The sequence below is a fragment of the Boleophthalmus pectinirostris genome, unplaced genomic scaffold (assembly GCF_026225935.1).
Source record: "Boleophthalmus pectinirostris isolate CB_2022bp ecotype Guang Dong unplaced genomic scaffold, ASM2622593v1 HiC_scaffold_5, whole genome shotgun sequence".
Classification (NCBI taxonomy): domain Eukaryota; kingdom Metazoa; phylum Chordata; class Actinopteri; order Gobiiformes; family Gobiidae; genus Boleophthalmus; species Boleophthalmus pectinirostris.
In genome coordinates this window covers 17266457-17337746 of record NW_026571404.1, presented here as the reverse complement: position 1 = coordinate 17337746, position 71290 = coordinate 17266457, and the positions used below count along the sequence as shown (strand labels likewise).

General features: G+C 38.9%; 2 protein-coding genes across 2 annotated transcripts; both read right to left on the bottom strand.

Annotated features, from left to right (window-relative positions):
• Window positions 1-34653: 34653 nt before the first annotated feature.
• Window positions 34654-43227, bottom strand: LOC129411579 (uncharacterized). The gene is made up of 4 exons (XM_055162871.1): window positions 43039-43227; window positions 42167-42296; window positions 36975-37162; window positions 34654-35256 (listed from the first exon to the last, which is right to left on the bottom strand). The coding sequence occupies exons 1-4, from the start codon at window positions 43182-43184 to the stop codon at window positions 35016-35018; spliced, it is 705 nt and encodes a 234-aa protein (XP_055018846.1). The 5' UTR covers window positions 43185-43227; the 3' UTR covers window positions 34654-35015.
• Window positions 43228-43666: 439 nt separating this feature from the next.
• Window positions 43667-56412, bottom strand: LOC110156877 (uncharacterized). The gene is made up of 12 exons (XM_055162961.1): window positions 55758-56412; window positions 54595-54654; window positions 50940-51040; window positions 50582-50717; window positions 48533-48579; window positions 46769-46874; window positions 46435-46593; window positions 45006-45123; window positions 44859-44920; window positions 44574-44699; window positions 44407-44495; window positions 43667-43855 (listed from the first exon to the last, which is right to left on the bottom strand). The coding sequence occupies exons 1-12, from the start codon at window positions 56410-56412 to the stop codon at window positions 43667-43669; spliced, it is 1848 nt and encodes a 615-aa protein (XP_055018936.1).
• Between the last annotated feature and the right edge of the window lie 14878 nt (window positions 56413-71290).

The window sequence follows — 71290 nt, the reverse complement described above, 5'->3', positions numbered from 1 at the left end:
GACAGAAAAACATGATCTCAAAAGTGGAGCTAATTAAGGTATTTCAATGCAACAGCTAAATGCTTCTTTTCCCAAGCCATCATTTAGAGAAAACGGTGGATCAGTGCCACCTGTGACACACTCACGGAATACCAATCAGGGCAAACTGACATGTACACATACAACAACACATCAAACTAAAGCCAATTAAAGTGCTAACCCTTACACCCCATGTTTCTGCTCTTTGTTGTGATCCGAGCCTTAGGGCATCTCGCAATTTCTCAGCCCAATTAATTTAAATAAACTTTGTTCAAAAGGTCAGCAGTGAATGATGGATTATGGGTAGTTTTAATTAAACAGATTTCATTTGCGATGTGATTGGAAATTAGATAGCCCATGCAAATTTGTCCTTCACTGTTATAATACCTGCTTGGAAAATAGCTTATTTCTCCCATGCTGTTTTATTACTGCAACAGTTTTGTAAGTGTTGCAAGGAGCTTGATATCCAGGCATTAAAGACCCTGAAGCAATTTTTCAGACTTCAAACTTGTCGAAAAAGTGCTCATTTTAAAATTCAAAACAAACCGTTGAGAGATTCTCTTCATAATTTTGTGCAGATGATGAGCGGGAGATGAGTGATTAAAAGGGGAGCGTTTTGGGAGCAGCGTGCTTCAGTTTGTGCTTGCTAATTTCTGACATGTCTGACAGGGGATCAGCCCATGTGGGTGGTGTAGATGGCTGGCAGTTTCTATTCAATTCAATGTGCGACAAGAGGAGACAGCAGCCTTGTTATAGCAGAGGTGGGACCCTACACTGTAATGTAGAAGGATGGATTTCAACAGTTTGGCATTCAACCGACAATGATGCTGTGCAGAAGTTTTGGACGAGTGTTAAACCAGAGGAAATATAGTTAGAATTTAAACTTTTATCACGCACAATTGACTCTTGTGATCTTTAAACCATTTTAAAAACTTCTTTCCTCATTACAAACATACCTGGAGTTGTATTTTCTTTCATCCACACATGTTTAAATAATTCTTATCATTAATGTCTCTACATCTCCAAAGCTCAAAATGCTCTGTTCCACCTTGTGATGTCATGTAGTGGTAGTTTAAAAGTTAAGAGCTACCTTTTACCTTTAGTTCAGTAGAGATGGGCAACTCCAGAGCCAAAATTATCGATGATTATAGATGATTCTAGTGAGTCCTGCACGGGTCTATATTTGGAGACCCGCCCTCACCCGCACCCATGTAGTACAGCACCACATTGGTCCGTTAACCCTTGACTATATCAAAGTTAAACCTGCACCCACCCGAACCAGTTAATATTCCACCCGTTACCTGCCAGTGATAAATTAAATCACAAATTAAAAACATTCAAACTGAAGCATCCATCAGAATACAAATTGAAAAGTTACAACTTCAAGAATTACAATCACGGTTACGCTTTCTTCAGTATGAATACGAATTCACAGACACAACTCGACTGTCAAAAATACGTCATCACTTCACAGACATTATTTATTTGAGCAGAAAAAATGCTGGACTTTTGCGCCACACATGCCATGGATTGAACCAGGACTAAACCAGGACTAACCCAGGACTGAACCAGGAGGACTAAACCAGGACTGAAGTAAGACTCACTTCCGGGACGGGCTCAGAGATGCGCCCATGTAGACTGTTGAATGACCGCAGGCGAATGGACCGGCGCAGACCTTCGCGCCCCACGCAGGTAGGTGCAGCCGTCGCCTAATCGTACTTGGTGGACACCCTTCTCCACAGTTCACCCTTTCTTAAGTCCAAGATTAGTCCTGGTTTAGACCTGGTTTACATCTGATTTAGTCCTGGTTTAGACCTGATTTAGTCCTGATCCGCCCGTGAGTAATCACTACCCGCCCACATACCCGCCCGTAAATTCCAGAACTTTAAAGCCCACCCGTTTCAGCAACTATTTGCCTGTCCCCTGGTGCAGGACTCTGACCTAAATATGCTGGGTTTGTGTGCTAAACATGTGTAGAAACAAGATTATAACACTGATTAGAAAACAGCGTAATATGGGCCTTTTAAAAGCTCCAATACAAAATGACAATAGCTTTGCAGTTTAGAGCTACATCTGATCCTATTACTAGAAAGTTTGTGCTATGAATATCACTCAGCTCAATCCAGGGGAGGGTGTTTGTTGTAATGTCAATTTATCCACTTTATCTGAATGTGTTAACGGTTTGAAGAGACCATAAGCACAAAAGAGCAGTCTGGCTTCTATCTATATGGCAGCAGTGGCAATACCATTGGCTGTGACTGAAAAGTGAGTGAATAATGCACCAGACTGTAAAGTGGCTGCATCCAGAAAAGCTTTTTAATCATCACAGCTACAAGCACTGGTCCTATTCTGCAATGGTAAGCTATATAAGTTTAATGCACATGTAATTATCTGCTGTATTTCACAATGGCAAATTATATGCTCAAGTAAATTCTCTTAATGAAGTTAGTATCTTCGATCTGTATTAAATAAGAACTATTGTGTTTGTGTTTGCTATATAGCTATAATCTGTGAAAGCAGTGGATCATTGTGTTCTAATTTGCACATTTTAAATTACAATATTCATCTAAAATGGCTCAATAAAAGGCAGTGTACCAAAATGACTACTCAACACTACCAAATCCTGCACATATCACTGAAATCTAAATTTGTTGAATGAAGTAAGTAGAGTGGGGATTGATCGGCAATTTGGCATCTTGAAAAGTGAGGAAATGGTGAGAGGAAACAGGTATAACATTGCTTTAAAGCTCTAAAAACTGGTTCGGAAACTGTTTTCATATCATTTGATACTACAACAACTATTACTGCTACAACAGTCCTCTATTTATTGAAAATTTTCACACCTGCCTTCTTACTCTGTGTGACTAAAATGACAAAATGGTGACCCATGTCTGGTCCGTATAGTGCAATATGTTTCTTATTGAGTACAGCGGGTTGCAGCATGTCCCTGCTCCATCCCACCCGGGTGCTGTGAAGCTGATTTATGGAAGGAGGGGCCCAGAGCCGCAATCAGGCCGTTTCCATCAGCATTATGGCTGCCTGACAACGCACAGCTGTCCCCGATGTGCAGAGGAGGCCCTGGGTATACGCCTGTCAGCTCAGCTCTCTCACTGCGGCACCACTGAGTCGAGACTTCTACTCCACATGTGTGTAGGGAGCAGGTCACACATGAGGGGGCACACCAATATGTATACCTGCAAATGTGTGCACGGCATTACAAGCACTGCGGGCTCATTTGCATATATGTAAATAGGCTGTTTTGCAATTAGGTATTATGCAATTACTGTCATATACTCAGTGGGCTTGCACAACTGTCGCTGCGTGTCTAAAATGGTGAGGCTTAACTTCACCTTGCAAATTAAATGATTATCACTAGTCATTTTATTGGAATTATACAGCCTGAAGTTGTTTATTTTATATTCGTTTTACTGAAAATAGTCAATTTCATGTAATTAGAAACAACTGGACCTCAACCAATAATAGTTAGTTTAATGTCCATGACTTAACTGATTAATACTGATGTTTTAATTGTTGATTTAAAGATGTATTATGTAACTTTCTGGAGGAGGGTCTGCCACGTGTTAGTCCTGAAATGTTCTTCAGTATAGGATTTAACTTGTGCGCCTCAATGAAGACAAACAGGTTACACCATCAGACCAAGTTACAAGTTAGATCTGTGGAGAGGCAAGAACGCTCGCCACAGAAATGCTGTTCTGACTAATGAAATAAAGACATGAAAGACATGATAACATCTCCATGGATACACAGAAAGACAGAAAACTTACATTACACACCTTTAATTGAGCTTATTACTCAGTGACATTACTTGATCATGTTTGGCTTACATGCTATATACAGAAGTTTCATGATGTTTACACAAAACTAAGATTGAGAAATTGAGAAAAATAAGTTGTTTTTCTCTTTACCGAATCAGAGTGAGCCTTGATTTGGGTGACTGAGCTCTGAAGCACAATGTCACTGTGACTGTACAGTTTGTCAAGATTTTTAAACTGAAATAAAGTGTATTTTACGAAAAACAGAAAAAGCAGAACAGAGCAGTTTGTTCCAAAATGTTTTATTTTTTAATGTAGTTTTGCTTTCATGCAACATTCTGAAAAGCTTGGTGACATGACCCAACTTCAGTGATGGTTGAGCGTGTTCCAAGGTACACAGTGAAATTTGGATTGTAAACCTTTCATGACACACAAATGATTCGAGGGACCTTTTTGACTTTTGTTTTGTTTCTTTTCCCACAATAATTAATGAAGTGAATTGGAACAGGTTTTACACCAGATGCCCTTCCTGTCATAACATTCTGATTTTCTATCACCACACCACATAATCTGCCTCATTATAGTGACTGGAATAATAATTTGGCAAAGACTTTAATGTTGGCTACCTTTCATGAGGCAACATTTTTGTCATGTTTGCACAGATTTCACCAGCTTTGACCATTATGGCAAAATTGTGAGTTAAGATATTTTTGGGTGGCAGCAGCTCTGTTGGTATCGTGCCCTATAAGGCTGGAGATTTGAATCCCACTCCTGGCATAAACATCTTTGGAAGAGCAGTTGGGTCTCCTGGCCAACAAGCTGGTGGTGCCATTCCAACTCCCACAGATGAATACGTTTGTTGTGTCCTTGGGCAAGACACTCTACTCACTCCAGTACGAAATGAGTGCCTTGAATGTAGAAAAGGGCTAGATAAATGAGATCATATGTTTTATTAAAGGACCTTTGAACGCCTTGTTATTATAATGGTGTTTCTTTATCAAAAACAGACCTGCAGTTGTGTTTTGTTTCATTCACACATGTTTAGCACACAAATCCTGCATATTTAGGCTGAGTTCTTCTCTCAAACAGAAAACACTCTGTTCCACCTTTTGATATTGTGACAAAGAGTGCCTTTGTCCCCATTTACTCACATTTAATTTCATTGTACATCTGTTTATCAATAATCAACAAAGCTGCTAAATACTACTTTGTTTATGTTTAATTTACATAATACGTAGAACATTTATTTAGCCTTTGTTTAGTTAAGTTAATCAGAATACACACCAGTTACTTTAAATACATTTTATTTGGTTATATATTCATTTGTTTATATATTTCATTTACCTTAACTTACCAGCTTACCTGTTACTCCACATGATCTGGAGATAAAAGAGAGGGCGTGCTCTTCGGCGGACATATTTAAAGCCTCTGGGGGGAGGTTTTGGGCCAGACCATGTGCAGTGGAGAATCAATTTCAGTTCTCTTTTGTTTTATGGATTTTGTTTGTTTGATTTACATATTTCAGTGCTTATAGTTTATTTTAGGCACTAGTATTTAAAGACGACTTAGGCCCTTGTAAGAAATTGCACAGTTCACTTTAGAAACAAGTAAAGTGGCCAGAAGGGCTAACCTGTGTTTGTGTGCGCTGCCCTGGAGGGAGGTACTTCCTGTGAGGTGGAACTATAAATTCAGTGCAGTTCAGCCTGTCTGGATATCACCTCAGTGTAGCTGTGTACATGTTGGGTTTTCCTTTGTTTCATTAACTTGTGATTTTATTTGAGCACAGTTATTTATTTATTTATTTATTTATTTTGTAAATATGTATGATTTCATTTTTTTGCCAAAGAGTCACGGTGAACTCAAGAATAAAAACCTTTGGTGAAATGGACATTTTTGAGTCTGCCTCCTGCTTTTAACCACTTTGGCCGGCTTCCCCACAGATCTCATGTAATACAGGATGTGCCCCACTGTGTTTTTAAACTCCAAACACTTTCTCTACAATCATTTGGATAATTTCAGCCCAATCTCTAAGGTAAAAGAAGCTGAAAAGTACCATTGCATAACATCGCAAGGTGGAACAGAGCATTCTGACCTTTCGAGATATAGACAGACTAATAAAAAAGGTTTACTCAGACATGTGTAAATGAAACAAAACACAACTCCGTGCATATATTTGAGGAGGTAACATAACATGGTTTAAAGCTCACGAGAGCCAATTTTGTGTAATACAGGACCTTTCAAATAGTTTCATCTACTCTGATCTGTTCTTTCAATACTCTCAATAGTTTGTACATCACCACCAGACACCTACATGGTCAGCTGCATCCTCTCCAGTCAAGAGCTTGTCTGAGTGACTTTTGACAATATTTCTTTTCTTGTATGAGACCAGAAGCTCAGAGCAGTGTCCTAATCAGACTGTGACTCACCAGTGATGCTACTGTCTCTCTCCTCTGCAGCTGCTCCCTCCAACTTCTCATATAATAACATCACACACTAACCTGATCAATTGCGCGCCCAGATGGCTAACAGGATGGTGCTCACAACAGCTGGGAGGCTATAGAGGACTGGGTGCCATTTATCTGAAGCTTCAAAACCAAACACGCCCACGTCACTCACACAGACACATAAATATAATAATCCAAATGTGTTATTGTCTCTGTTGTCCAAGAACAGTCTGCACTTGTCCGGCTCGAGTTTCTTCAGGATACACGGTGTCCTCTGCCTGAGCTGTGAGGATCTCAGTGTCCGTCATCTAAGTAGGAGTGGTGCCTTTTATCAAAGACGGGGTATTTTACTTCTGTGGGGTATTAACCGCTAACACATAACGTATTTAGGTCACCATGTTACCTTTTCATTGTTTTGATAATGCTATATTAGTTAGAAACAATGTCCCTCAATTTGCTGCTTTGTCACTCCCCCTTCAGAGCGCTATGACAGCACAATCAGCATGAATTCTGCTCATGAAACTACTGCACATCACATCAGGTTTGTCAAGCTGTTGTGTTCAACTTGATGAAGTAGGCTTGTGGGCTGAGCATTAGGGAAATCTTACAGCTAAAGAGGGTTTGAATAGGGCCTGGGAGAGATCACTAGATTACAGAAGCATGCATGGATGACATCTAAAAACCTTTCAGTCATGTTTTTGATGAGGGAACAATGTTAGACCATAGTAGAAAGCTAAAATATATTTTGCATAATACCCCTTCTTTAAAAGTGATTTGTGCCCTCCTTATACCAGGTTACATCTATAAATGATGTACTTTCTCCATCACTAGTCAATATAACCTTGTATTAGTATTTCAGTACTTTTCACAGGTTGCGTGTAGAGCAGCTTTTCTTTGTAGCACCTGTTGTCCTTGTACAAAAGGTGTACTTGTAGATCTTGTGGCTGGATTCAATAGATATTTTTTTCCACAACATTTGTTTGCTGGTTAGAAAAGGTTTCAAAAGTATTCTGCATAATGTTTTTGAAGTGACAAATAAGGGATTACATCTATCTATTATACTCATGATGATCATGTGACAGACCAAAGAATAATATAGTTTTGTATTACTCCAAAAACAACCATTTGATTCATTTTAAAATTGTATTTATGTTTAAGATCATTTATGAAGTACATTGTGGCATTAATTTCTGAGCACACTGTCACTGATACTTAGAAAAAGTGAAGTAATGCAGTGAGAATACTTTCTAGTTAGGCAGATTACTCTGTATTTAAAATGATGAAACTGTGTGCATATGTTAATGACCAGTGTGGCTAAATACTGCATCATATAATCATTCATCATTTTCATTTGCAAGTCCTTTTGATGTTATACTATGTTAAATGTAGCACTACTTGCCTTGGCGTAATCTCATTCCTTAAAGGTCCTATATTAATCAAAGTGGACTCTTGTGAGCTTTTGGTCATGCTGAAACGTTGTTACCCCTTCAGAAACATACCTGGAGTTGTGTTTTGTTTCATTCACACATGTTTGAGTAACTCTTTATTATTAATTAATCTGTGATCATGATGAGGAAACAACATGATAATAAAGATCAGAAAATATTGTAACGTGCTGTAGTAACGATCCAACATAGATACCAGATACCAGTCCTATTTGGCGTTATATAATTGTGTTGTACAGTATATGTGGCATTGCATGTGAGCTCATTTGATTCACAAATAGGTTAAACATGTCGCCTTTGTTTGGTCACGCATACGGTGACTTCAATGCAAAACAGTGTGTTGTCATGCTAGCACAATCTGGCATGCAACACTGAATAGGTAAATGCATTTACAAGTGAAAACAATAACAAGCGAGCAATAGAAGTCATCTGTAGTCATAGAAATAGTTTAGCAGTATTAGAGATGCATTAAAACCAGTACAGTAGTAGTAGGGACCTAATTAGTAGTATTAGTAGTAGTAAATGCAGTACTAATCGTAGTTGAAAGTTATATTTTCTGTGTACTTGTTTTATTCGTCTTTATATTTGCAGGATTTATAGGCAGATCGTGACCACTTCTTACTATGTCTCAACTTAACAGCAGCTTAAATCCTATTCTCTTAGCAATTTCATATTTAGACAGAGCGTGAAATAAAATGTGTTTTCCGCTCTGAGTGGCTGACACAGTATTGATTTGGCCCACTTAATGCATTCCAGATATAATACTATGGCTCCACTCGGCTAAGGAAGCTGTCCGTCTCTCTCAGATCAAGCATAACTAACGGGGACATTTCAATTACTATGATTTTATTCCAACACTTTAGGGGCTAGAGGATCGTGCAGAAATAAACTAAAATTAGGGTTTATAATATTTGTAAGTTTAATCAGCCACTTTAGACTTTCAGAAATTACTTTTGCCATTATAGCAAGCAACAGATAGTGTGTATGTTGTACAGTCTAGTGCTATAATAATCATATAATAATTTCCCTTAAAGGTGCACTATGTACTTAACTTTTCTCGTGGATGTTTCGCCTGGCTTAATTTCATGGAGATATTATTGCTTCACCTGAAATGTTCCACACTAATACATTAACTTGACCTAGCTTGCATTTATTACATTTTACGGCAAGGCAAGTTTATTTGTATAGCACAATTCGTACACAAAGTAATTCAAAGTGCTTGACAGAATAAGAAGTACATTAAAATCACAATAAAAACAAATCAAAATATAAATAATCATAAAATTCAAAAGAGAGAGCTTGCTTATATTGCTTATATTGAGCCCACTGTGAGCTGGATCGCCAGATATCTGACTTGTAATCTGGCCTGGCTGCACGACGTCATGTCTCCATGGCGATACATACGTTTAATGGTACTGATACTGTGAAACTTTCTTCATTGGGAGACATTGTGAAAGTGGTAGCATTAATAGTAGCAATAGTAGCAGTGATAACAACATTGCTGCCATTGTGGTGCCATGAGAGTTATTCATATATTCAATATTACTAGACTATTTGCTGTACCAGTGTACTGTGTATTTGTATTACTTCTACAGTAGTGTGTAAAATTGCTTTGCTCCTAAAATCAACCCATTGTTCTACTTGACATTTATTTTTACTGCCTCCCAGTTGCAATGTTATTCAAACCTAAAACAATTGATATTTCACATCTCAGACTGCAAATCCCAATTTACCTTCTAATCAAATTTACATAGATTTAGAAATAAACAAACGGAACTACTTTTTCTCAATGCCACGCTTTGCTGCTCTGCTGAGACTGTAGCCTTGTTTCCAATCAGTTTCATCTAATGCATTTTGCTACATTATTTGTCCTTTGCCATAACCTGGTACTATTTTTAGTCAAGTCACCTTTCCAAAATGATATTCCAGGTGCATATTTGGAGAGAGATCCCTATCACTGTCTGACAATCTCCATGGTTTGCGACACAGAGGGCAAGCAGACTGGCCTGTGTCATTGTGCGTTAGTTATGGGGAATGATAGAGCAGGCGGTGAGAGCCAAAAGGCCAGTTGAGATCCCTATGGCTTAGAGAAATAGAAAAATACATAAGCTGGGGTCAGAGACAGAGCCACGTCCTAAAATGGAGCCTGTCAGATTTGATCCAAATAGTCCCCAGCTGAAATAGAGGGTGGCTAGAGTGTGGATGGAATAAATGAACAAATTGAATGTTGAAAGTAAGAGTTCAGGGGATGTCTGATGATACATGGCTATAATATAACTACCGTTTGTTCCATATTTTTCATATCTAAAATTAAATGGGACAGTGGTAGGCAGGGTAAGGTCTGGGGCCTCCTTGGGCAACTTAGATAAGACACGATATAAGAAAGATATTGCCAGGGAATGTCAGAGGTGAAAGAGCTGAATTTTAATTTAAAAATTTTAAATATCGTTTCTAATAAATTCATCTGAACTTTTCTTAAGACCTCTTAGTTTTTTTATAGGCACTGTTGAAGAAAACGCTATGAATTCAGAAAATCCTTAATTCACATTGAATATACGTTGTTGCTCTGTGTGACATTTATGTATGTGTACGTGTAATCAAGATTTTGGGAATAACTGAAAAGGTACATCATAGTCCAATGAGGTTCATTTGGTCTTCCGATAATTTATGTTATTAGGTTCTTTTTCCAGACCAAGAGTTTGTTTTTGTACCTGACAGTTTCAATTGTCACTAGAGGCCTTCCTCAGCGTCACGTGATGTTGCTGTGACGTGTCCGGTCAGCTGATTTATACAGGTTTTGGCGCTGTCTTCCTACCGGTTGAAGGAGGATGACAGCGCCATCTGCAGTCTGACTTCCTCAGGTCAGTATCCCAGGTGTGTGAGAGTAATACTGAGGATCCTGTCCTGAGGAAGTTGGACTGCGGATGAAGCTGTCATCTGGCCTCCACCAGTAGGAAGACAGAGCCAAAACCTGTATAAATTAGCTGACTGGACACGTCACAGCAACATCACGTGACCACTCTGAGGAAGACGGCTAGTGAGCAGTCGAAACTGTCAGGTATGAAAACAAACTCTTGGTCTGGAAAAAGAACCTAATAACATAAAGGTCCATCATATTGCTTGTCAGATTTTGCTGCTTTCTTGCTTCATAAACTTGAAAAGTGACCTTGTATCCATGATAGATAGATAGTTAGATATAGTATACCATTTTGTGTCTTTTGTGTGCTTGATATAGTTTTAACTTTGTGCCACACACTGCATAAGTTATTTCATGAATTAATTCAACGTCAGCTCCAACTATATTTTGACAAAGTAATTATTTTTCACACAAAGCAGGAATAAACGTCCCCAAAATTTGCAATTCAAGCCGCTTTGTGATATCGCATATAGTTCATTCACACTGTTGCCCGGTGCTGTGAGTCGTGACATGGCTAAATACTCGCTGTGTTCAATAATCCAATAATAAAAAGCCTGTTTTGTCGCCAGCGCCTCTATTCTATCTCTCTGTGCTCTTTGAAGGGAGGATGCTGCTAATCACTGCACCACATGTATTGGCTGGGGTATTTCTAAGCACCTCCGGCTTTTGAAGAGACACCCCTGCACCGCTGTGTTGTTTGTTCGCAATTCATTGTGCTGCAGATTGGCTCATAGGGGAGGGAGACACAGACATTTGAATTAAAACTGCAAAACTATTAAAAATGTATGCTCTGTATGAATGCATGACCCATATTCCGGTGCAAATAAATAAATAAACAGGGAGTTTGGGGCGGGTGATGCAAATCTTCAGAAGTGGGACACAGGAATGGTTAATGACATTATAACAATAAGGAGTGGGGGATTTCACACTGCGAGCGTAATAGAGAGCGAGCCTGTCCCAAGCGTTTGCTTATAATCAGTACACATAATACTGCTCTCTGAATGGGATGCAGGAGTTTGAATGGACTCCCTACACTGTCTGTGGTGACTCACATATTCCTCTTCCTTTTACGACGGTAAGCTTTCATGTGGTTTTAATTCACGATATGTTTGATATTTCTGAGGATCATTTCAGATGCTCTTCCTGAACAGTCCCCATCCATTCACCGACAGCTGACAAATCCTCATGAGGCCTCCTGTCTATAACTTTTCATTAGTTTTTCATTGTTTTCCATCGTATACATATCTTAATTACACTCACTAGGGGCTGTAATGAGCAAACGTTGGAGTGATTGATTCCAGTACAGATTGGGATCCAGCGAGGTAACTCTTTGAACATTAAATCAATAACATGATATGGGTTAATTTAGGTTAAGGTTGGGCAAGTCATAATTATGGTCATGGTTAGGATCATTCTCCAGAGAATGGAAGTATGTCAGTGTCAGTTTCCCCACAAAGCACGGAAACTCAACATGTGTTTGCTTGACCATGCAGGTGTTTCTGTCTCTGTAGGGACAAAAATCTGCACTCCACACTCACATCATGGAGCAGGTCGCTTACGGAGACAAATCAAATCCATAAATATAAAAAAATAAAGTCTCCATGAAATGAAAGTTTATGTAATGTCTCCAAAAAGAATGACAACTCAACATGTATGTGTATATGTTTGTGAGTTTTGTGTGAGTCAGTAAAATTATTGAAAAAAAGATGTTGAAAAAAATGTTTTCCATTAATTATTATTATTATTATTTATTTTATTTTTTTTAAAGGGACAATCTGGAATGTTGGACATAGGACCTCATTTCCTATTTAGCTAGAGTGATGGAGACATGTGGAGACACTTTTTAAAATATTCCATCCAGTCCTTGTATTTGAAGAGGTCACTGATGCTAGGCTAGTGCATGTCAATGGCCATAGTTATCATGCCACTAAAAACAATCTTACCCACTCCACAAAACACCCGAAGCAAAACAGTTATAACACCATTCTGTCGATGTAAATGTCTGTGTCGATAGAATAATTTTAGAAGTAAAACCAACCTTGCATTTGAAGGATTTATGTCTGAGCAGCAGCAGTGACTGTTGAAGTTTGGCTACGGCAAACTGATATCCCCTAGCACCTAGCTTACCGGCAAAGTAAAATTCCGCTGCTCCTGAGAAAATAGTCCTCAACATGCGAAGATTCATGTGATGCACGGTTTATTTATTATAAATATTATTCTACCAACACAGACATTTACATTGACAGTCTGGCATAATAATAGATTTGCTTCGGGTGTTTTGTGGAGTGGGTAAGACTGTTTTTAGTGGCAGGATAACTATGGCCATTGACATGCACTAGCCTAGCACCAGTGACCTCTGCAAATACAAGGACTGGATGGAATATTTTAAAAAAGTGTCTCCACATGTCTCCAACACTCTGGCGAACTCAGAAATGAGGCCTTATGTCCAAAATTCTGAACTGTCCCTTTAAAGCTGCAGGGATATAAGATACTGTATCTAGTTAAATAAATGAAGGAAATGTAATGGGTATGAGAGCGAAAACAGATTTCAGCCATGAACTAGTATTGAGTTGAAGGTCTGGACTGAAACCTTGTGGCAGTATTATAAAATAGCTTTCCCATTATAAATTGCCATTGTAGCCTTCCTCCTATATTGGATCTATAAGCCATGTCGGTCAATGTCCCTGCATGTGTCTTGTATTGGTCTCCTGCTGCCTTCCTTCCCTCTCTGTTGTGGCGGTAGATTTCCTCCTCTGCTCATTCAGCTGCTGTCAGGGCCTGTAGCAGTGCAAATAAAGGCCACTGCTATCTCTCCCGCCATGATGGACTGGCGATGTCTGTCTTAAGCCGCTCTCTAAGATGCGCCCAGGGAGAAAAATAGTGCAAAGAAAGCCATCAAGCATCAACACCAGGTGATTTGTGCCAAACTTTCCGTGGTTTTAGCAGTTCTCCAGTCATCCTTCTTTAAGCGCAAATAAGCCAGGCATGTTTGGGTAGAAAGCTGAAGGGGGGTTAGCGACATTAGCAACAATTTGTCATTTAGATACTGTAGATGAAAAGGTCACCTCGTTATCGCACAGTCTTTTGCAGGCTGAGATCTGGATGCTACAATAACCCTTTAACCTGACAGAACACTAACCTTTTAGCTTATGTTTTCTGCAAATGCCAGGTCCATGTATGCAGCATCACTCCGTCTGTGTACATGTATTTTAGCGCATTGAAAATCATGCTGTCTTGTGGCGAGACTGCTGTTTGTATCAAGCAGAAGATGAATCCATGCTGAAATGACTAATTGGAAAATGCAGTGTACAAGCTCATTGAGTATGGCTTCCTCTTGCATGGATAGCTGCAGGTTTTAAGCACAAAGCGTCTACATACTCTGCGTTAGATAATGAGAATTCTTTGTTCATGTTGTTACGTTCTGTCTGTTGTTAGGCCCTCGGGATAGCTGCTCCCCTCTCGCCTCTCTGCTACACCCAGAGAGTCACAGTCTTGGCATTAAAGGGCGATTAAAAAGACTTCTTCTAAATGAACTCGACAGCCAAGTGCTTGCATGGTGATATGGGTGGACATGCAAATCAATATTTCACATCATCAGCTGCTGGTTGGTAGAGCATGCAAACAGAGATGTGGGCTAAGGGTATGCACCCATTTAAACCACGGGAGAGGTCCATTATGGCTTACAAGAGGTATATTGTATCTATACAAAAGGTAATCTTAGACAGTGATCTACAATTTGATGGAATCATTTCAGAAAATGAAAAGAGGCATGTATAAATCTATCAGGAATGACACAGAGTGCAATGTTACTATATTACCATTTTAATTTACAATAATCATTTTGTAATTTGCATTGATACATTGATGGAATTTTGCATCTGGCCCCTGTTCATAAACTAATGTAGATTCTGGATAGGCCGAGTATAATTCCAGATAAAATAATCTGTACACATTAAACAATGACAATCCTACCATAGAATTCTGTAGCCAGGCTGGTGCCACCTAGTGACTCCTCACAATTTCATTTTTCTCCAGCGACTAGGTCAGTAATCGGAATACACTAGACGATTTACAAGAATCCTGGACATGCGAGTTCGGGCATCAGCCAATTAGTGAACAGCCATATATTCTGTGTTGGAAACGATTCCAGAGAACGAGGATTTAAAGCCTGAACATTTTATCAAGGGGAAAGACATTATTGCTCTTCTTCCTATGGGATTTGGGAAAAGCTTAATATACCAGTTAACCCTGTTAGTGGCACATTACATACATCACAACCAAACCAAAGCAGTGATTGGTTAAATGAAAAAAAGTATCTGCCTACCATCGAGCGAACGAAGTCTAATGCTGCGAGGTCAGACAGTTTCTACAAAGTGAATGGCTTGAACAAAAACTTTATTAATAATTAACAAATTATTAATATTTTTAATTTAAGTAATATTTAAGTATGAGTCAGGTTACTAAGTACTTAATAAAGGGGTTAAGGTTCAAAGTTAGGTTAGGTTAGGTTAATACTTAGTAGTGACTAAGCCTCAGCTATGTGTTCATTATGAATTAAGGCTTTATTCAGGCTTTATTAAGAGTAATTAAAGTCAGTGTTACCAAATATTGTGAATTCACATGAACACAACATATTGAGAGGGAGGGTTTCACACAGAGCTGGTGTCATTACAGAAGATGATTTTTGCTGCAGTTAATCCAGTATTCAAAGCCGTCAGTTTGCAAGAGGATGACATCTGCGCTTTGTTTATCCACGCGTACATGCCATTGCTGCACGCTGTCTTGATGTTGAAAGAAAGGATCAGAATGAGCAAAGCAGATGGAAGACATATGGAAGCTGAGACAATTCCACGTCTATGAATTGAACCATTTAGCAAACCGACTAAGTGTCAAAGTAGGCCTGTCAATGGGCCCGGGCCGAGCGCAGACATGGCGTTCAGTTGTAAATTATGCTACTCACAAGGTCACCTTCTGTAGAGGTTGGTTAGTGGGGAGAAATAGGCCGGGAGAGTAATTCATCTCTCTGTGTCAGTGGTATATATCACACAGTGGAAATTGCAATTCTGGCGGATAGCACAACACAAACATACACAGATGTCTGTATTTACGAGCCCATTAAAGGAAAGCATCAAGTACTCCCACTACTGGCAATACCGCAGTAAAATGTGTTCCACCCATTGGTCCTAAAAAGTTTCGTGGAGCTGCTTTCAGGAGTTTAGGAATCGATTTGCTAATAAGAAAGTCTAACAAATGACATCTAATCCAATATGCACATGCAAAGAGGTCTGATGGCAGCGCTAAATCTCCGCCCTTGGTCGACTTTCAACTCTCAGGCACCCTCCCTTTAGGATACATGTCTTAGCATAATACGATGGGCTTAAGCGTCATTGAGATGTGGTCCCATACTGCTATAGACACATTTAAGACACCCCTTCCCCTCCGCCTCCTGCCAGTCTGCTGCCAGCTCAATGCCAGCTCCTCAGCGCTGGCACCAATGACCAGTGACTCCCGCTCGCACCCTCCCCTCCCCCAACTCAAAACCACGGACCATCCTCTGTCTGCAGGCATTACATTTAGTGTCAACCAAGCAGCAGCAGCACAAAGGGCACCCAGTTTTCCCCGAATAAGCACTTTTTGAGTAAATCTCATATATTTATCAATCATCTCTCCGCACTATAGTTTATCATGTTCTTGAGGAGAAAGGAAGGTCAAATCTGAGCCAGGTCCCAGCTGGCAGTGGCCCCAGAGAAGAGGGTGTCTGGAAGAGGGATGCGTTTTCATGCTGGATGCACAATTTATCTTGTGTTTACTCTGCTGTCCGTCTGCATCAGCCACTGTAGACTGGACTGACATGCACAGGGAGGAGTGTAACTCAATGTTTGGAGCTTTCACTTCAACACAGAAATCTGTATTGACCTCACTGCACTGTCTTTACAAGTGTAGCTGTGTGATTTATTACTTAAATCTGTTAGGGTCAACATTATAAAATATGTTAAAGATGCCCTGTGTAACTTTTTGCTTGTCTCCATAAAGATAATATTACTTTGTGAATTTATCTAGCTACATGGAGGTTTGTTTGTCATGTTTTGTTACATACTATAAGTACCTCAGTAGTGCATATGTTTACACTCCAGTATTTGCACTTTCGGAATTCCACTGACACTAAATGTAATTCCATTGTTACTTGTGACAATGACAATAAATCCTTGAATCTTGTTTTTTGATAGGATCCCTTTTGTGTTATGAATGGCATGCATAATCTATTTAACTTTGTTCAATAGGTTGGCAGATTTCTTTACTGTTCCAGCTAAACACACCATAAAGAGCCCTTAATATTTAGTGGGAAAACATTCAATCTGGCAACAGTACTAGCCACCAGCATCGCATCGCCGCATGTGTCATCGAAACAAGGCAAAACAAAAAAGAATATAGAGGGATTACATTATAGTTCTATGAGGGATTATCAGACTACATCACTTCGCACTCTACTGTGTATGTCTCCAGCAGAAAGAGCTGCTGTTCTGTCTAGTTTCATGTCAGTGTCTCGTAGGATTTCATCAGATTTGAGGCTCTCCTGGGGGGCCCGGGCTGATTGTATCGATCAGGTATGGGTGGATGTCCAGCTGCTGAAGTTTTCTTCTCATCATTTACACACTCACCTGATTTAATACATATGCTTTTTTAATCTCTCTCACTAATATTAATTCATGTTAACCGCACAGACAGCGGCACTTTCTGCACTCAGGCTGCACGCGCATCCTGTGCTGATAAACAAATAATCCATCCATACTGGAGGGGTGAAATATGAAATCTAACTCATAGTTTTATTGTTAAAACATAAAATAATTTCTGTCTGTGGTTCTATATGGGCTTTAGCAATGATATTGAAAAATAATAGGAAAAAAGAACTATGAATTAGTTGTTTTTTTTTTTTTTTGGAACTGTGGACGAACTATTAACTATAAACAATTATACAACTATGAACTAGCTCATTTTGAAATTCGTGAACTGAACTTTGAACTAGTTCATGCAGAAAATGAACTTCCCCAATAGAGGTTATGGGTCAGATTTGTGGTAAGGCATCCCTACCTCACCGTGAGAATGTATTTTCCACAGGATTATGAGAACTAAAAACATCCATAATTGCATAATCACAGACAGACAAGTTTAATTGCATACTGTGGATCATCTGAGGCAAAGCAATAACATCACAATGGCCACTGGCAACAAGGGGATAACAGACCTACCGGCAGAAACGTTACGTAGCAAACCTGTTACATATATCCTGGAAAAAGAAGTCAGTTGCGAGGATCTGCTTTTGCACTAAATTCCCATCCTGCTGAAACATGCCACACTGTAACTGGAACAGACAATGTGGACGAAGTGTTTTACGTTGAAGAAGAGATTACAATAGCCTTTATTTAGACAGTGGGCAGAGGCCAGACCACCTGAGGAGACAGTTAAGCACCACCAGTTAATTGTCAAAGAAATTAGACCAGAATACAAATGTGTGAAATTAACCAGGGACATGTGACTTTCTTTTTCCCCATAAAAAGCATCCAATTAGTTTTAATGTTTGGTGCTTGCGTCACCTGAGATCTTAATGTGTCTTTCTCTCCTGATCAAGAAAATGAGCACAGTCAGAGGTCTTGACTATTATTTCCTTTGAGCACTACAAAAATAGCTGTCACACTTGATGGTAAGAAAGCAGACAATTAGGTTGGAGCGTTTCCAAATCGGCAACTCTTATGTGTGGTGTTCCCAGTCTTTAGTGATCAGAAGCTATCAACAATGGACTTAAAAAAACAGTCTGGCTTGTTTTGATGTCACGGTCAGCTAATTGCGATTAATGTTCTGTCTGGGAATATGTATTGCATCACTTGGTTACATAAAACGGTCCCTATAGGTGGTCTTATTGTTATGTTCAGTCTATTTTTTATTATGTTGTTTTTCCTACATGCATAATGCAGAAACAGTATCATCATGAAGGCTATATTTGATCTTTTTGTGCATATAGAATTTCACAATTTGAGAGTCTGCACACTATTTAGACAGTAGAATGCCATCAGTAAAGAAAACATGTTTTAGAAAAGAAAAAATCTTGTTGAACCTCTACAAACATGTAAAATTAAATGAAATGTACGAGATTCTTGGATTAATTTGTCACTTCATATTTCAGCTGCTTACAGTGTGAATTCTGAACGAAATCCAATTGCAGTTTGAATGCAGATAGTGCATATTCTTGCTTTCATCTTACATTATAATATACGGTATGGGCACCACGAATGCACAGCTATCACACCTGATGATGAGCAGAATGACCTGATTTCTTGTATATCTCTTGAGACATCATTCTGCGGATGAAGAAACCGCGTTGCATTCGGCCCGTCTTCCCCGCTGCTGTCATGGCTTCAATCCTGCCTTTTAGATGTGCCCTCTTTTGGGAGTGAAGCACAGAAGGTGCTAGCGATTTAACCTTCTCCCTCTTTCTCTTCCTATCTGCGAACATAACTATCCATCCATCTATTCCTTTGTCATCTGCTTTCCTCCGGTGAGATTAGCACTTTTTCACTCCTCCCCATCAAGCTGACTTTTTTCTACCTAGTCGTTTCATCTTGTCTCTCGCTCTCTCCTCCCTTCTCTCCTTCTTCACGTGTCTTGGTAGCACAGCTTTGGGACTTCTGATTAGGACATAGGGGCTGTAAAAGAGACAAACTCAAGAACTAGGTCATCATTGTTACTGTGTGAGGGCTCCGATGGATGAAAGAACAAGTAAAATGACGTTGGATGTGATGGCAGCAGCAGCAGCAGTAACAGCACCAGGGAGCCCTAAGACATTTCTGGGCTACGGAAATACTTGTGCAATGGGGAGGAATTGGAAATGCAGAAAGGGAGATTTTATGTAATAGAAGCTGAATAAATCATGCTTCGAAGCCCGCCCCACTTCTCTGTGTGTGTGAACTCTGCAAGTCAGTAATCAGGCTCCGGTCCTCAGATGCAGCGTGCCCCAGCAAAGAGGAATGCAACGGGAGAAAGTGCAAGCACAAGACAGGGAGAGCATTGATTGTCAGAGAGGAGTGGTATTATATAGACTGCATTCAATATATATTGTGCTTTTCTGGACACTCAAAGATACTTTACAGTGCATGATTCATACATTCCATACTATTGTAGCCACAGTTGCTCTGGGGTAGACTGATGGAAGTAAGTTAATGGAATAATACTAATGTAATGTAAAGTAATAGAAGTAAAGTCTGTGTCATTGGCCCCTTCGACCACCACCAACATTCACGTACCACATTCATGTAATGTGTGTGAAGTGCGTATAATTCTCACAGGTTTGTTTTCATGTGTCAGAATACTAAACAACTCAAAATTTACAAAAATGTTTTGACATTTCAAAAAGAAATAAATAAACAAATAAATACATAAAAAAATATATATAAATAAATAAAATATATAGTGATATAAACATATAGTGACTAATATAGACACCCTTCTTCTCAATAATAAGGCTCCCATTCAATAGGGTTTAGGTCAGGTGAGTCATTATTTAATCTTCAAGGCCTTTACTGGGTGGCCAAGCAGTGGAATGCTTGAATTCCTGCAATGGAGCATTATCATGCATAAAAATCATGGTCTTCTTGAAAGATGCAGACTTTTCCCTTTGAGTCCATTAATTCTGAGTCCATCTTCAACTCAAAAAGGTCCAACAAGCTCATCTTTAATAATACCAGCACATACCACCTCCACCTTGCTGGCATCTGAGTCAAAGTGGAGCTCTGTGCCCATTACTGATCCAGCCACGGGCTCATCCATCTGATTCGTCACTCTCATCAGTCCATAAATCCTTTGAAAAATCTGTCTTCAGATATTTCTTGGCCCAGTTCTGACGTTTCAGCTTATGTTTCTTGTCCAGTGGTGGTTGGATTTCAGCCTTCCTTACCTTGGCCATGTCTCTGAGCACTGAACAACTTGTACTTCTGGACACTCCAGGGAGGTTGCAGGTCTGGAATATGACAGTACTGGAAGATAATGGGTTCCTGGTAGCTTCATGTTTGATTCTTCTCAAATCTCTTGCAGTTAATGTGTGTCTTTTTTTTCTCAACAAGTTTCTTGTGACACTGTTGACTATTTGCAACAAAACGTTTGATGGGTCTGTGATCACACCCAAATATCTTTGCAATTTCAAAAGTGCTGCATTCCTCTGAAAGACTTTTTACAATTTTTGACTTTTCACAGTCAGTTGGCCCATTTTGCCAGAGGAAAAGAAGCTGCCTAATAATTCTGCACACCTTGATACAGGGTGTTGATCTCCTTAGGCCACACCCTCTCTCCTTAGACAAATTCACATCACTGAGTATGCTTAAATCAGTAAGAATTCAAGTTTATAAAGCTTGGAGCTGGAGAATATGCATAAAAATCAGGATATGGTCAAAATACCCACTTTCCTGATAATTATGCACACAGTGACTGTGTGCACAGTTATTTGGAAAGATACCCACTTTCCTAATAATTGCGTGCACATTATTAAGCAAATGAGTATTTTGTGCACAAGTATTAGGTAAGTGGGTATTTTGTGCGCAATCATTAGCCAAATGAGTATTTTGTGCACAATTATTTGGCAAGAGAGTATTTTTAATTGTGCACACAGTCACTGTGTGCACAATTGTTATATTGTTACTTAACATTTTGGATTGACTGAGAGCACTGTAGTTGTTCAGTTATAAAATGAATCCTCATAAATACAACTTATACAATAATTACGCACACAGTGTAGAGTCACTTTTGCCCCTTTCTATTCCCAGCGGTCTCCCATCCACCAGGCCCAGCACTGCTTAGTTTCCGAGATCTGACAAAATTGGGCATCGTTAAGCAGGTATAGCCACATAGTCTTTAAGCCCATAAATGTTTTTGGATGCAGACAAGGTACAATGTTATAAGTCAGTATTCCTTTTCCAAAAACCTCCTGTCTTTGTTTCACCAGGCAAGACACTTCACTCATATGGCCCAAACCATAAATAATGTATAATTGGTTGCAGGAGGGGAATATGGAATGTGAGGAATACATAAGGAATATTTACTATAAACATTTGTTCCCAGTTTTGAATTTTAATTTGAATATTGGTCCCAAACTAATTTGACCTTGAAGATGAGGACTTCAGTCTTGCATCCAAATGTTGTTGTCTCTGTACTATCAAATGCTGTTTGAAAAAGAAAGAATCCCATAGCGCACTACCCAGTAAAACTGCACGTTTGGCCTTTAGAACATCCCAACTGCACAGAAAAAGATCCATGCATGATGCGCAGACAGGGGAAACCTGGGCTGTCAAAGGCTAATAGTATTTTGACAAAGCCCGTCATTTTCCGTGCTCTCTCACACTGCTCTATCTGTCTGGTGTCATCTGTCTCTGCGTCTCTGTTTGAACGCCTTTAGCAGCTCTGTCCCACTGGCCGACCGCTCAGCACTTATCATGCGCATCATTTACTCCCATCTCTCCCCTCATGCGCTCCTTCTAGTTTGTCCGCTCTTGTCCGGAGCCTTCATAAAGCCCTTTACGACCAGCCGAGTGTTTGCAGGTTATCCATGAACTCAAAGGTGTGGTCCATGCTAATGTCACAGTAATGTTATACAGCATTTATAGTTTAGAGGTTATGCTAACTGTCTGGTTTGAATGCAAATTTCAAGGTGATATTCAGAACAGGTAAACCAACACCAAATGACCGGTCTTACTTTTGTACCATAAGGTCCTATATCACACTAAATTGAATCATGTGAGTGTTTTCTGGTTGAGAGAAGAACTCAGCCTAAATATGCAGGATTTGAGTGTTGAACTATCTGAATAAAACAAAATACAACTCCAAGTATGTTTTTAATGAGGAAACAATTATAACATACATCAGAAAATAGTGTAATAGCGTAAATGTGGTAAGACAAGTTACAGCTTGCGTAGTATATAGGAATCAGGAGCTGCTATATGAATACTGACAAGTGAAATGAGCACAGCTTGTGAATTCATCATAGTACCTGTTAGTGAGTTAAAAATATGATTGCAACTTAAAATTCTGTTCGCGAGATGTTTTAAAAGCTGGAAGAAAAAGTAAAGCATAAGACTTTGAGTATGTTTGAGCAGGGGTGACTTGAGGGCAGCAGTGGCTCAGGTGGTGGAGTGGTAGACTGAATTAGTTCCAGCTCTGATTAGTTCAAACTAACACTGTGTTCTTGAGCAAGACATTCACCCAAATTACCTGCATGAATGTAGGTATTGATTGGAGGTGGTCCAATAGGCACAGACTGGTAGCTGTATTTCCATTAGTTAGTACCAAGGTCATGGTTAACACTATCTTAAAGGTGCACTATGTAACTTTTCGGATGGGGGTCCATCACCTTCTTGTTTCTATGGATATGTCATTACTCAAATGTTCCACTATATGACATTAAACAGATCTACATTACATGTAGTCCAGGGCTGTCAAACTCAAATTCACAGAGGGTCAAAATTACAAACTATTTATTGAAAAATTTCAGCAACATCTGCATGTTTTCTCTTCTTTCGAGATATGTAATGTTAAACCTTTTCTTATTAAAATAAATGTTTAATAATAGTTTTGTTTAAACACTGAACAAACATTGAACATTATTTAAACATTGAACAAGCATAATATAAAATAATAACAACATTTTAAATAAATAATGTCTCTATAGCCTATCTGTAGCCGGCGAACCAGCTCTAATACATATTTGATATGATCTTGCTAGCCAAATATAACTATATCACGGGCCAAATTTGGCCCCCTGGCCTGAGTTTGACATGTCTGATGTATTCAGTTACAGGTGTTTTTATTGCTCAAAATACCTAGAAAAACAGGCATTCTGACTCTCCACAGATGTGACTAGTTATTTTCCACTTTGGGTCTCCATGATGATAGAAAGATTTAATAACAGTAGCAACAACATCTCCATAGCGAAAAGTTACACAATGAACCTTTAACCTTAATCAATTTGGTGGAGCAGTTTTAATGAATATTGGTGAAAGGTGTTCAGTAAGAATTAGTCAGATCCAACTAACTCAGGAATATCTAAAGTGATTAAAGATGCACGTAGCTTTTTTAATGCAGCTTGTCTCTATGGAGATCTTGTAAATTTGTAAATGTATCACCATGGAGACAAACAGGTGGCATACCCTTTATCAGAAAAGTTACACAGAGCATTTTGCTGGTATGTGTTCAATTTCACAGTGAATTTGATAAAGGAGTCTGGTAAATGGTTCCTATGTTATGTCTAATGAGTAGACATTTTGAATATTCTCTTGAAAGCAACAAGTATCTAACCATTTTATTAAATCCTGCCTGTCGCCTCTAACTTCACACTTCCCCTGACAGACCATGAGAATATGGCTTTTAATTAGAAAACAGGCTTCAATCACATCTCTATTAGCTCTCCATTGTGCACCGGAGTGGATCAAATTAGCAAAGCTCCGATGACGACGAGCCCCCATATTGCCTGAGTTTTGTTCATTTCAGACCAGCACTGGCCTGTTTTTGTCTTTGCCTCTTTTGCACTCTTCTCTCCTGTGATGTCTGCTGCTTGTGTCAAATCTGAATCAGTGGTGCCTTGGCCTAGTTTCCAAACCATCGTGGAGCAAATAATCAGCCAGCGCTAAGGATTTGGCTGGCACTTTTTCAAATATAGATGGCTGTGAAGCATCCATGTCCTCTAAGTGTTTCAATGAGACCGTCCCTGCCATTTCTGCTGCAGCTTAAACCTGGCATTCACAAGTGAGACCTCTACTGCCATCTAGAGGCGGCCAGCAGAGCGTTCCTAATACAGAGCCTGGATTTACAGAAATTGAGTTGTGAGCATCAAAGACAGCTATTTATAGTTTATTGCATTTGGGCATGTTGGTAATCACTAATTTGCATTTCACCCTTCATAGGATTTCAACGTGTGTTTCAGATGCCAAAATATGGGTCAATGTCTATTAGATTTAAGCAAGTGCATTGGCTTTCATAAAAACGTATGTTTGGTTCAAAGGGTGACATCTGATAGCTACAGTTGCTTTATTACTTGAGTTAAAAGAAAATGTGTAAAAAAATATTAACATAATAATTCATAAAACCAAACTTTAGCCTTTTAAATTCTGTGTTTCTTTCAGTAATGATGTTTCTTCCAGATGATTTCCAAAATAAAACACAAATCAAATACAAAATCAAGTTGTGTCCAAAAATGTTAGACTTAAAAAGAAAATCATGTTGAGCAATCAGCCAAAATGAATTCTTCAGATTCAGATTTGTATGAAAAATATTTGTTTTTACAGGAAATAAGCACAGATTGAATTTTTTTTTATTTTTATAAATAGATGAAGACCTCAGCAGCTTGACCCCTTTTCGAACATCTGACTGCGCTTAGAAATTTCTCATTCTTTAATCTGCACAACAGCATTGTATGGCTCCATAAACCATCACTGTCAGTGTGCAGTGTTCACTCTGATTATCCTAATCACCAGTCCCATCTTGCTTTAATTAAAGCTCCTATTGGACAGAGGCGCGGCCCATTATCCTCTCTATATTTCACACAGAATGGATCAGAAAATGACTAACACCTTATGCTGACCTTTCTCAATCGCTGCCTGCTGCAATTCCACCAGCGTATTTATCAGTCCACCTCAGACTTAATCCTAATGGCCTTTTCATCTGTTTTAATTGAGTGGACTGGAGAGTGTTAAACAGCTGCATTTTCTGTGTTAGCCTTGTGTCAGATCCTGCCATGACTTATGTTCATCTGTGGCACTTAAACCTTGGTAACCTTCTGATGTAACCATTAATCACATGTTCTTTCAGATTTATGGTCGGGGTTAAAATTATAGCATTAGGACTAGCTGTTGAGTGGTGAAAGAGAACGCAATGTGAGAATGCCTGCCAGTTCTCTCAGTATCTACATGGACTCTGTTATGGTGCACCCAGTTTCATCCATGAACCTAAAATATAAAAACTGTTCAATACAATCTCAGAACCAAAATGGCTCCAAATCTGTGGTTACCCTCCTGCTCATGATGCTGCAAATCAGAGGAATGGGTCAAACGATCATCACCCAGGGCCAGATAACCTAAATTAAACATAATCTGTGAGCAAAGGCAATGACCCAGAAAGAAAAGCTAAAGGGAAAGAGGTTGCACGCATTTAAAATAGCTCAAATTATATTGTTCTTATTGCTGAAAAGGTCTTACTTGAGCGGTAGTTTGGGGCAGTCATTTTGCTGATTATAATTCTACACTTCAGGTTTAGTGAGCGTGTTCCTATAGAAACAAAAAGTCATTTAAGTTCAAGAAGTATCCCGAAACTTTGTGCCAAACTGTAGCTCCAAAACTTAATTCTCATCAAAATCAAGGTAACTCTGAACACCTCTGTTGTTCAATCAATACATTTCTTAATACATAACTATAGGAACAAACCAGAAATCAGCCAGTATGGGTTTTCTCATGACCAATGCCGATACCTGTTTAAAATCCAGAGCAAACAATATCCTCTGATGATATTTTTTGCTTATGCTGGGGCAGTTTTGATGATTTTCTCTAAATGATGTCAGTTAAATTGACTACAAACTCGCCCACATCCCTTGTTTTAATCATAAACCTTTAAAAGCGTGGTATAATCACATTTTGTGCAGCTATATCGTTGTAATAAAGTGTTAAAATAAAGCTTTGTGTGTATTTTGTAGGCAGTGGATTGATCAATATCGAAATATCAACATATAATGAACATTTAATAGTCCAAATATCGGTCTGATATCTTATCTAGAACAAACAAGCACCAACATTGTATATCTGTAAAATGGCTCTAATCAGTGAAAAAGATCATTTTCTTGTTAGCTATTAAAAAAAGAGCAAAACATTAAAACATGATCAAATTTTTACAATTTCAGTTCATTCACAAAAAGCACAAAATCAACCAAACTGCAGATAATCATGTCAAGAGTCTCTGTGATTACAGTTGTGTTACCAGTGCATTCATTTCAACATAGCAGATAATTGTCACCCATACCCTTCCATGTCTGCATAAAGGACCCAATCAGAGCTCACTTCATAATCAACCTTTCAAGCCCTCTCAGTGAAGTTTACAAAGCTACCAGTAGGTGGGGGTGCATCCTTAACTTGTCTGTCTGTCTGTGTGGCTAAGAGACTAGTGGGTACAAAGGTCAAATAGCACAGCGCTGTTGACCAAAGATATAGGGTGAAGACATAAATATCTCCCGGGAGTTTCTCAAGTGGCTAGTGCTGCCGCTTAGTGTGAGATTTGCCAGAGGTAGAGGCACAAGTCCTATTTCCACCTCGACAAAATGAAATCAGAAGCCCCTGGGATTTGGCAGGGACCCTCTGAGCCCTCACCGCTGCTGAGTGATTACTGAAGGAGCAGAGGAAGCTGGAAGGTGTGGGGCCAAGTTAACTACACTAAAACTCCAGCGTATAGCCGCATAGCCAAGCAGGACCGCAAATCAGATGGATCATAAAGATAGTTTAAACGAGAAAACAGTGATTAGTGAATTAGAGAATGAAGGTAGAAGCGTTTAATGGAGATAGATAAGTTTAATGCCATGCTGTGGAAAATTTCTGATGTAACCTCCACCAGTAAAGTTACATAGTGCACCTTTAATGTTAAAAATGTAATGTATTCTAAGTAAAATACAATAACCCTCATATTTATACAGTTAAAATGATTCTATTTGCAAAATGTTCAGTGAAAGTAGTTTGGGAAGATCAATTTTTTTAGCAATAGGACATAAAACAGAAAAAATAAATAAATGAAATCTTTTTGAATTCGTAATGTCTGTGACTCATTTCTAACAAGTTAAGACGGGGACAGTATAAAAGAATGAATCACTATTCTGATGAAATGATAAAATTGCTACTAGTTAAATATGGGTTACTAAGAAAACTATTCGCGTGAGGGCATTTCTCGTTAAAAGTAGGGATGGGCAAAAATAAAAAAAATATTAATCATATGAGCTCCTGTGATTAATCAGGATTAATCACATGTTATACGCTAAACCAATTAATGAATTCAAAAGTAGCGTATAGCTCACTTTTATTGGAAATGTAAACGAAAGTGCCGTACATCAGTTGTGCAAACAGCATTTCTTTATACAGTAGCAGGGCACTAGTCTGTAAAGTCTTATGTTTATGCTTCTTCCTTTGGAGAATTTTACTCAAAAAAAGAACCAGTTTCAGTGCAGTTTGTCAATTCCTTGAATTTGACTTAATGAATTGAATTCAAAAGTAACGTGCATGTGTCCAGCAGCAGTAAAATAAAGTATTCAGTGTAAATCTTAACTGAAAAAATCTAATCAAACCAAATATAAAACTGAAATGTATTGCCACTGCCAGGGCTTTAATGTTATCCTGTTTGATATAAAAATGAGAACCTCAGTCAAAAACAGTAACCAGAAAACAGAACACATAACCAGAAAACACTTTCAGTGCAGTTTGTCAATTTCTAGAACTTTTTTTTTTTTTTACTTTTCTGAATAAAGCAAGTTGCTAAGGCATACAAGAATATTATTAGTATTAGAATGCGATCGAACCGGCTTCTCGCAGACACAAAGTGTGACCAAGGGTGGGGGTGGTGGATTGCGATGAAGAGCGATCAACTGCATGGTGGTGCCCCCACAAGCTCTTGGTGCCCTACGCGCTGTGCGTTTATGTGTATGTGCGGAGCGACGGCATCTCTCGTTGCATCTCATATGTTCGGCCGAAGCCTCGCTCAGCTTGTTTTATTGAATGATTTGCTGGCATCAACCGAGTGTGTTGCATTTAGGTGATATTTCAGATTCGTGATACTTCGGTGGTAAGACAATTCAGCGTTACAGTGTTACAAATACAAATTTGGCTGTGTCGACTGCGCCGTCCGGAAGAACTTTAAGATGAAAATGGCCATGTAAATGTTCCTTACCCTTCTCCATGTTTGTTTATCCCGCTTTCTGTCTTTCTATTTACTGTGAATGCCATAGCAGTAAGCAACATTCTGGGCTCGCTCACAATGGACTTTTTCAAAATAAAAGCCAGTGAGAAACAGACATTTACAATAAAAAAAATAAATAATAAAAACTGCGTTAAGGGAACAAAAATAATTGTCAGTATGACAGTAAATTTACCCATGTTATGTATTATTTTTATTGTTCAAAAATACACTGAAAAATTTTCTTGCTGTGAGAGGTCACCACTCCACAGATCTGACGTGGAAAGACAAAGACAAAGCAATAACATCACCATGGAGACAGGCAGGCAGTAACCCCCCTGAAAGGTTACACAGTGTGTCTTTAATAAGGATTGGTGGTCTTGATATTGATTGTGACAACATTTTAGAGTGCAAAGTGTGAAACAGTTATGGTTTTATTCGCTTCTACTTGTAGCTTTTTATAAATACTTCCTATTTACTCTCCATATGAAAGTTAGAGATCTCTACATAATAATTGTACCTGCATCTAACATAACAGAGGAGGACAGAGCACAGATCACCATCCACCACCTAATACTGCTTTTATTTGTCTAACATTTAGTGGACAGGAATTCCTTTGGTTTGCTTTAGACCTGTGTGCGTTTTATTGGCTTGTGTGAGGATTTGGGCAGGAAACCAAAGCTAATGCCCCCTTTCCCACTTCAAACGCATGCCAGGCACCCTAAAATGTCACGGGCTGGTTAGGGAGGTGAAAAAAGGTGGGGAGGATGGGAGCAGAGGCGGGACGGGTGAAGGAGAGATTTTCAGTCACACCGGGCTCACCTCACAGCTTATCAGTGCGCTGGATGTAGCTTTAGGATCTTTGGCGGGCGGCTAAGGGAAAACAGATGCGGAGGAGAGCTTGGTGCCACTTGGTGTCAGGGAGAGCTGGGGTCAGAGCGCGGCGAACTATGTTTCTCACCCGTGTACAGTGGAGTTTTTATATTTTTCTTTGGAATTAAATTGCTATGTTTTAAAGGCGCATTATGTAACTTTTCTGGTGAAGGCTCTGTCACCTGTCCATGTAGAGATGCTTTATTATGGCTACTACAGTATGACTTTTACTTGCATTTGTTGAGTTACATATGTATTTATTGCTACCTAAATACCTCAAAACATGCATTCTTTCTGTGAGCTGGCTTGCCTCTCCACAGATCTGCTTTGTAACTTGGTCTGGCTGTGTTGTCTGATTGTCTGCATGGCGATAGATACAGTAAGTTCACTTCCATACCTTGGAAAATTTCAAGCAACGCAATAATATTTCAGATGTCAGACCATCTTCCAGAAAGGCTAGGATAGTTCACCTTTAATGTTAAAAAATGTAATGTATTCTCAGTTAAAAAAATAAAATAAAATACTGAAACCCCCCATGTTTATACAGTTAATTTTATTCTATATGCAAAATATTCAGTGATAGCAGCTTGGCTCTTTGTACACCTTAGATGTGTTTGGCTTTCTGGTTTGTTTCCACATTTTGTTGACCGGATGCACTTCAGTTTGGTGTTATAAAGGCTTAAATTTAATACAACAAGGCATATTGAAATATCCACAGTACATCTGCCACTGGGCAAGACCTCTCTATCAGTGTTTTCTTAAGAGGTAAATTATGTACAAGTTTTTTAATATCATTCATGAAAAAATAGGTTGCATATAAATTACACAGACATACACAGGTGTGTTCTTCAATAGCTGTGTTATCCCTGATTCACAAAACATTTTACCAGTACTTTTATGGCACATGTGTTTTAAAACCTATATCACCAATGGAACAATTTAGGACGAACATTAAAAATACCAAGAATACTGAGACAACAGGTGGTCCCCTGGGGCAGTCCACAACTGGAAATATTAAAGCACAAAAATACTGTAAAAGCAACATTCAGTCTGGAGACAATTTAGCTTACCCAACTGTAGGCACCAATAAATATGTAAGGTCACAATTTATATACAAATAAAACAATGAAGAAAGTATTAATAATATTCCAGCAAACTAAAGTAAACTTAATAAAAACTGCATTTAAAGCTACCATCTGTAGATTGGCAGACCTGCTTTTATCCGTTTTTACTCTTAAATAACACCATGCATAGATCCTATCTACGTTACTGCTGTCTGATAGTGTGCCAGTTTTGGTCGGACAGAAGAAGAGCAGACAACACATGTGAGCCTGAACAAAGGCCAGGTGAGGAAGGGGATTTGAGATCTGCCATCTCCTGATGGGAAAAAAAAAACAACAACTTACAGATGGTAGTAAAATACAAAACTGGACCCCCCCATATTTACAGTTAATTAGATTCTATATGCAAAGTGTTCAGTGATAGCAGCTTGGCTCATTGTACACCTTATTTGGCTTTCTGGTTTGTTTCCACATTTTGTTGACCGGATGCACTTCAGTTTGGTGTTATGAAAGGCTTAAATTTAATACAACAAGGCATATTGAAATATCCACGGTACATCCGCCACTGGGCAAAAATGTTTTCTGGATCAAAAGTTGTTAAAATTAAAAGATGAGTAATGGTAAATCACATTTTTAAATAGCGCTTTCCCACCTTCAAGACACTCAAAACGCTTTACTTCAAGGAACCACTCACCCATTCACAAACACACACTCATACACAAGTGTACAGAGACACTGGGGGTGAGGTGGGTTAAGTATCTTGCCCAAGAACACAACCACAACATTCAGTGGTGGGAGCTGGATTCCAACTTGTGTGTCAGAGGGCAATCACCCACCAACTCTAAAAGACAGATTAAAGATATTCTATTACAATCAAGTTGTGATCATTAAGAATTGCATTTTTGAAACATTATCATTATGTTGCATTATAGAAAAAAGCCAAGTAAAATATGTATTCTTTGACCGGGCTCGCATGTCCACAGATCTGTTCTATAATAGATGAGAGTGATAGTGCCACCTGTTTTCCTCCACAGAGATAGATTAGTTTCATATATACACCATACTGTATAATATTTTGGGTAAAGTCATGAGGATAAGTAGGTGATGACCATCCAGCAGAAAAGTTACATAGTGCACCTTTAATATGACTATCCCATCTTTTCATTGTTCTCAAATTCTCAGCACTTTCTCCCTTTACAGTTTTGATTGACAGGCCATTGGTTAATTGCTGTTCATTTGTGCCTGTCAAAACTACAGCGCCCCTTTGAAGAGTTCCACAGTGTCAGTGCAATTACCCAGCCCAGTGCATTTCTCAGATTGACAGCTCATTGGTTTATATTGGGACTGTATGGACGTGTGAGTGGTGCTCTGGTCACTGGGAATCCCATGGTGCCTTTCTTCTCATGCCAGCAGCAGTGTTTATAGGATTTTCTCTCATTTTCCCCAGTGTTAATTTGTTTCCACCAAGACAGCTATGACACATTCTCTCCTCTGCTTTTGCTCTCAAACTGTGTGGCTTTTTTACAATAGTGTTGAAATGAAAGACAAGATTGACTCCAGTCTTTCTCCAGTTTTTATTCCGACAATGGGCATCAACAACATGGTCGACATCCTCACTCGTTATCGGCCACATTTCCAGCTATTGGATTTTTTATTTTATTTTTTCAGACATATTTAGACAGTTCAGACATAACTGAAGGTGTAGGGGACTTTTCGCTGCCAGGTTACTAAAGTTATTCAGGTAATGGTAAAGTGAATCAGCATGTATCTTATAGCTTGACTTGAAATATTCTAGAGCAGGAACGTCTAACACATTTCTTGGCCTCCAGGCTTCCAGGTGAATAGCCCACCTATTACCTCAAGCAGTACTTTTTACTGAAACTGAAACTTGAAAATCAACCTTGATAAAGTCAATAGCAAATATTTAGTGCATCTCAGTGAGGATGAATCATTATAATTAAGTATGAATTAAGGTCTGCTCATATTTGAATACATGCATCCCGGACTTCCAGTCACTGTGCAATACATACTGGGAAAGATCCTCTGAAAAAGTAAGCATCAATCCCGATCTCTCGCTCAGCTTTGGTTACGAATTTAAAAAGTTAACTCCAAAGCAAAAGGCACCAGCTGTTCGCCAAGAAACAACTTCCACCGCAAAGCGACTAAGACGTGATGTTGCTGTAAAGTCAGTCGAACAAGAAAGTGCACGTCTTGCTTAACAAACGGACTTTGCTTTGATGGCTCTCCACATACAAAATGTTCACTGCAAACTTGGGATGATTTCTTAGGCAGCCAAATGTTTCCTTTTTGGTCCTTCCTGTGTATCAGTACTGCCCATCGCCTTCACCTTTCACTATTTTTCAATTCCGTTGGGAAGGGAAACAGTTTGAACGGAGGTTTGCAGTCACACAGATCTGATTCCTTTTTGCAGTTATGGAGTTTGCAAACTTCCGAAGCCCGTTTTCCGCTGTTAGGACATCCAACAACCACACAATTACAATGTCTGAATCCCATAACTAAAATATGACAATATCAGAACAATAAACAAAAGCGATATAGTTTAAAAGATCAACTTTGACAATAGATGCATCCCACTGGGAAGTCAAACATCACAGTTTGATGATCACTTTTTCAGAGGATCCTTCCCAGTATGCACTGCGCAATGACCGGAAGTCCAAAATTTAGGATGCACATATTATTCCCTATATTAACCACCACTCTGGCTGTCATCTTTATTTTGGCATGTGTCCCTTGGTAGATTTTTTTATTTTTTTGACACCCCTGTTCGAGTGTGTGGCATTAAACTTATTTTCAGTCAAGTAACATTCACTGAAACAATACATGCTTTTGAAGATATTACTGAACACTAAAACACCTATATATGAGTATAATGCTGTATTGTGCAATATTCCAGGCAAAGCATCATCTCCATGGAAACAAGAAGGTGGCACAAGTTAAACAGGGCACCTTTAAGTTGGATATAGTGTAATAGCTTTTAGAGAAGATATATTTTTTAAATTTTATTTATTGAATTTTATTGATTTGTTTGTTTGCTATTGATTGATAGTTAGTGGTTAGTTAGTTTTCTCCAGTGGTTTTCTCATCATAATAATTAACATTGCTATTTCCTTTCATAGTCGTCCAGAAGCTCTTCCAAACTGATCAGTGCTGTGGCCTTTCTCATCCTCAAAATGCCCCCCTCTCCCCCCCTCCCTCTCTCTCTCTCTCTCTCTCTCTCTCTCTCTCTCTCTCTCTCTCCTCTCATGCTCTCTGGACCCTGGGGTCTGGGTCAGGCCAAAGCACTGTTTGTGTTGACAGTGTCAGACTTGGATCATCCGCTGCCACTTCACAAGGAAGAGGGAGGAAAAAAGAAAACTCTGAGAAACAAGGCATTTCCGGGCCTACGGCTTTATTCCTAGTGTAGAGGATTACATTACAGTCCAACACAGGGGTCGTGAATCATGTTGAAGAAGACTGCTTTGAACTGTACAAGATCTTTTGGATAGTTAATTGGTAAAACATATCTCACAAAAGGAGAGATAGGACCTCTCTGTCAGTGTAAGAGGTAAATTATATACAAGGTTTTTAATATCAGTCATGAAAAAGTAGGTTGCATATAAATTATACAAAGATACAAAGCTGTATTCTTTACCCGTGGTTCAATAGCTGTGCTATCCCTGATTCACAAAACATTTTACCAGTACTTTTATGGCACATGTTTTTTTAAAACCCGTATCACCAATGGAACAATTTAGGACAAACATTAAAAATACCAAGAATACTGAGACAACAGGTGGTCCCCTGGGACAGTCCACAACTGGAAATATTAAAGCACAAAAATACTGTATAAGCAACATTCAGTTTGGGGATAATTTATCTTACCCAACTGTAGGCATCAATAAATATGCAAGGTAACAATTTATATACAAATACAACAATGACTAATGTATTAACAATATTCCAGCAAACTAAACTGAACTTAATAAAAGCTGCATTTAAAGCTACCATCTGTAGTTTGGCAGACCCGCCCCTGTTTTAATTCTTAAATAACACCATAGATGCTATCTATGTTACTGCTGTCTAATAGTGTGTCAGTTTTGGTCAGACAGAAGAAGAGCAGACAACACATGTGAGGAAGGGGAAACAAATTTCACATCTGCCATCTCCTGGTGGAAAAAAAAACAAAACAAAAAAATAATAATTTACAGATGGTAACTATAGTTGTATAGGGACTGAGTCAAATTTTGGTCAGGGATATGGCTTTAGCACTGTAGGAAAAAAAAAATAATAATGTGATTCACCCAAGCATGGATAATCTAGCTCTAATCCAGCTCTAATATTACAGTATTGCTGATGAATTCTTGATTTCATTGGCTCTCAATACCAAACTAAAGCTTTATAGTATGCAGTTAATCGTTATACCCATTGTGACCTTTAATTTTATATGGTCACACTCTATTAGTCTCCCTCCTCTTCACATGAATTTTTAATCACCATAGTCTATTATTAACCACAGCAGCTCCTCCCACCTATCACACTGCGATCACCCTTCTTCGCTGGGGCGTCTCCATGGCGACCACATCCATCTCGGGACAGTCCGTTTGGCCCGGGTCAGAGGGGTTAACAGGGAGGAGCAGAGGTGGCTGATGGGACTTGGTGGAGGAGAGTGGGCGACGTAGGACCACAATCTGAGCGCTGTGTTCACGATAAAGCAGGTCAGTTAACTCGGCCTCTGTGGAGTTCACCACTGGGAAACCATTGACCTCCACCAACCTGCAAATCAATAAGACAGACGATGTGTGGCACTGTTGCAAACCAGTCCATAATTTATACTTGTCATTATGTCACTGATATAGGTTCACCAGATAAAATCATTTACAGCATTTGAAAATGATCTCTTCAGTATCCAAAGCATATATGTAGGAATATTACTATTAGTGATCTTATAAATAATAAACAGACTATAAAGCATTAAATCCCCATTATGCCATTTGAAATTCTGTGTAATTTTGTCTTTCCATTGTACTGAATTTGTCCATTATTTTCCACTAATTATATTAAACTAAATATATACTTCTTGCAAGATACCATTTTACCATGTAACATGTCTTCCAGTGAATAACATATGTCCTTACTGTGAGCAGGATTGCATCTCCACAAACCTGACTCTTATTTGGACTGGAGTAGTGTCACCTCCTGCTTTTTTCCACAGATGTTGTTCCTAGCTATCATATTCCACAATATGGCATAACAAATTTCAGTGGAGAACGTAACAAAGTAAGGTTTTAACTTTCTACTTCTATAGAATCATGCAGCTGATGTGCAACCTCCAAAAAAAGTTACATATTCTATCTCTTTTTTGTTTTTTTTTAATGGTTGACATTCTTTGCATTTAAACATAATTACGGTACTTTATTCCAGTAATTTAGAGAGTAGAATTGTCATACTTTAGCACCCAGTGGGGATATTGATTGATACTTGTGACACTGAAGCCAGAAGTATCAACTCAAACTTGAAACACACATGGTCCCATAAGAATCACAGTATTTCAAAACACATCTACAATGAACTGGCTGTTACAAAATGGTAAAACTTGCCAAACGAAATGCAATACATAATCGTGAATGACACCTTTGTTTGATTTATTGGCCCAGTTACAATGGATCATAAATAAACTTTTGTCTTGGATTAACATCAAACCATCTGATGTTAAAAACTGGTTTGTTTCCATGACAATTAGCCAATTAGTAACTTGACTAGTCCCTCCCTTATCCCCAGAATAGTTACATAGTGTTCTGCCAGCTCAGTCAATGGCTCATTGTCAGTGCCATGTGCATCCACAGGTCTGGAAGGGTTGTGTATTTTAGTGAGAGCTTTTCATAATGCTATAATTGCCTAATAATCCCAAAATGTTTATCCCTCTTTTCTCCTCTCCTACTGTTGTGTTTCTATGTTTTAGGATCAGGCTGTAATGGTTTCTATAGTGACTGTTTGAAGTGTTGACCAAGAGGGAGTGGTAAAGACACCAGGAGGCACGTGTTACTGTATATTCTGTTAATGCTAGACACGCCATACCACTAGAGGGTTGAAAGTGAAAGCAGGGCAGAGTTTTCATGTGAATTGTATATTTTGTAAAATAAATATGTAGAGTTAATTCTTTAAAGGTACACTATGTAACTTTTCTTGCAGAGGGTCCGTTGCCGGCTTTTCTTGTTATGTTATTGTTTGTCCTGTTGTTGCTTTTCTTGGGATCTTCCACAGCAAGGCATAAACTCTTCTGTCTCTATGGAGACACCACCAGGCCAAGTTAGGTTCAGGTCTGTAGAGAGTTGGCCTGCTCAGTTAATTCAATGTCATACTGTGGAACATTCCAGGCATAACAAAAGCACTGCCATTCAGAGACAAGAAGCTGGATAACTCCAACATACACTTTAAAGCTTTAAATGGTATAGGTCATGATTACAGGTAACTCAGAAGCGGTCATAACTCACCTGTCATTCACACAGAGGTGCGTGTTGCCCACCTGGACCACCACCAGGCCGCTGCCCTCTCTGTAGTGATATGTGAAGCTGTAGTGGCCTCCTGGCTCCCTGCTCTCCTGCACCACCAGTAACATGGCAGGACACTGTGGGGACACCAGCTGACTCAGGCTGCGGATCGGCTTTTTGGGCTTCTTTTCCTAAAACACATTCAAGGTTAATGTACACGTTATTGTCCCCGTCTGCACTACACTTTGGTGCCACTGGGACAACCTGCCAGTAATATGAGGAAGTGGGTGATGGTAGGTAACCTTGCACAGCAAGATCGAGTATTGCGATATTTGAGTTCGGAAATGAACAATAATCCATCTCGGAGTGTACCCTGTGCCCTGTTAAGTGGTTGGACCAATCAGAGAGCAGCAAGGCCAAGTGCCCAACAGACATCCTTCAGCCTATTTTAGCACCAATACAGACTTTTTTAGTTGTGAAAACTGATCAGAGGAAGTGCATTTGTGGACAATGGAAGATGTTTGCACTTTTCTCTCAACTGGACGTAATAAAAGTTAGATTTTTCGGCTTGTTCAACTGTTGTGATGCTTTGACCAATCAGATTCAAATAGTCATGGTGCTATCACTTTCAGCGAGAGCCGTTCCAGACTGATAATGTGTAGAACTCGTGAGCCAAGTTAGATGGCAAGACCCACAGACCTATCTCCAGATCTTGAGCTAGGTTTGTGGGTTATAGTGCAGAGACCTCTAGTACGGTACTCCACACTGACGCTCAGACCTGGACTTAATTAACACGAATCTTCCTAATCTAATGAAAATATTATGTGTATTATGTTATGCTGCATGGGCAAATATAAAAAATCTTACTCGCATTAATCGCATGAGTTCCTGTGACTAATCATGATTAATCACATGTTATATGCAAAACCAACTGATAAATTAAAAAAGCAGCATATAGCTCACTTTTATTGGAAATGTAAACAAAAGTGCCGTACATTAGTTGTGCAAACAGCATTTCTTTATACAGTAGCAGGGCACTAGTCTGTAAAGTCCATGTTTATACTTCTTCCTTTGGAGAATTTTACTCAAAAAAAGAACCAGTTTCAGTGCAGTTTGTCAATTCCTAGAATTTTACTTAATGAATTGAATTCAAAAGTAAAGTGCATGTGATCAGCTGCAAATAAAGTATTCAGTGTAAATCTTAACTGAAAAAATCTAATCAAACCAAATACAAAACTGAAATGTATTGCCACTGCCAGGGCTTTAATGTTATCCTGTTTGATATAAAAATGAGAACCTCAGTCAAAAACAGTAACCAGAAAATAGAACACATAACCAGAAAACACTTTCAGTGCAGTTTGTCAATTCCTAGAACTTTTTTTTAATTTATTTTTTTACTTTTCTGAGCAAGGCAAGTTGCTAAGACATACAAGAATATTAATATTAAGAATGCGATCACTGGCACCGGCTTCTCGGGGAAGAAAAGTAAGACTGGGGGTGGGGGGTTGCGACTAAGAACGATCAACCGCACGGTGATGCCCCTGCAAGAACTTGGTGCCCTACAGTATGCGCTGTGTGTTTATGTGCGTGTGTGGAGCGACGGCTCTGACATGTTGCATCTCACGTAGTCAACTGAAGCCTCGCTCCACTTGTTTCATTGAATGATTTGCCAGCATCAACTGAGTGTGTTGCATTTAGGTGATATTTCAGACTCATGAAACTTCAGTAATAAGACAGTTCAGCTTTGCAGTGTTACAAATGACTTTGGCTGTGTCGAATGCGCCCTCCAGACGAACTTTAAAATGAAAATGGCCATGTAAAAGTTCCTCACTCCTCTCCATGTGCTGGTTAATGTTAATGTGTTTTGTGTTAATGCCACACAAAACACATCTTCTATGGTGCATTCTTTTCCTGAAAATCACCTTTTTAGGTAATACACAAATATTAGCTGTAACCTTTTAGCAGAGACAATAATCATCTACATATCCACCTATATTGGATCAAAAATGAAAAGCATATTTCTTTGTGATAGATATGCCTGAGAATAAAATGATTCTCAGTACAAAAGGATTTTATGAACAACTATGTGGAAGTACTTATGAGATTAGATTTAGGATGCCAGAAGACAACATGTAATGATTAGCTTTGGTACAGAGATCACACCACAAGTAGCTTGCGGGGATCAGAAATAACTTGTGAGTCTAACCACCAAATTCCTTCACTCCCTTATCCTGGCTCTTGGCACCCTCGCCCCTCCCTCCTGCCCCAGAATGCCGTGTGAATGCCTCAGAGCTATACATGCCGCCATGTAGGGTTCAAAGGTCACCGCTAAGACTTCTCTCTCTCCTCAGACAAGTGGTTCAGACAGGATATAACCACGGAAACGCAGCCCAAGCCCTCCAAGATACGCAGACTAAAGAGCATCACTTCTTCCCTTTTCTGTTTTGGCTTAATATTGGACACAAGCCAACAGCCAGAGGAATGTATTTTTCATATTGTTTATTCACGCGATGGGATCAGATGTGGGTCTACCTGAGATACGTAAACAGGAAGTTTTCTTGGTTAACAAAAAAGAATGTAATGAATCCTGAAAGGTTCTATGGGGATTTTTGTAAGGCAATTCTTATATTCTCAATCATTTAGTTCTACCAAATTTGTTAACAGTGTTTTTTTTTTTTTCTCTCTCTGACTGATAATTTGCTTATTTGGTGAGTTTGCGTTATCAAACATCTGTAATCACAAATCCGAGTTTAAACTTTTGAGCACTTTTAGCTGTCATATTTAAGATAAGAGAGTCCTACCTTGCCTTTTTGTCACAATGTGGCAATGCAGATGAACAACATAGGCAACCAAAAATCAAGACAAAAATAAACATTTAATAACAAATAGGGCTGGGTATCATTAAGAAGCTGCTGATACGATACATACTTCGATACATAGGCCACGATACAATACATATTGCGATACAGTGCACTTTCGGTACGATATGATATATTTCAAATTGATTCGATACGGTTCAATAAAAATTAAGGCTAAATTATGGCTGTGATATTAAAAGTTAAACCACTTCTTGTGCAAAGTTAATATGAAACACACCCATTTTAATCATCAAAACAGTGAAAATGTCAATTGCGTTGCGTAAATGAGTTCCCTTTCTCCAAACAAGAAACAAAAGTGAAGCGCTGTAACAACATAATTTAGTAAAATATACCAAAAAATACTGATATGGTGACATATCAATACAGCAGCCCACAATATCTATACTGTATCATCACATTAAACGATACAATCTATTGATATTTCAATATTTTTCACCCCTAATAACAAAAGTCTTTAAAGCCCCACCGTGTAACTTTTTTGTTAAATTTTTTTCCATGGAATCATATAAGTCTCATGCCACCTCCAGAATTTAACACACTTAATCTCATTGTTTAACTAGAATATCTGAATATACTATAAATAAAATTAAGATACAAAAAGAAGGAAAAAGAGATAAAATATGATAAAAAGGCTACAATACTATTATAATGTCTATGACTGTGGTTTTGTATTTGCTCTGAGTCTGTCCCTAACCTGCAGACCCTGTGTTTTTAAAGGCAGAACAAACCTTTACTCTCCACATTTCCCCTCTAAGTGTGTGTGAAGCTTTTAGGTTGTCCCGGCTAAACTGCTTATTTAAAACCACTTCCTCCATTTATTGTCCTTTACCCCTCCCCTCTCTCCCCCTCTCCATCCCTCTCTCTTTGTTTCTCTTTCTCCTTCCCCTGTCCTCTGCTTTATTGATGCTCCCTAGCCACTATAGATCCTGGAGATTAGGTTGACCTGATGATGAAATATTTCCTTATTGTCTGCAACGTGGAGACCAAATGCGCTGTGGTCTGCTCCTTATTAGTGATCCGTCAGTTCCCAGGCCGCTCTGACCCGTGCGTTAACTCTTGATTAGGTCATACGATAAACATTAGGGCTGCTGTTTTTCCCACAAAGTCAGCACCTTAAAAAAGAAGACGTTTGTGCCCAGGGCTACTGCAACACGACACGGGGCACCATTCAAAGCACTAGCCGCGTGTGTCCTTTTTATGCCACCTCGTTAGCTTCTCCAAACAGGGATAAAAGAGCTACATTAAAAGGGGTATCCTTCGGGGATAGGTGCAGATAGCTTTACACATGCCGGCCTATTTCTCTAGATCAGCTTTTGTAGAACACATTCCAGCAGTGGTATGGTCCCAGCCTGTCAGATGACACAAACTTCATTATAGTATTCTTACTAAAACTTGCAAAGGACTTTACATGATGCATAGAGACTTACTAACTGTTTCTACTATGCACATAATAAAAGGAATGTGTGTTGTCAGTCAGTGAGACAATGGACAGAAGATGGAAGTTTATGCTGTGGTGTACGTTTCGTGTAATGGTTTTGTAGACAGCGAGTCATTAATATATTTGTTTGGTTAATTGCAATGTCTCTTTCAAGGCTTGTAATTGCACTGATCAGTCATAACATTTGTTCATCATGTGTTACCTGCAGCAGTTTTCTGTAGTTTTAGGCATTTTTTCAGCTTTTTCATCTCTGCATGTAACAATAATGAAGGGCAGTTAGTCGGGATTCACCAATACCCCTTTTTTCAGAGTATGAGGACTCCATTTTGAGTACTTGCTGATACAGATTACCGATACCAGAGATTAGGGGCTCTATTACATTGCTAAATCTAATTAATTTCATTGGATTTTTTTATAGTCTAGCCTACAATTTCACTGCAAGGGGCAGTTTTAAATTTCTACCAATATCACTTAAGTTACGGATAATTCCAGTAGTAATTTAGAAAAGTACCTGACTACTCACTTTGCACGAGCAAAGAATCACCAACAGCACCAACCCCTGTTAACCCATAAGTAGACACAAGCAGTGCTACTTTACTACCATAGTAAAGTATAAAGTATTGTAAATTATAAACACCTATGACTGCAAGTTGCAACACATTTTTAGCCTGTATCCTCATGGTCAGTATCATCATGAACTCATTTGCATCACCTCTCATCGGTTCATCTATTACTTCCTGAACCTCTTTCCCAAATGAAATTGTCCATAGCAAAACAGGGCACACCACAAGGTCTGTGTTTTGGAGATCTTCAGAACCAGTTAGCCATCCAACATTCTGACTGATTTATGCCTGATTTGTGTATGAGTGAAACCGTACCTTTATTAGGCTCTCCTGTAGTGCTGCCTGGAGAAGTGCCAGCTGTCTGTTCAGATGCACTATAGAAATCTCCTCCTTGAAAACTTCACAGTTGAGCTTAATCTTTTCCAAAAGGCGGACCTCCAGCTGTCTGAATGTAGAGACAATGTTGTTTCAGTGTAATCGCTCTCAGACCATATGCATTACATCTGATGTTTGGATTGGAGCTAATGAGGCACAGAAGTGCAATCATTTTTATGATTCATTATGCTACTAAATCACTCAAATCTTAACCACAAAATCATCTGTGAAGTACATATTACACTATATTACATATTTTAGGGCTGGGCAACATACATTTCATGTGTTCAATAATGAGTAAAAAATATTAAACTATTTCAAATCATCTGCTTTTTAAATTAGCAGTGAATAAAACAGGGACATCGTTCTTGCATTAAATGAGTCCAGCATAACAGCAAAACTGTCAATGAGGTTCAGTATAGTAGAACTTCCAGTCATTCTAGTTGTGTTATTTATGATGATGTCTAGAAATGGATACTTTCATCACTCGATAATAATCATTATAAAAATTCTGCAATATAAATGAAGCGTATGATTCTTATATAAAACTATGGAGCCCTGAAGATGTCGGAAAAGAAAATAATAAATTCTTATAAAATAAAAAATAAAATATATAGTATTTTGAGGGAACAAGATATGAACTAATATGACATTACAACATTATTTAATATGTCCCCTAAAGATATATATATATATATATATATATATATATATATATATATATATATATATATATTATTTTTTTTTTTTTTAAATTTTATAATTATCATTTTCCTTTCCGTCATCTGCAGGGCTCTATATAAAACACCTACTTCTTTTTGAACCCATTAGAGGTGTTCATGTTGTCTCTGAGCATCTGCAGAGTCAGTCGTTTGTCGTGCAGCCGTCCTGTGACCAGCTCCAGTCTCTGTCTGAGCTCCACAGACCCCAGCCTCTCCACTTCCACAGGCCCCTCCATGGTCTTCAGCTCCGAGCAGAATGCCACGAGACCCTGGTGCAACTCCTGGACCTAACACCAATCATTTACCCACAGTTATTTATATGTGACTATAACACCTTGTCAATCCTCAATCTAGTCTGATCTCTGAAGCTAAGCAGGGTTAGGCCTGGTTAGTATTTGAATGGGAAACTACACTGTTCCAATAACAGTTGGAACACTAAGGCAGCGGTGGTTCAAATGCATACTGTCATTGTGTCCTTAAGCAAAACACACCACCCTCTGTGCCAATGAATGTGGTTTGTGAGTGACTGGTGATGGCCGGGGTGATTGGTACTGACTGGTAACCTTGCTTCAGTCAATCTACCCCAGGGCAGTTGTAGTCTGCCCTGGGGTATGGAATAAATAAACACAAACAAATAAATACACAAAATTGAGTCCTGTTGAGTCTTTGAGCATTTTAAAAGCTCTATATAAGACTAATGCATTATTATTTAACTATATCATGTGTTGCAACACCACAATGATTCCTGTACCTGCAGAATAACATTTTGAAGTGAATCGACTTGTTGGTTTAGCTCCTTGATCCTCACGTCTTTCTCAGGTTGGTTTACTTGAAGAGGTGTGAGGGCTTGATGGCAGTTCATGCTGCTTGAGTCTGGATGGTGTCTTGGGGGGACTTTAGGTTTGTCCTAAAAGTAAAATATATTTACTGGTTTTACAATAGCAAAAGATCAGATTAAAGGTTCTATATTACACAAAATTTACTCCTGTGACCTTTAAGTCAATTTTATGAGTTAGGTACTATGTAAAAGATATTACACTATTTTCAGATATACATTATAATGTTCCTCATCAAAAACGTACGTGGAGTTGTGTTTTTTTTTAGCACATTATTATTTGTCTGTCTACATCTCCAAAGCTCAAAATGCTCTGTTCCACCTTGTGAGGTCATGAAGAGGTTTTTTTCAAATTAATATTTATGTTTGACAATTCCAGGGCTAAAATCATCCAAATGATTCTAGTGAAGGTGTATGGAGTTTAAAACACGACATCACACGGTAGGAACTAAGCCTACATATACTTTAAAATTGTTCACAGTACAAAATTCATAATAGACCATAAAACATGGGAATTGTAAAAATATGTTATGATATATATTTTTTTATAGAGAGGCAGTGTATATTGCCTTGGTATTTGTTACATTGTTTGAGTCCAAGTATAAGACAAAAATAATTTGTACCAGTTTACATAAATGCAGCTCCAGTTGCCTGTTATCTGCTCCTGGGAGACTTCCAACCTGTCGATCTGGTGAGAGCTCCTCAGATGAACCTTTAATGCAACCCATATGACTGTAAATAATATCTCTATGTTTTTATTCAAACAATGTAAATGACTTGTAAACTGCACCTTCTGTATGTTTGATGCTGAACAGGCTCCTGTCCTCTGTCATTCCCACCATCTTGAGACACGAGTCCACGATCTTTCCCACAGTGGTTTCCTTTGGCGTTCTCAGGTGAACTATCTGCTGTGAAACTGTCTCACAACATGATACAACAAGCACAAGAAATGACATGAATTATTGTATGTAGCTGTGGGCCTGGTGCTCAGATTGCTCAAACGCTTAAGGCTGGGTTTTAATAGGACTGTATCGGTTGCCCTACACTTCCTCCACCAGGGCATTGAGTTACTCACCATTTATGGCAATCTCTATGAACTGGGAGTTTCTTTGCACCGTGTAAGTTTGAGTGTTGTTCCTGTGGGTGAAAAGGTCAAAATTTTTAAGATTAAATAACCAATTTTTAGCTCAAAGTGCATGATGGATGTAATAGGAGATTTTACTTTAGTTTTAGAGATCTGCGATTCCTGGTCAGACAGCTCAGATGGGGTGACGAGGTTGATTTGCTCATTGAGGGAAAAGAAGCAGAGTGTAGGGGGCCATTATTGGACCGCAAAGGATCTGTGGGAATAGTATAAATGTGAATAAATAATATAGAGAATAAATAAGTACAATAATGATTTTGTTAAGTGGTCTAAAATTAAAATATATATTTGATATATTTTAAGATTTTTACCACTATTCATGTTCTGGGTACACTAAGTATCTTTTATTGCCTTAAAGAGGGGATCAAAGACATTTCATTCTGCTGAGGGTTCACACTTCACTGTGATTGGTTAAATCCACTTAGGATGTAGTGGGGCATGGTACATGGGGGTACGTCATCCACCCACTTTTCCCGACTTGATAAATAAAAAAATAACAAATATAAAATAGCTTCAACTTAAATGTCAAACCGGAGCTATTGGCAAAGATGAAAAAAACCTGCGTAGGCTCATGATATCTGCAGCACTGGCCTATAGTGACCTGCCACCTGAGGGGACCAGGACTGAACTAGGACCAGGAGTAAAACTGAACTAAACCAGGTCTAAACCAGGTCTAAAACAGGTCTAAACCAGGTCTAAACCAGGACTGAGTGCTGGGACAGGCCAGGAGCTGTGCCTGCGTAGACCGTCGGATGACAGCAGGCGAAGCAACAGTCCTAGTTTAGTCCCCAGGTTCAGTCCTGTTTTAGTCCTGGTTTAGAGCTAGTTCAGTCCTGGTTTAGTCCTGGTTTAGTCCTAGTTCAGACCTGGCTTAGTCCTTCTGGTTCAGTCCTGGTTTAGTCCTAGTTCAGACCTGGCTTAGTCCTTCTGGTTCAGTCCTGGTTTAGTCCTCCTGGTCCAGTCCTGGGTTAGTCCTCCTGGTTCAGCCCTGGGCACATGTGCTGTAGCCTATTCTATGTTCTGTAGGTGATTATGAACGGCGTTTATGTTAATAACATCAATGAGGTCACGAATCGATTACCCCCACTTGAAAATCCCCACTACACCATTGCTTTCCACTCACCAACAGCAGGCATGGGTGGTATTAAAGAAGACATATTGTGCTTAAGCTTGCTATATAGTTTCTGACACCTGTGGATCATTATTTTTGCACATTTTAAATTGCAATATTAATCTCAAATAACTTCCGCAACGCCCCAATCGAGCAGATGTTGCAGTAAATGTCATCACAACAAAGAGCTTTGAAGTTGTCGGCACCTCTGATGGACAGCTGCACTAAGAAGTCAATTTTGCATAATAGGTCGGCTTTAAACAGGCACGCACTGTGTTGTTGTCAGTGTAACATTAACGTAATCACCAAACTAGCACATCCAAAAATCACAGGGAATTCATCATTATTTGACACTGCCCAGCCCTTCTTCCTCCACAGAGTTCTTTGTACATGTACCAAAAGCGTTGTTGATCTTCTGGCTGATGTTGCTTGGATTGTCGAGCTCATTAAAGATGGCGGACAGTAGGTGCTCTCTGTCCTCCATCGTGGTGATCTGCAGTGACTCCAGGATGTTCATGTTAATAGAAGCCAGGTCCTCTCCACACAACTGGGCCTCTGCAACAAACACACCCATTTACCACAACACAGCAGCAAAGGTGTCAACTCTAATTTAGCATCAATGCTATCTCCTGTTGCTAACTTTGTATCTGATGTGTGGTGGAGATAATGGAAACAGGCCGTGTGTTTGCTTGTGTTATGTAGCCACAGGTTTACAAGAGCAGGGTTTTACCTCTGATTAAAGGGAGGCATTTCTGGAGTCCGATACTGGTGAACCACTGGCAGACTTCCTCCGTGTTCATCTCCCGTAGAGTTTTGGCCATGTTTATTTTCATGTTCTGGAAAAGAGGAGTAACCATGACATTTGTTTATGCATACACAAATCTGATTATAATCTGATTTCTGGACATTTAAGATTGCAAACCGCAAAACCTGATGCAAGTAATCAGAGGGACAATTATCAGAAAGAAATCCGGTTATTTTGTTGTTTACATCCCATTTTAATGAGATGAGATTTCTTATAAATCCAAAAAATGTGTAAATAATCAGATTCTGAGTGCGCATGCCACAGCCAATGCACCTTTACATGTATGATGTCAAGCCCATGTATCCATCTACATTTAGATTCACTTGTGTAGATTATTTTGTGTATTTTTATTTTTACTTAACCAGATAAAATGTTTGAGAACCATTTCTGATTCGCAAACATGACCTGCCCAAGGACTACAGAGAGAAATTAGCATCTTTTGGTGTAACCTGATACAAGGCATCTTTCCTTTTTAAGTCAAAGTAACATGGGACTGCCCACTTACAAATACAAAAACTATAAAGCATGTGTGACTTATCATTGTACTGACAGTTGTGTTTTTGACAGTTGTGGTTTGCGTTTAGAGCTGCATGGAGGTCTACATGTTATTGCAGGTTGTTTTGTGTACTGTTTCACAATGGAGGTTAGCAGAAAAGTGTCAATATGTTGTTTTTGTAGTCACATAAAAGTTATGACATTTTAAAAATATATATTATTGCAGTATTTTTTGGACTGTGTTTTTATTCTACTTAATAATTCTGTCAAAAAAGTTAATTTGATGATGTCCAAAATGTCACTCTTTACATAACTTTTTCATGTTATTCTATTCATACAACAGAACTACCCCCCTATGGGAAAGAAAGATTTTCACAATCAGCTCTGTCATCACAGTGTCACACATGGAAAATGATTCAGACTTTAATTAAAGAGAAGACAAAACATGGTCAAACATGGCCACTTTGTCATTGTCTGCATCTCTGGTTCATTTTAACACGTACCATGTTACCACCAATCACACATAAACAGGCGCTGTGTATGTTTAGCCATAAATAATCTTTTTGGAAAGGACAATAAAATGTTTGCTTATCTGAAACCATAAACATCGATTTCCGCGTAATTCCAGCCTTAGTCACTCTTGTTCTGTTTACCCTGCTCTTGGGAAGAAACTGCCACATTCCCAAAAAGATTCCCTTAAAAGGTGAGTGTGTTCTGATTAGCTTAGCTTGGCTCTGAATCAGGATTTCTCTCTGACAGTAAAACAACTATGAGAATGCCCCGAATGCTATCTCAGTTGACCATGACCACCTAAATAATCCATACTAGCTAATTTGAGGGCTCCGAGGGGCTTCCCAACATGAGACAATGCATAAATTACTCATTCGTAATAATAGGTTGCCAGATGAAAATAAAAGTCAGTAATGTATGTCGATATTAACTACAGACCATGAACGATTAACTTTAAAGAAACGTTTGGGTTTGTTGTTTAGCCAACACAAGGATCACTATGGATATGGGCAATCTAGCCTAGCAAATCCTGGACACAAAGATGAAATTCCTGCCACTATTTGCTTTGACAGATCAAGGGGATGCTGGGAAATATAAACAGATTGTATTCTGTAATTGCAGCAGCTCAGGGCAGTGTGCTGATGCCACCCTGAAGGCAGTACTTTGATGGTTTCACTACTGTACCTTCTCACTGTAGTTTCCATTGAGGGCGCTCAGAGGCAGATAGGACGCTGTATGGAAGCACAAAAACAAGCAATGAAGGCACTGTTTCTTTAAAGGTACTATATTACACAAAATTGTCTACTGTGGGCTTTTTACCATGATATAATGTTGTTATCTCATCAAAAACATACTAGGAGTTGTGTTTTATTCCACTCACACATGTTTGAGTAAGACTTTATTAGAAGACTTGTACATCTCCAGAGCTCAAAATGCTCTGTAGTTTAAGTAAATGGCTACCTTTTACCCTTTGTTCAGTAGATTTGCTAGTCAGGCTGGCTCAATTTCATTTCTCTCCAGTGACTAGGTCAGGAATCATAATAGTATTCTGATTCCTGACCTAGTGACTAGACGGTTTGCAAGAACCCAGGAAGTTGTAGACCTCGCACTGGCCAATCAGCAAAGAGCTGTGAAGCCATGATGTCAAACTCAAGCGCCTGTCTGGGTCCCTTTTGTGGTACAGCACAACAGTAAACAAAGCGGTCGAGATGGATGTAGACAAAGCCATACATTCTGGGTTGGCAACGATTCCCGAGATCGAGAATTTAAAGCCAGAACAAAGAGAAAGTTTGGTGAATTTTATCAAGGGGAAAGACGTTATTGCCTTTCTTTCTTCGGGATTTGGTGCATTACATACGTCACAACCAAATAGCAGAGATTGGTTAAATACAAAAAAGTACCCGCCTACCGTCGAGGTCAGTCATGAAACTGGCTGATGAATCAGGCTATAGATTTGCAATCCCACATCTGAAATTACCCAAATGATTCTAATGAAAGTCTATGAAGTTTAAAAACACAATGGAGCACTTCCTGTATTACAACATGACTTCACAAGTTGGTGTTTTAAGTTTGACAGCAGGAGAACTCACACCTACATATGCAGGGTTGTGTGCTACATGTGTGAATAAAACACAACTTCAGATATGTTTGTGATGAGGAAATATATGATCATAAAATAGTGCAACATGGGCCCTTTAAGGTAACATATAAGAATGTGTTTACTTTGTGTGGTAAAAAGAGGCAGACCTATCCTAGTTTATTTATACTATACAAGCGTATTTTGTGATGGTTCATACAACAACTGGCATGCCTGTTAAGAACACCATGTTCTAAGTGTCACTCACAATCCAAAATGTGCTAACATGTTTATACGGTTAGCATTATAAGAATAACAACATGTCCATAGTGTTTTGCTCATTTTCTGACAGTGTGAGGACTCCACCTCATCCAACACCCATCTTCTGGCAGACCAGAGAACTTTGGGGAAACTTCCTTATGTAGATTATAAAATCACAGAATGTGGTCAAACTAGTGTTATAATAAAATAATTTAAAGAGGTGACAGCAGTTCAGATGGTAAAGCATTTGTCCACTGATCCGAAGGTTGGTGGTTGGGATCCAGTTCTTAACATAAACAATGTTGGTTGAGTGGTCAAATCCCCTGACCCACAGGTTGGCTGGTGTGATTTCAGATCCCACAGATGAATGCTGCCGTTGTGTCCTTAGCCCACCTCACTCCCAGTGTGTGCATACACTGGTGTGTGAATGGGTGAGTGGTTCCTTGATGTAAAGCACTTGGAGCGCTTTGAAGGTTGAAAAACGCTGTTTAAAAATGTGACCATTTTACCAAGATTCACTATGTAGCTTTTTTAGGGTAGGATTTACTACCTGTAACCAAGGAGGTATTATTGTTTTGCCTATAATAGTCTGTACACTGTATGGCATTACATGTATCTGTCTTCATGGAGACAAGCAGATTAAGTTCAGATCAAATCTGTGGAGAGTTAGCCCGACTCACAGTAAAAATAATACATGTTTTTACAATGCACTTTTTCACACATCTGGAATTGAATAAAATATTGGTAATAGTGTGCAACATTGCTGGAAACACTCTGTGGAGACAAGCAGCTGGTGAACCCCTAAGCTGCAAAGTCATAGTGCACCCTTTAAGATACATATGTTATTTCATTGTTTCATATATAAAGTAGTGTAGATATACTGTATGACATCATACCTGCCTCGCCAACAGTTACTCGCCTTTGCCGTGGGGACTTGAGCTCGCGGGGTTTCTCTATGATTTGTGCAAACATCTGGAGACTGGGGCTTTTGCACAACATATCCCCGAAGCTGCGAGAGCGAGTGATCGGCCTCTGTCAGAAAAAAAGAAAAACAAACTCAAATCCGATTATTGTCACGATTGGACTGTAAATGTTTCGCAAATCAATTTAGACTCAGAAAGTACCTCTGCACTCATGTGTCAGTCTAAATCTGATAAAGGAGGAATGTGCAGTACTCTCTGTGGTGTTATGTTTACTTTCTTATAGGTCTATAAGTATAAGTAATTGACTTATGTAACTACAGTATAATCATACCCGTGGTTGAGTGAAAACGTCCATCTTGGAACTTTGACGAAATCTGCAAAATTCCGACTTAAGCATTTCAGGACAGCTCGGATCAGTTTGGCTCAGGTCATCTGTACAAAAAGAGAAACAGCATGTCCATAAATGCTCCAAATCAATTCAACACTGGTGCAAGTATAACATTTGTCAATAATGATTATATCTGTGTAGAGGAATGGAATGTTTACATATCTTTTATTTGTACATGAATATAGGTTTAAAGTGCATAATAGTTCTTAATAAGATGTGGTGGAACCTCTAACAGAAAAAAAAAAAGTTTTATTTTTTACTTAGATTAACAATCCTTCGTCAATGTTTTGATGATTAACATTACAAATTAAGGGTTAAAATGTAATCAATTTACCATGACAGCCAAGGTTGAAAAAAAAAAACACATTGAGTGGTTGACTGAGATATGTATTCCTGATTAAGATCCTGGCTCGAGTTCTAGAGATGATTATCAAGGCCCAGTTATAATGTGACAGGAACTACATAAATTCCACTGAAAATGACAATATATTGTTGTTGTGCCTTTAAGTTAAACACTAATCCCACAGTACAGGACTTCTGTACCCATTTCTACATAAAATGTAAGCATGAGTGAATAAGTGACATGTTTCTTTAGGAGAGGGTATCAATGAGTGAGTGTCTGAAGTAAATTATTATGTGTGCACTGCTGTATTTTATAGGTGAATAATATTTTGACACATTTTGTATATAATATGATCTTGTATGTTAAAAGCCTAGAGGGGAAAGAGCTGCAAATGAGTTCTGGCAAAGTGAAATATAATGCCAACAATGTACATACCTCATATAGTGTGTCTTATGTTTTTGCATTTGTCTCCATTCAAATAGACCAAATAAATAAATACTTGGTCAATTTGTTTGAAGGTTTGGGAGGTGCTGAAGTGACGGAATTCAAAGTAAAGACCAGATTTGGAGATCAGTTTGTCTCCCTCTGTCCTGCCCCTGGCTGCAGGTCACAGAGTGCATTCGTGCTGTTTTAGTCGCTGCTGCTGATACGGGACACACTACATGAGGTTGCCTAGTAACCTGTCAGATACACAAATGTCCGTCTGATCCATGACATACTTTTCTGACAACTTGAGCACTTTCCCACAGAAACGACATTTTCCTCCACTTTCCCAATGTCACTCTTTGGTCAGCAGCAGATATCCTTATTTCTGCTATCATAACAAGCAAGACAAATGGGGCTGAGAATGTGCCGTTTAGTTCAGCCATGCCACTCTCCTCTATGTGATTTTAATAGACGCTGGAATGTTTATACTTGTAACCCATAACTACATTAACTTTAATACGACCAGTGACTGAAGGATCTATGAGTCTTTTACTGTCCGACAACAGTGGCGTTCTCAAAACAGTTTACCTAACAGAAATATTCAGCCTAATTTAGACACATGTTTTTCATTTGAGGGCCCTGACTTTATGAAAGGCGGTTTTGACATGGATGGGAGTTAGATGGAGTCCGAATCAGATAAGACAGTGTAATTGGTTTATGTGTGTCAGCAGAGGAATCTCGTCTGGGTCTCACCACAGACAGTGAGGGGGGAGAGGAGGGAGGGAGAGGGGCAGAACAGCACCCTCTCCATCACCTGCCCCAGGACATACTCTGGACTGGATCAAAATGTCCTGATAGTCAAACACATCCAGGATATGTACTTTCTATGGTAATGTGAGTATAACCTCTTTCAGTGTAGTCGGTAGTAGTTTGAAGAATTAGTATGGCAGTAACTATGTACTTTAACTTGTAGTTTGTTTATGCTTCTGAAAATAAAACTTTCTGATAACTTTTTATTATACTAAGGTTAAGACATCCCATAATTGTTATTTGTATGTGTTTCTTGGTCTGCAGTAGTATATAATATTGTAGGTAGCAAAAGTAGTATGAAGTAGTGAAAATATTTGAGTGGGGATTGTTACAACCCAGCTCGCTTGGGGTGAGGGAAGTAATAAAAAAAAAAAAAAAAAAAAAAAAAACATGTTAAATGGAATAAATTAAATAATGTTTAATTAACAGGGTTGTAAAAAGTAAATTAACAAAACAGACTAAAATATAGAGAAAATACTGTAAACTAAGAAACAAAACAGCAGACGAGTTTTGCACCACAAAACGGGTCACGCAGGCTCACACAAACGAGTGGTTAACTAAGGGACACACACAAAACTAAAACACAAGTTCCCCAACTTAAACACATAAGCCCACAAACAGAATCAAGTGACCAAACAAAAAAAGGCACAAAACTAAACTAAACTAAACTAGACATACACACACAAACAAAAACACAAAATGGCAGACTGGACACCAAGGCCAACAGCCATGAACAGGTGTTGGCAATCTCCTTAAATAGGGGGAGGAGGCTAGAGGTGAGGCAGGATTGGCCAGGTGTAAAAGTACTCCACCAATCACGAACAAGGGCTCCCACAGCAGGATCCAGGACAGCCAGCAAATTAATTTAAAACACACAAAACAAACTGGAGGCCTGGGGCTCTAACAGGATGTATCAAATGTAATCCTGGGATGTGAAAGTAAAAAACAAACAAACAAAAAACAAAAGTATGAGGTAAAAGACCAATGCATGGTGTAATAGATGTCCCTATGGAAAGTATTTTAGTGAAGTACTTTTTGAGTGTACAGTACTGAGAGCAGAGGCAGCAGTCCTGTCTCCTTCACCTGTCTACTACGGTTTCTCTGCACAGGATCTAAAATGTCTTCAGTGCAGCCAAAAGCACTGAGTTAGACCAGTGTCAGTAGTTTATAAAAGACATGACGGAGGAGGCTCTATCTCTGACCTCAGACACAACACAGTGTCTTTGAAATCCTGAGAAAATCACTTCCAGCCTCCTCCTGTGAGACTGCTCTGCTGTTTATGACACAGGGACATAGTCTGAGAATGCTAATGTCCCACCACAGACAGGGCAGAGCGCTCAGAGCCATTGTCTTCCAGGAAAAGTCCAGAATAAAACAAGCATGTGTTTATGATGCTGTACTAATGTGAAATCATGGTCACAGTTGGGAGATGGACGTCAGTGCTCAGCAAACTGGACAAAAGTCAAATGATGAGTGAGTCATGATAAAACACAGTGTAGACTATAAATACTTCATAAGTAATGCCGTGCGGTGACAAAGAGCATAAACTCAATAGTAACTTCAACTAAACAATCATATCTATCCACTAAAGCTTTTTAAACAGTTTAAGATATTTACAGTACATAATTACCAAGACCATTTTAAGGATTTTATAATAATTAATTGGGGGTGATGTAATTCCTTTGGGCTTGTTAAAAGTAAAGCCCTGTTCTTTGGCATAAGAAGTCATTCTGTTTGCAAACTAAATAGAATGACTTTTCTATTTGACTTGACTAATGACTATCAATTGCACACATGCATAAAGCCAGGCTGGTGCATGACAGCTTTTGACAACTGCCCTCATGCACACACAGGATTATGAGCAAAATAAAAGCAGAGAAGCCAAAGATTTCAGCACATTTCTGTAACAGATACAAAAGTGATGTTATCATTTGCACTATTATTGTCCTGCGGCCATCTGAAAGGAGAGTACAGCTCTTTGAGAGATGTCCGAGGAGGGAGGAGAGCATGCTGACTCACAGGAACCCAAAACCTGGGAACCGCCTGCCCAGCCATGCTCTGGGAATACACTCACAATGGCTAAAAAGGGCGAGCAACAAAAGGGGAACTTCTGAGAGTCCCAGCGGAGGCGCTCAAGTACTGTAGCCATGTCACATAATGACTGCAATTTCATCTGAATGGAGCTCTGAGATCAAAACCAAGAGGCAATACATGAGCTCCAACAGCTGGATCAGGAAACCACCATCAATCGCCTTAACCCCACCTGGACCTGTCTTAAACAGGACAATGGCTCACTGAAGAAAAGACTCCATTTGGGCTTAGCAAATAACTCATGATAAATGGAGAGTTGACATGTGACATAAAGAGTCAAGAGAACGATATTTCCATACTAAAGGATTCAGTATGCTGGACCTTGCCAAAAAATTCAGTAAGTTTTGGTTCAGTTATAAAGACATGCTTGTGAAACCACCGTAGTGCATACTGTATATCACATGCAAAAATGATGTGCTTCAGAGAAATAAAAATACTGGTATTTGGAAACTAAAAACAGCAGAGACAGGGAGCTGCTGGTATCCGTATATCCAAGGGTGCTCATGAAAAATGGTACATTTAATCGAGAGAAAAAGACAAATAAGGCAGTCACTCAGGCACTCACTTAGAAAATATTTAAAAGCTTTTATTGTAAGAGAGCAGAAAACACTGATGCGTGTACTGGTATTTGGTTTCAGTAGTTGGTTAAAATAACTTTCTAAGAATTACTTTTTGGTCACAAAGCAATATATATTTTGGCTAGATCTGATACTTATTGTATATGAAAATATTTCTTTTTTTACCTCCATAAAAAATGGTCAGAACTCAATGAAAAGTATTAGGACATGCTAGCTCTAAAGACAATTATCTAAGATGGAAATGGTATGGTTACAAATGTATTGTTTATTTACTGACTTTTATTTAGTGGTAGGGGAAGCAATGACAAAGCAGGAACGTGCAAACCTCATTTGGGAAGTGAATCCAGGACTTCCTTTGTGCAATGTTGGGTAATAAATATTATAAAATATGACCAAATATGACAGTAAGATAGTTGTAAGATCTGACTTGCCAGGTTGTGTTTTATGTTTTCAGTAAATAAGTGCGTTGTACTTTACCAAGAACTGTAGAGGGCATGACGGCAGAACACTCACTTGTTTGTGTGAACACAGGAAGTTGAGTCATCAAGTATCCACTTCTCAGTAACCTGGGCTTCGGCTTCTTCTTCTCCTCTTTGGTCACCACCACAACCTTTTTCTTTTCATCCAGCTCCTTAACCTTATCCTCTTCTTCACACTCTTCAGTTTCACCGCCATTCTCTCTGTTCTGTGTCATTGTCCCTCCTTCTATTGGTTCAACATCTTTCACCTCTTCTTGACAGTCCTCTTTTCCATCATTATCCGTAATCTCTGCTACAACGTCTTCCAATGTCACGTCAAAAAACTGCTCATCCTCCACCACATCGGAGGGCGTAGCTGGAATCAAGTTTATGGAAGGTGCTTGAGTCTCATCGTCAAACAACAACTCTTCTTCCTCATCATCATCTCCGCTGATAAAAGTTATAGCCAGTTCAGGCTGTAACACTGTTGGGAGTGAAGATAGTGGCTGGAGCTTCTTTTTTTGCTGATACCTGAGGCATTGAGACACGGAGCTAGCAGAACGGGTCAAAGGTTCTTCTTCGAACAGGCTGAACGCGCTGTTAACTATCCCGATATCTTCCGTTGCAGTCTGCTCAGCTTCCATCGCACCTGGTCCATCCAAGTTTAGCTTCTGGGGGCTGCCATTAATCTTATCCTCCAAAAGACCCATCTCCTGTTTTCTTTGCACACAGCAACATAACTTCAACCAACTCCATCTGCGCCTAAAACATCCAGGTTCCTCCTCGTTCTTGTTTTCCATTGCACCTCTAGCCTCACAAGCTCGTACTGGCCATTCTTTACATCCAAACCCCTTGTGCAAAATTATCAACAACCATGTCTGGTGAAAAAAACACAGCGTACTACAGGGATAGTTTGTTGCTAAGGAGAGCATTGCCTAAACAGTGTATTCTATTTGGTGCATCGTGGGTCAGGTGAACACTTGAAATGAAAGCTGGGTTGAATCAATGGTCTTTGATATGCTAACCAGTAGCATTGTGCACACAGCTCCAGTTTCAAAGGGACTGTACTGCAACAACAGGACAGTATTTCAAATCTTAGCCAAAGGGAGGTAATAATTGTACCATGTATGTATAAATAAGATTAGCGTGTTTTTGTCAAGTCACCCATATTCACATTTGAACATGCACAGAATTATAAAATATCAAGAATAGATTTTACTTATTAAGCATTTTTCATTTTCATTAACTCTCAGAGTGACACTGAGTAAAAGTGATTTGAATGTCTATCCATCCATTTATTTCCACTTCTCCGAGGCTTAGTCGCAGGGGCAGGAGTTTAAGCAAGGACTCCTAGACTTCCCTCACCCCGGACATTTTCTCCAGCTCTTCCGGGGGGACCCCAAGGCATTCCAGGCCACCTGAGAGACATAGTCCCTCCAGCGTGCCCTGGGTCTTCCTCTGAGCCTCCTCCCGGTGCGACATGCCTAGAACCTCTCTCCAGGACGGCGCACAGAAGGCATCTGGAGCAGATGCTTACGCCACCTCAGCTGGTTCCTCTCTATGTGGAGGAGCAGCGGCTCTACTCCAAGCTCTTCCTGTGTCACTGAGCTCCTCACCCTATCTCTAAGGGAGTGCCTAGCCACCCTGCAAAGGAAACTCATTTCAACCTCTTGTATCCGTGATCTTGTCCTTTCGGTCATTGATTACAATTTCTCAAATAAAATATCACCTCACCTCAGATTAGCAGAGTTTAGTGTTTCGTTCATTGATTTTCTGCAAAAATCTGCAATGTTTTTCAGCCCCCTGCAATATTTTCTTTCATTTATTTATGTATTTTTTTTCTACTACAGACGATGCATATCCCTGATGGGCTAATGCACCTGTCAATCAAGACCATCTAAAAACGTTGACATTCACTAGTGACCAGACTCACATTTTTGTAATGCGTTGTGTGTTTACATGTGTGTACGTGTGTATTCTGGATCCCAACCAACTCCTGACACTGACACTGAGGAATGAGTCAAATGCAGCTATAGATTTGTTAAGGGAGTTGAACAGATTTATCAGTAAATTGCAGTTATTTTTCGGTTTATATAATAAGTCCGTTTTGTATTTTGCCCAGGTACCTCACATGTGAGTATGTGGGCGGATGGATGCCTGGCTTCCACACACAGCCCCTATGGCGTCAGGTGACATTTCTCTGCACAGGCCCTGTCCTGTTGTCCATGAGAAGTCATCCAGCCTCATCTCAAAACCATTATTATGGCACACCACCCACACTGAGGCTGGATGAAAAGATGATATCTGCCTTTGCTTCTCACGCCCCAAAAGTGACAGTGATGGGAACAATTACAGTAATGCTTCATTGCCAGGAGTGAAAAGAAGAACCCGAATACTGCTACCTGCAAGTGAAACATTTGGCTCACAGTATGCAATGAAATACTTTACTGTACAATAGTAAAAATGAAGTATTCAATTTTGGTAGAGATCAGAAAGGGATAGTTACAAATCCAATGGTAAATTTCGGATATGGATCAAAATTGCACTAACTTCACCCACAATTGATTCTGTAACTCTGTAAAATATGGGAGGGGATAGGCATGTTTTCAAGTCAGATTGGTGGAAAAATTACCTTGGAGTTGAGTTTTTTGTAACAAAACACCTGAACATAAGTTATGCATGATAAATAAGCTTAATGCCATATTGTGGAAGCAGGCAAAGCAATAAAATCTCCACAGATTTCTCTCACTGCCCACTCACCAGAAGAGAAACACAGTGCACCCAAGATACAATTGTTTACAGTGAGATTTCCTATATGATATGTAGACATGTAAATCCCTCTATCAAAAGATTTACGCTGCACTAAACATTTTATCAGCTTGTTTCATTAACACTTTGCTTCACTATATTCACTCCATTTATTTGGAAAATTAACCCTACCACAAGCATAGCTCTTATAAAGATTTTAACAACACTGACCATTTTCCCAAATAAAGACTGACCTCAGACATTATAAATATGCTCAAATGGGGCACAAGTGCTGTTTATGACACAAACCATACAGCTTATAAACATGATATAATATGCTATTTCATTTATATGTACATGCAGAATCACTTTAATCTTGGGTAGTGTTTATTAGAGATTTAATTAGGCAAAAACTTTGCAGTGTACTTTGTACTATTATTTGTACTATAGCATTAATTAAGAATAAGTATTCAAACCTAGCAGTCATTACATTATAAGATGACTAATATGACCTTAAAGTACTGCTTTTGTGGCAGGTCCATCCTTGTCTATTTTGTATTGATTTCAAGAGCAGGAAGCTTCTGCCAATTGCTCTTTGAATAGTTTTAAGGTCATGCTGTATTTAAATTTTTTTTTGGAATATATGTAGGATCTGCTCTTAAAGGTACACAATATAACTTTTGTTTTGTTTTTTTTTTTTTCTGGTGGAGAGTCCGATACCTGCTTGTCTTTATGGAGAGTTACTGAGTTGTGTGGAATGTTCCACAATATGAGATGTAACATACCTATCTCATTGGAGACAAAAAGGTAAAGCCACTAGGTAAAGTCAGAGCAGTGGAGAGCTTGCTCAAATTAAGAATGAAATCAAGGTATCTTAGAGAAATGAAAGCACCTGCAATAGAATAAATACAACATGCGAAGTTTAATGCCATACTGTGGAACTTTTCTGGTAAAGCAACATCATCACGATGGAGACAAGAATGTGGCAAACCTTCCTTCACAAAAAGGACATAGTGCACCTTGAAAACACTTCCTTTCAGTTCATATATCTGTTTCTTCTTCCACCTCTGGCATTCACTCTCCCTAAATGTCACTCACTAAATAAGATACTTCTGTATTATCCACAGCTGCAAACCATTCAGAGATCTCCATTCAAGACAAAGTGTATGTAAATGTGAAGTTAGCGCATTCTTTTATCATACACCTAAAACATGTGCATGTGGTTTAACACTGTACAGTGCAGCAGGGGAGTTGTCTTCATTCAAGCAGGGTCTTAATAATGGGGCCATTACAACGTGTCTGCCAATAGAGGGCAGTAGAGAGCAACCACGCAGCACTGCCAGGACATAAAGCAGAGCCCAGCCACCACTTGTTTTTGCTCTCACAAGTCAGGAGAAAGTTACACCACACACAAGTGCTTTTCATTCGCAGCACAATGAGACAGACTTTTGTGATATCTTGATATACTATTTGCAAGCATATCAAGTGTTTCTCTATTACCATTTTGCATATTGTTTTAATAAGAAGTCCCCTGTTCTTGTCAAGGGTTATGCTTGAAATTAGCAGGACATATGCACTACACTAGAGGGTTTAAAGGAAAGTGCTTGCCTTTGATACATCTGAAAATACAGTGTAAGAAACAGGGCAGACAAAGATGAATCCTTCACAGCTGCCATAGCCGGGAGCCATCTTGGGGAAAAATTACTTTGAAAGGCACATTAGTGTACACTCTGTGGCAGGGTATAAATTCTCACCAGTGTAATGGTTTCTTCGCTTGTAGGTGGATTTTCTCTGTACCTTGTTGCGTCACTAGCAGTCTCTACATGTCTGGGCATAGACCTGGGAGCTACTGAGCATGCTCTGTGCTCTGCATTCAACCATAATGAACCCTGTTACATCTAAATTAACTTTGCTTTAATGATTGTCTCTACACTTTTTTTTTTTTTTTCAACTTCAGTAATATAATATTTGAGTTGGAATAATTGAGAACAGTTTTCAACTGTGCAGAATCCATTTTGCGAAGAAAGTGACAAGGTCTGCTACTTAGTTTTTCTTTAACCTTTAATTAGTACTTTTTATATATTTTATATTTTTTTAATATTTTGTCTCTGATCTTCAGACATGAAACTATATCAGCAATTTCCGACCAAAGACTTTTCTTTGAACTTTGCTATATTTCGATTGAGTGTAGTACAAGTAGTCTACATGTAACTGGTCCAATTGGCTAAGACATGTATATTATGGACAGCTCAGCAGTGGTTGAGTGGTGAACATCAAAACCAGACCTCAGCATGCTCTTTCTCTTTCTCTGTCTCTCTCTGCCTCTGTCTCTCTCTCTCTCTCTCTCTTTTAAAAGCCTCACCTCGCGGTCTGTGGCAGAACTGTGAAACATGTCCAACATTTCCTGTCACAGCATCTTAAAGGTCACCTATTGTGTATCTCAGCTTTTCCTTTGCACAGTCAAAAGTTCAATACTCTGTATTTGGTTGGCTAAAATGTCAGAGTCTAGAAGCCCAGAGAATGGTGCCTTATGAAGAATTTTTAGATTTTAGACTTTGTCAATACAGTTTAAAAAGCTGTGGCAAGATGGAAGTGGGTAAGTAACTCATTCTCATCAGTATCATATCTCCTCATATTATGTATTTAGATTTTTTTCACCATAATTAAATATAATACATATTTTGAAAACATCTAATGAATAAAGGAAGCCAGCATGATTTGATGATCATCGTTTTGACTTGTGGTCTAATCTACTATTGACTATTAAACAGACCACCATACTTACAAAAATGATTGTGACTTATATTATCACATTATAACTTTGTCTTCGGACAGAGAGAAGGGTCCTGGGAAAATAAGAAAGCCAAGACTGAGTTGTTATGTAGGCAATGTTCTTGGGTTGCGACCTCAACAATTGTACAAATGCAAAAATGACCAAAATGAAATTACAAAAGAAGACAACTATATTTTAGTCTAATGCATGATTCTTTTCTCTTTCCAGGAGCTTTGAGTTTTGCTTACACAGAGCTTCCTGTTTGCCCTTGCCACCGGACCGCGTTGGAAGTGGGGGAACCAAGTGTGCCAAATATGTGCAGTTTCCCCAGTGGCTGATACCTAATAGCATGAGAAAGGGGTCTGAGCGGTGGAGGGCGGGCTGAGACGGAGAGGCCAGTGACCTTGAGAGCTTGTGGGGTTGAACTTTCCCCTCGGCCCCCTCCCACCCACCAGCCCCTCCACTGCCTAATCAATTACTGTTGGCAGTCAGGAGACCACCAGTGATTAGCAGCAGCAAGGCAGACACAGTAGTGGTGGTTTTTGGGGGAGAGGGGAGTGAGAGGGAGGGATGTGGGCTGGCAGAAGGAGGGAAGAGGAGGGAGGAGGAGTGAGGAAGAGGGAGGGAGGAGGAGGAGAGGAAAGAAGTCTTGGCTTTGATCAAAACGCTGCACAGAGAGACGGGGAATGCATCGCAACCCCCCTGGTTCAAATGACCCCTGAACGCCTCGTGTTTATTATGAGAGGGACACAAGTACTTCCAATTTGTACTCAAGTAAAAGTACAAATAATGATGCCTTAGAGAAGAAAACTATTCAACTGTCACACAAATAATAGTCAAGAGAATATCTAGCAACCTATTTAGACTAAAACAAAAGTATATTTTGTTGTATTAGAAATAAGAACTCAGAAGAATTCTTTATGGCATCAAAACCTCAATCTCAACTACAAGAAGTATAATCAAAATATACTAAAATAGAAAAAAGATATTTTACTTTAAATCAGACTAACCACTACTATACATGTTTTGCATTTTCTACTTCAATCTGACACATTTTGATAATTAAAATATTTTCACTATCAAAGTAAAACATGTGTGTAAATGCAAAAAATTGCCCTCTAGAAGGTTTAATTTGATCCACAAATCTGTAAACATCTACTTTTATTTCATTTTATTCCTGAAAAGACTATCAAGAGATGAAAGGGAGCCCACAGCAATATATCTCCCTAAAAAGCAGAATAGTTAAAGACAGTATCAGTTTTGGTCTGTTGATTAAAAAGGGTTTTGTTCCTATGACCTTTCTATCTGGGCGACTTCCTCTTTGTGCTTAAGCCGCGCGTGAGCAGGAGATGTGAATGTAGTGAGGCGAGACAGAGCGCTGCAGACAACACACAGTCACCACAAATAAACAAAAGCTCCATGTTGTTCTGATCTTTGAAGAATGAGGGAAATTATTTACACATTTATATGAGATCCTGCCCTGTTCCCACGCCTGGTGTGGTGAGAGTGTTCAACACAACCATTTGTCTTGGATCGGTTGACTGGTTTTCTGGCAAAGGTGGAAAAGTACTCTATACATGAGTAAAAGTACAGGTCCTTCAAAACATGTCTCTGAAATAAATCAGAATGACTACAAATATACACTCACATAAATGAAAGGTTATGTTTGTTGTACTAGTGTTAGTCAAGTCAAGAAATTGCCTTTAAATTTTTATTTTTTTTAATTAATTTTACATCGTGAAAAGAATTATTGACACAATTACTAAGCAACAGTGAAATATTTAGAATTGTATTACCATGTAACCAGTTTTATGAAATCAAACTTTCTGAATGATAAAATAATGTTCATGTTACTTCAAGGTGCACTCTATGCCATTGTTCTGCTTGGAATGTTCCACAGTATGGCATTGAACAGCTCTCCTTTACATTTATTCAATTACAGATGTTTTCATTTGTTTTCATTTTAGCTGTGACTTGTAACTTGGTCTAGTTTGGTCACCATGAAGATAGAAAGGTTTAATGTCGTACTGTGAAACATTCCAGACGAAAGCAATAATGTCTCCATGAAGAAAAGTATTTGACGGACCCTACACCAGAAAAATTACACAATGCACCTTTAAGTAGCCACATAAAAACATAGCACCTACAAGTTTACTTTTTAGTACTACTCTATAATACTGCTTCTTCAATTATAGCTTCATCAGATATTACTATTACTATGATGATTTTCTATTACAAATCTTTAGAAGTACAATCCAGAAGTATAATATATTCAGAAAGTAAAGCATGTAATATATTGCTTGGTGGAATTTCTTTTAAAGTTTCTCTCCGCCCACTTTCTCTGCTGTTTTCACTTGCTTCTCTGCTTTGAGTTTATGTCTTTATCTCATTTATAGAGTGTGAGTGATGCTCAGAGAGAGAGCGAGAGAGGCCATCCTGCTTTCCTCGCACATGTCAGAGATGTTTAAGTATTAATTCTTTCTCTTTTGTTTTATGGCGCGACTCAGTTTACACATGAGAGGAGGAGATATAAACACTGAAAGATTAAATAAGCAACATGAAAGAAGCATAAAAGAGAGAGATATGAGCCAGAAAACTGCTTAAAACCTGCTTTACAAGACTTAGCATCCTGCAGCGGTCTTGGATTTAGCTTGTAGGCCTAAACTAACTCTCCTTTGACGCAATTAATGACATTACCACTGGAAAACTTCAACTAAACACTTTTGTCTGCAATTTTCCCATGGGAATACCATTTTGTGCACAAGCCAAATACTGGAGTCATATCTATTTTCAGTCATTTGTCCTCCAGCCTGAGATAAGTTTGTGGCAATAAACTCAAATTGAATTATGTTTTATCTGTAATTTTCTGAGCCAGCATTGATTGTGTTCATACTGTGGATCTGGACATAAATTGTTTTGAAACTTCTTGCCTCTGTGAAGAAAGAGCTTATGTTTTGTCAGTGCTGGTTTGTTTATGTAGTAGCATGATATTTAAATGTTATGGGCATATTTTTAAAGGTCTAGATGGGCCAAGAAACAAAGGTTTTACAAGAATGTTCAATATTGTGAAAAGGACTTGAAATAATAATATCACATTTCGGTCTTATATAGAGCTTTTTTGAGACTCATCAGTAGAGACGTTGAATTTATTGAATTTTAATCGAATTGAGATCCAGATCTTTCAAATCGTCAATGATCAGTTTTGGTCTTTGTAATTGAAGGGTGCAGCCAAGTCTGTCAGTAAAAGCATGCGGTTTGGAGCAGAGTTCAGACTGTGGAGGAAAAAGTTAAATGCCACAGATTATAAGTATGGTCTGTTTATGTTGAAATTAAGAACAGTAATTTTACATTATTTGTTCAATCTAATTCGTACTTATCCAATACATGGTCATAACTGAATTGATACACATGCCATTCTGATACGACGAACAATACTACTGTAATTACTTTGTATACACTCATTCATAAAGTTAAGATCCATAAAGTGTTTTGCCATTGCGTCAATGGCAGTAATCCGATAACCTTTGACACAGTGGGAAAAGGGAAAATGGGCAAGAGTTGGACTGAGTTTGAAAAGACTAAACTGTGATGGATAGATGGCGGGCCATAGCATGTCCAAAAAGAGAAAATACCAATGTGACATGTGATCTCAGCATGAATGCTCTTCTATCAGAGTAATGTATTTGTTGTGTACACTACAGAATTAATTCAGTGACGGTTCATGGACTTGCAGTGCAAAAGAAGGCTGAATTTTTACCTGTGACTCAACAATCCAGGCTAAATGTGAACAGTGCATTTTTGAACTTGGAGAAGACCTCGGATTACCGGGTAAAAGGCCAATTGACGGTCCAGCGTCAAACTGTCTGCATCACAACACCAAGAGTCTGCATTGGTGTGAAGACCCTACGCAGAGCAGTAAGCAGTAACAATAAGGATTGTGATTGGTCCTCCCTACCACCGCTCTACATACATTTCCTATACTTTGCTTTCCTTTCTTTCAATATACATTGAGTAATAATGTGATTAATGCAGCTTTGTGCATATTTGTTTTACAGAAATGAAACTTAAAACCGCATGGCTAATTTGTATAAACTAAATGCTCAATAAACAGCTCGCTTCTTGTGCTCTGATGCAGTTCAGCTTCTGTTGGACTTAAAAAGGACACGACTATATGTGTTCTTTCTGTGACAGAAGGGTGTTCTGCAAATGGTGAGTCTGTTCTTTGCTTTTATCGGTTTGGAGATGGTTCATGTTAAACTTTTCAGAGATTATACATCTACAGGTCATATGCATAGACCGTATATATGAATGGACGTATATCTTAGCCCCCTATCGTTTTGGTGGTGAATTACTTTGCGGGCACATAGACCTCGACGCAGATCCTTAAATCAAAAACAATGGCGACAAGGCGATGCCGACAGTGTCAATGAAGCAAAGTGTAACTATGTGTGTGTGTTTTTGAAGAGGGAATAACAATATGACATGGAAAAAAGCTTTAAAAAATAAATATAGAAAAATGAATGCTTTTTGATTGTCCTTCTATAACTATGCCAGATGTCGTTTCCAGGTGCTTTCTGTTCTGTTTACGCCGGAATGTTTTTACTCCCAATTTCAAAGCTGCGGTCTCTCATATTTACAAAGGAGACAGCGTAAGGACAATGGCACACTATTGGCAACTTGTCCAGTCTGTAGCGGCTTTGAAGTCTGCTAACGATGCCTCATAGAAATCAGTGCAAATGAACTTGAACACAGGCTGAATGGACAGATTAGTGCCGAGAGGATGGCACAAAGGGTGTTAAATGCGTCAAGCAGCAGGTCCGACCGCAGGCCACATCACCACAGCTACCGACAATGACCTATTTTTCATTAAAGTTCCACGCCCCTATTGTCCAGAAATACTCCGCACTCCTCCAATCTTATGCATGACCCCTCTGTGGCACTGTTTGATGGAGTTCAAATTAAGTGTGGCAGGTGACTATTGATCTTCAAATCCAGGGACAGATGTTGGAAGTGACAAGTGAGTGGAAATAACTCTATAAAGAACTCAAACAACTATTGTGGTTGGGTCGTGAGCGGCAAACAGTCCCGGCCTTTAAAAGAAGTGATTTCTGATTCGATTATCTTCTTTGTAGAGGAAATGGTGAGCAGATGGCAGCAGCAGTCACAAGTCCTGACATGATCCACATGGATAGTTTCTGTGTAGTTTGGCCTGAGGAAGTGAAGCTCGCCCACAGGTTCATGGGTTGAGATGCAAAAATAATAATAAGGGATTCGGTTAGATTAGAGGTGAAACAGTCAACTATGGGGCTCCATTATAGCACATTACTTTATTTTTTAGTGTCAGATTTCTGAAACAAATTAAACCTTTTACGAGGAGGGTCCACCATCTTCTTGTCTCAGTGGACATGTTATTGCTTTTCCTGGAATTGCTTGGAATTATTAATAAAATAAAATGAAAAAGTTTTAACTACACAAAGACAAACAAGAGGCACAACAAGGCCAATTTACAAGTTATTTTGCAATGAAAGATAAGTTTAATGCTATACTGTGGAACATTCCAAGTATAGATCCAGAGAACACAGACAAACAGATGGAGACACCCCCCATCAGTGCAATAGTAACATCACAAATGTAAAAACTTGGCTAAAATACTTGTGTTCATTGCTGAAGCTTGCCGAGCAGTCGAGAACCCTAGAACTTCCAGAAAACAGGCCAGTTTATATTCCCGATGTCCATATTGTGCACATCCCATTTCTCTTCACTTGCCTCCTAGATTCCTTGGTTGTAATTTCTGCTTGATGAGAAAATAGGCTGTTAATTAAAATTGTAGTTTCAGTAAAGATTAAGGTACACAGTAGAGTTTTCTCAGACAGCTGAGAAATTAAGGAGTAAAGGAAGTGAATGAACATAAAATGGGCATGGTCACTGTGACTAAAGTGGCAATATGATTTAGTGTCTTGCTCAGAGACACAACAACATACTCAGACTTTCCACTTAGTTGTGCTTTACCCAGTGCATGAAAGGCAATGCCAAATCACCATAAAAAGAAAACAAACAACTGCAGTTTGTTTAAGTTTCGGGGATAAACTTGGGCTTAACTGTCTGGTATTAAAGTATTGGGAAAATTGTAAATAAAGAGGGAGTGAGCATTGTAATTATTTTTGAAATAAATAATCGTTATATAAATCGGCAGTTTACACAGGAGACATTTACGAATACAAAGAGATAGAGGCAAGTCTGGGTTTGTCTGCTGGCTGCCACAGCTATGGGAACAGAACACGACTTATTTTTGAATGGGACCCAAGCTTTTTAACAGTAAAACTCACCTCCATTTAAGGCTACACAAAACAGATTTTGGAGGAGCTTTGACGCAGTAGACCAAGAAGCAGGGGCTAACCGTCTTTTACACTCGTGACCAAATGTGTTTATGCTTCAGAAATAGGCATGGATAAAACAATGGGGAGAAAAAGTCAATCCGTGAAAGAGGATTGAGACATAACAAGTCAGTGAAAGACCTTAAGGAGACATTGAGAGCTTTATTAGCAGTCTGTTTAGCCTACAGTAACATTAGAGCCGGCATTACCACTGGTCCAGAACCTTTAGTAAACTGTGGCTGAGTCTAACCACAGTCTCTATAGACCTGTGCCAGTCCATTCACTAATAAGCATTGGACTCATTCATGCTGAACACAAGGGTGACCATGGTTTTGGTTGGTTTGGAAAAATAGTGTATGTGAATTTTAATGAGATTTTGAAAAGCATCATTTTAAAGGTTAATGCCCAAAGCTACTTCAGTTAAAGGTATGTAATTTTGTAAATGAAGTGTATAACAGGAAGACTGAAATAACAAGAAAAGTATCCCATGTTAAAGCAAAAAATGTCTCCAAATTAGTTAATTAACAGAGATTTTTATATGTAATTTTGTCATATACATATATATATATATATATGAAGTTTAGCAGGTCTTGTAATCAAGTCATGAAAAAATCTGATCCTGGTCAAATCTGTTTAGACCTACAGTGTGAAACAGCTGTAGAGGCCCATGCATCAATCAGCTGCCTGACAAACCACATTTTGGCATCAAATGACCAGTGTACGGTACATTAGGACAATTATTGCCATGGAAACAGTCAACAGTGATTTTAAATTTGAACTAAATGAAACTAAACCCCTGCACAGCTGACCCACACAATGGGTACGGGTCCTTGGAGCATTGTCCAATCATGTCTAATCTTCAGGTCATAGTGTCAGTTACGAAGAGGGCCTGATCTTCTATAGCATTAATCTTGTGGATATGTACACAAACAATGACTTAATCCTCTGAAAGGATCTGCACTGAAAGGCTGTTTGAATGGAAGTCACGTGTCAGGTCCAGGTGAGGAAAGCTGATATTTGTAAACGAAGCTGTGCATTGTGCATCTTAAGAATTAAAGATATTAATTGGTTAAGATCTAAATTATACTATTAAAAACAACAACTTGTATCAAGTACAGTGGCTATAATATATCTCACCTGTTAAGGGCGTACACTGTGAGATTTTTGGCCCTTTTTGAGATGATTTTTCACTCATGTGACTGGTTTTGGGATCGGTCTGAGTTTTGGCTTAATCATGTGTCGTGCTTTGTGTAGTATACATGGGGTAACGAGAACCGATTAATACCTCACGACCAGCTTCCAATTGGCAATCGTAGGTCGCAAAATATCAAACCTGTTTGAAATCCAGTCGCCTCTCGTGAGGGTTTTGTTGAAGTAGTTTGTATAGTGTGAGAACATGAATCGTGAGCTGTGAACTTTTAAACCCTGCGATTTTGTCGTACAGTTTGAGCTGGGGCTTAGTGAAACAATGCAAAACATTACACAGTGTATATCCGGCATTAGGTGCATTTTGAGATGAGCTTTGTCTTGAAGCTGCACAATGTAACTTTTTTGGTAGGGATGCACAAATGCTCTTTTTATTGCTGAAACTGAACCCTATAACTATGCAGTCTTACTATGAACAGGGTCACCTCTTCACAGATCTGACATGTAACCTTTTAACCAATACTCTGAAACATTGTGTGATAGTGATCTTCATGGAAATAAGTAGGTGGCAGTGGAGGACTCTCTACCAGAAAAGTTACAGTGCACCTTTAAAATGTGAAATACTGAAACATATCACTACTGGATATAACTTGTGTGGATTTCCTTGAGGCCACCAGAGCTCAGATCTATATAGTTACACGGAGTCCCCTGTTAGCAGACTGTGTGCTGTTTTAGGGCTCAGACTGAAGGCTGGTCTCTCACCTTGACCCCACTGAAACAAGATATCACGGCCACCGTCTACTGCCCATGTCCTCAAATAGCAACATCACGATCTGTATACAGCAGGGACAGAGTACAAAGCACAACTGTCAAATGTACGTCTTGCTTACTTTTTTTTTCCTTTCCAGAGTTGCCAAAGTGAAGATGAAAGTTTTTTTTTTCCTTTTTTGCCAGATGTCCTCCCTGATGCAGCCACCTCCTCCAAAGCACTTTCTTCAAATCTTTATAATGGATATCAGAAAACATATTTTAACATATTTTTTTTAAATATAGATGTGTACATGTGTTTGAGTATAAACAGGTGATTGAAAATAATAGGTCTAGCCGCTACAATCCTGCACGTGTACATTGATGTCATATAATACACTGCACTGCCCCCGCTCAAGTAATAAAATCCAATGACAGCGCTCCAACACAAACTTCTACATATGTTGTTCGTCAAGTCTGTCTGTGAAAATCTTTATTAATTCAGACAAGGAGTTGGTGGCTTATCTCCAAAAGTTCTCTGGCAACTACTGAGTCAAATTAATTAAGGAATTTTAAAAATATTTTGCAACGTCAGTCTTTTCCTTACATCCTTGATCCAGATAGCTGTTGACTATTATGATTATAATAAGTGCGTGACATGATCAGAGTACATATCTGGTGCATTGAATCATAGTCTAACAGCAGATTAAGTTTGTAATTAAAATTAACTGGCTTTAATGTGAAATATACGCACATACAAACCTTGATAACTATAAATTGTACAAGAGGGAATTAACCTGTATCTGACCTCTCTTGGCACAAACTCGAAATAAAAACGAATAAATCAATCAAACCATTGTGTACTCCAAAATCAAAATCAAAGTTAAATTCCTACATGCCCATTGTATGCATGTATTACCACAGTGAAGATAAAACCTATAAAAAACTACTATAATGTATTTTTACACAAATAATAATAGTACATGAGTTTTGTTTTTTTTTTTTGTTTTTTTTTGCCATACTATGGAATATTAAAGTCAAAATAACAAGTTTTTCAAGTGTAGGATGCACTTCTCCTCCAGGGCAAATAAAAGCCATTTTTGTGGAGACGCAGCCAGCTCACAGTAAAGATGTTTTTATAAGATTTTAAGTGCAATATAAACAGTCAAAATAAAAAAATATATATATATATTTTTTTTATTCTGTCTTTGTCTAAAAAGTTACATTAAAAAGCTAAAGGTAAAGCTCTAAAGGCCCAAACAAAACCCCACAATACCTGTAGGTGTTATTAAGAGATCTTTTCAAATATACATAGCCCTATTGCTTTCATGCTGATAATGGTGGAACAACAAACCAAAGTGCTCCTATCAGCGTGGTGTTGACAGGCAAGCAGAGCCTACCCCTGCGGCCATATCTGTTTAATCACAACTGTGCGCCAACCTTGATACAAGCTCAGATCACACTGTGTTCAGTACAGGCTGCTCCCATATGGGCGTGTTAAGGTTCAGGCACTGGGAACACGGCTGTGCGCTCATGTGCATTTGAATGTTGACATTAAATAAAACACAATGCTATAAAAAGATCAAGACAAAAGATAGCAAATTTGTCATAATTCATATTGACAGATAGGGATGGGCCATTTTGATAATAACAAATATTGCCTATTCCAGTAACTATAATCAAAACACATTTTAACTATCCAACAGAAATGTGCAGCAACTTGTTTTTAAAGCCCTAGTACATCATGTTTCAGGCAAATAAAATCCTCCCTCTTAATTTAAAATGATCCAACCACAGCCG

What these genes read in the sequence shown, in the direction of transcription:
- LOC110156877 (XM_055162961.1), bottom strand. Translation starts at nt 56,412, where the DNA reads ATGGGTCTTTTGGAGGATAAGATTAATGGCAGCCCCCAGAAGCTAAAC. An exon ending in ACGTTTTCACTCAACCACGG is followed by an intron (nt 50,718 to 50,939) that starts GTATGATTATAC and finishes TTTTTCTGACAG; the next exon opens with AGGCCGATCACTCGCTCTCG. An exon ending in ATGGAAACTACAGTGAGAAG is followed by an intron (nt 46,875 to 48,532) that starts GTACAGTAGTGA and finishes CCTCTTTTCCAG; the next exon opens with AACATGAAAATAAACATGGC.
- LOC129411579 (XM_055162871.1), bottom strand. Translation starts at nt 43,184, where the DNA reads ATGGAGGGGCCTGTGGAAGTGGAGAGGCTGGGGTCTGTGGAGCTCAGA. An exon ending in TCTAATGGGTTCAAAAAGAA is followed by an intron (nt 42,297 to 43,038) that starts GTAGGTGTTTTA and finishes CTCTACATTCAG; the next exon opens with ACAGCTGGAGGTCCGCCTTT. An exon ending in TACAGGAGAGCCTAATAAAG is followed by an intron (nt 37,163 to 42,166) that starts GTACGGTTTCAC and finishes AATGTGTTTTAG; the next exon opens with GAAAAGAAGCCCAAAAAGCC.